Raw genomic sequence first — 69,164 nt, 5'->3', positions numbered from 1 at the left:
GCATCATCCAATTGCACCCCAATCCTTTTCTCGAGGATTTCTTGACAAGATAGACTTGTGTGTAGGATCATGGATGTCTTAAGAAGTTTAAGCAGAAATTTGGTTGGGATCACACCCTTTTGATCGGGCAGTAACCCCACTATCTCTTCAAGAAGACTTATCTGTTCTGCTTCAGATGCAACGGGCATGGTGGATCCTAGAGCTACACAGTTCCCATTCTTGAAGTTTGGTTGTCTACCATTCAAGGGAAGGTACTTCTTTGCGTAAAACATCACAGACCCGGCAATTCTATCTGCTGGCATACCTTTAGAAGTAACCGCCAGGATCAGCCTTTTATACATGTGCAGTTTAAGTTTGGATACATCCTCGTACCACCAATCCTCACTCCAAGAAAGTTTCTTAGAACCTTTGGAGCCCGAATCTATTCCATTCCAGAAAATAGCACCAGCTGGGTTACGACTTAATAAACTCGGATCAGCACAGGCTTTCACCGCCAAGGATTCTATGCATCTCGAGACAAGGTGAAGCTCCTCCGCATTGGGAAGAACCTCTTCGCAGCTTTGAAGGGCTTTGATTGTGTCTACCCAGAAACTGAGAACTTCGTTCAGGAAATTCTCTGTCTGTGCAACGAGGTTTCCTTCTCCAAAATCTTCACTCATTTGAAGATACTCAGCTGCACATCTAAGGGAGACCACATTCATTGCTGTGAGTTCAGTCTTGATATTATAACAGAACTTGGCCACAAACAGAAACGCTTTTGCTCCACCTGGAATATCGTGAAGTTGCAAAACACATTTCTTCTCGTCCTTCTCATGTCCAGAAGAATCTTGGATAAGCTTCTCTAGTAACATGCTCCTTGACAACAGCGGAAACTGCAAGTAGTTTAGGATAAATTCCTTAGTATATTGAAACACAAGGAAATAGTTATTCTGGCATCATTCAACACGCCCCCTCACGCGTAGTGAGAATGGGAACCCATGATCTTTGGCATGGCTCTGATACCAAATTGAAGCATGTGCTCCATCTCAACTAAAAGCCTAAGCTGATAGTTGGATTACACATTAATGGCTATATGCTCAACAATCATGACATTAAGAAATCAAAAACCCCTTAAAGTGAATCCCGCTAAGGCATGAATGACCTTTTCAATGCCACCTAAGAAAGACCAACTTTGGAAATATTGGGTAAAATAAAACTACTGCCAATGGGATTAATATTAGGAAACTAGCATGTTAAACCGAGAATATATGCATTGTATTTCAATGAATAAAGCTGTACAAGAGGACAGATTTATATACACTGCTTTGAATTGAATATATGAGCTAATTCCTCAACAACTCTCTTGACTCTCTCTAACGTAGCAAATTACAGAGGTGAATAATGGAGTTTGTTTAACAGCATTTTGACTAAGACAAGAAGGATTGGAAGACTTCATTTATTCGGTTCTCAGATTTTCTTTTCAAGCCAATACTAGTTCTAATTGAGTGAAAGCATAGCATTTAAGCAGCTACTGGTACACTTGATCATTAGAAGGAACAATACCCAAAAACATCTTGATCCCATCACAGACATTCACACAGAACGCAAAAAATTGATTAATTGTATGATTACATGAAGTATATACAATTTCAATGAGAAAACAAAGACCGCCTAGTGAATCTCACCTTGTGAAGATGGAAGGAAGTTTCTCCAACTTCCACAGTAACATCACTAGGAAGGCCGGTCGAGCAGAGCCTGCATTTATATATTACATTGTATTCATCAATCAGTATGCCAGCAACTTGATCCAGAAGAGGTGGATACTAGAAGTCGGGCAAGATCAGATCCACAGATGCATAACTGGACAATAATTAGGATTGGAGCAGGACTTCCACACTATTAATCACCGGTGTCAAAGACCAAAGAAAGGAATGCATTCTTCTTCTCCCAAATACTGACTACTGAACCATTGAACTAAGCCCGTGCAGGCAAAGAAAGGAATACCTAATAGTGCCAAATATATAGTTCAATCACCCTTAAATGATATTGATTGGAACACCTAAAAGTTTGTCTAGACATTATAGTACCTACCAATAGAAGCTGAGTGAACCTATTACTATCACAAAATTCCAGTCCTTCTCTAAAAGACTAAAACCATTATAGCCTCTTTAAAACTTCTCCTTTCATGCATCTCAGACCAGTTATTATGATGAATCAGAGCCCAAAATTTCCCAATACCATTCATCTCACCAGAATCACAAGAACTAAGCAGCAAATGGGGAGAGCATTATCAACAGTTGCAGAAAACATGACTACAATTAGCTCCTTCCATCTCAGTAGCCCCTTCTTATTCATAATAAACATGATCCCAAATTTCCAAACTTTTCAAACAAAGCAAGTAATCCAAGCAGTAAAAATAAAAACCCAAATTCAAAATGCATCACTCAATACTCAAAGCAACACCCAAAACAATAAAATCCAAGGAAAAAAAAAAATTAACTAACCAGGTTTCGCCATCCAGGTGAAACGAATCGGATTTGGATCCTAATTTCTTGCATGCCATTTTAGTATCACTCACACTGACCCCCACCATACTATAATACCACTGATGTCAATGCCTATAACCGCAAGGCACACGCACATATATAAATACACACAATATAGACGTATTTGTATGGGCTGAGTATAGAAAGAACAACACGTGAAACTGGATCGCAATGATTATACCAAATGCTAAAAAGCAAGAATTTCTTTTTTGTTGAATCTCTCTCTCTCTCTCTCTCTCTCTCTCTCTCTTTACATGGTTTTTCTTGGGGAGTGTCAGGAGTGCAGAGTGGAGGTCCCGAGTCTAAAGGGTGGAAAGCCCGGGAGAGAAAACTGGAGCTGCCGTTACGACAGAAGGGCGCGTTTGGTTTCGACTTTTTTGGGATTAAGTTTTTTTTTTTTTTTTGATTACCAGAAAAATCTGTCATCACTATCTGAACGTGTGTAATAATAATAATAAATTAAATAAAAGAGATAAATCGTACTAAGAAGACTATGAATGATGAACCCGATTGAAAATATATTGATAATAATAAAACTCGTAATCTTTAAGTACAAGAGTTGTGATTCATTCACTCGGTCAACTCTTTCTGGACAAGGGTTAAGGTTTTTGTCGGCATGTCCTAATTGAAGTTTCATACCAAATTTATTACATATTCTAATTATAGCTACACTATTGGTTGATTTGAGTTTTGGGTTGCTGGTATAACCCACACACAAGATTGACCCAATCAAAACTAGTTGTTAGAACACTTATATTATCAAAATAGATTGTTTTCAAAAAAAATATATTATCAAAATAGATGTTGAAGAACAATTATTGGTACCGTTATGGACTAAATGATGGCTTAAATCTTCATAATTTTCTATGAATGACTATTATCCTACATGAATGGTCATATGTCCATCATTCCACCATGAAGAAACAACTCATTCTCTTCTACTATAAAATAATTATTTCATGTCTATTTACTTTTCAATTTTCATATTGTATTCATGTTTTATTTTAGGCATTAATAATAAAACAAAATTATAAAAATTAAGAATAGATAGCGAGTTGTAATTATAAAAAATATATATGAAAATATGTTTCAAAATAGTTGACTAAGTAAGTGAGACATGACTCATGTACCTGAAGGACAGGAAACACTATTTTCACCATTATGTATTGATTGTGCGCTTTCCTTGTCACAAACAAAAACGAAAATATATCATACTTTTAAATAATTAATAGATTAATGACCACTTATAATTAGAGTGTGAAAATATATTTTAAACCTTATTGTTTATTATTTGTTTATTTAACTTGAGTAGAAAGGGGCATCCTAACTCCTATGGTTTGACAAAAATGGCACAAAATATTAATTTATTGGAATTACGTTTTTATTTTCCCCAAAAAGTTTTATTGGATACAGAGATTCAGCGCACGGCGGCCGGAGCAGCAGTTCCGGTGTCTCGAGTCCGGGGACCAGACGGTCTTGAAGTGGGAGATGGGGTTTTTTTCTGCTTGGATTAACGGCTCGTAACTCGTAAGGAACTTCCGTTAATCCAAAATCTTTTTTTTTTTTTTTTTTTTTTGGCTAAAGTGTCATCCCGCACCATGAACCATTCATGATTATTCATGCCGCACCATGAACTTTAATAAGTGATATTTAGAGCTATAAACCATAATTTTTTTTCGTCTAGAACTTTTTACAGGTTTCCTACAGGTTTTCGATAATAATATTGCTGACATAGAATTTTTATTAGTTTTTTTTGGTATTTTTCTACTTTCGCCTTCGTATTATAATTTGTTTCATATTTTTCTTTTTTTTTTTCCTAAATGTATAGGCCTGCTCTGCGTTTTTCCGATCAGGCCTGATCTGTATAGGCCTGCTCTGCGGAGTTTGGTATCGGAGAAACGAGAAGCGAAAAACGCAGAGCAGGCCTATACATTTAGGAAAAAAGAAAAATACGAAAAAATTATAATACGAAGGCGAAAGAAGAAAAGTACAAAAAAATACTAATAAAAAATTTTATGTCAGCAATATTATTACCGGTAACTTGTAGGAAACCTGTAAAAAGTTCTAGATGGAAATTTTTTTATAGTTTATGGCTTTAAATATCACTTATTAAAGATCATGGTGCGGCATGAATAATCAGGAATGGTTAATGGTGCGGGATGACACTTTAGCCTTTTTTTTTTTTTTAATATCACACACACATATATATAAATTTTGATTTTTGTCAATACTCTTTCGATCGAACTCTTTATATATGATATGGATAGATATATTAGAGATGGACCCGAAGCAAACCAACCCTGTGGAACGAAGCAAAATGGGTCCCGTTGGACTCGGGGCTTCGGGGTAGAGCCCTGCCGCTTGACGGCCCTTGGCCACATAGGCCGAGTCCCGTGCTTGACTTAGGCCTCGGTCGGGACCTTGGTCGCCGGTACCAGGCGGGGGCCAGCGAAGAGGCCGGGCGCTTACAACTAACTCCCCCTTTTTTTGGGGACAGTTAGAAAGCAATTAGTATAAATACTCATGTAATTCAATTCTCTTGTTAAGACATCATTTATTCTCTTGTAATAGCATTACAAAACATTAATACAATCTATATTTTTGTGGCATACATTTCTTGTATTTATCACTTTTCATTTATCGTATTCCTTCATTCCTTTAATTAATTGGGTCATTTCATACGGACCACCCGGATCAATTTAATCCATCAAATACTCTTAATGTGATTTACTATTCATTTATAATTTATTAGCTATTACACAGGAGTTGGATTTACTAATCCTTAGATAATGGATATCGAGTTTTCATTATCATTCAAAAAATTCATGCAATACTGAATAATAATAATATGAATTTACTATAAATAAATTTTAAAAGTAATAGCATTTTTATAAATAAAATAAAATATTATTATTTTTACTATTTATATAAAAAAAAAAAGTTAACCTTTTTTATTTATAATAATTATAGTATTAGTCTTGAAAAATCATGTGTGACGGTTTCGATCAGGAGAGTGTTGACAATAATCAACTTGATATTGTAAAATTTGTATAATAAGTTTTTCAATGCAATTGGTAACTCTTTTCTTGGATTTATTTCTGATTTTAGTGTAATATGTATATTGAGTTTTCGGACCATTGTAAATTTGTAATTGAACAAATTTCATCTTCTATTAGGAATCTACAATGGTTAAGAATTAAGATATACTTTATCTACATCATCACTCAATAATTATTTATTACGGTATATGTTATAAAAAGGGAGAAAAAAAAAAAGAATAAGTGCTATATAGTTGTTTTTCATAAAAAGGGATATTTAAAAAACAAAAAAAAAAAATTAATAATAATAAACTCTTCCTAAGTTTGGGTTTGTTTGAGAACATAATGATGGGCCTCTTTATCAGAATGATGCCCAATTTTATCAAAGCTCATTTACCCAATTTTAATCCATACAACCAGTTTTTTTTTTAGTAACTACAACTTAACTTATACGTAGTATATCTGTTCAATATGATTATACCAACATTCTTGATTGTGAATTTGTGATGAGACTCAAATATGCGACTTTCCATTTAGAATGGTAACAGATGTCATCAGACCACAAGATAACTACATACAACCAACTAAAAAAGTGATATCTCGACATTAATTAAACAAGAGAGTCTATTATTACATGACCAACAACAATGGCGATTTGAGAAGCATTCGGCTGCCCATTATTTCTTAGTATTGGCTTGACTTTATTTTCTCGTATGATCTCCATCTTTAGAGTTTCAGATAATTGTCATCGAGTGAGAATAAGCTCTTAACATTGAACAAGAAATCGAGTTTATATACTCATAATAAAATATAATAACCATAATAAAAAATACGTACAAGTAACAATGCTTGGATTATTTCTTCAAGAAAGGTGACCTAATATAATTAAAATTAACAATACTTTTTGTGAGAATTATCTAGGGTTAGGTTAATAACCAGACCTTTTATATGGGTGGAACGTACATCAACAGGTCCAACCTGTGATCTCAGCTACTGCAATATACATCAGCGATCTGAAACCATACAATATAATGCAATAATATAGATATATAAAGAAAGTCAATAATTGTGACTGGTTATAATCCGCCTAAACTAATGCCTTACTAACTGTCCAATGGCCTAACCCTAAGCCATTAATTCTAACAACAAAAGGATTGCAAAGCCCAAGGGTAGTTGGGCGGTTAGAGCATGATTCTAGCTTGCATTAGAAAGTAACAAGTTTTATAACTATGTCATATTTTTTGAGTATAACCTGAAAATGCAATTAGGTCGTTGAAAAAAAAAAAAAAACGTAATTAGGTCACTGAACACTCCAAAAACGTGCAATTAGGCCACTGAATACTGTAAATGTATATAATTTTACCGGATAGCAGGTTACCATCAATTTTAGCAAGTTACCTGCTTACGTGGCAGATGAGTTGATATTTTAAATAAATTTTAATAATAATTTTTTTTAATTGAAATAAAATTAAATAAAAAAAAATAAAACCAATGGGTGGCTGGGTTTTTTTTAATAATTATTATTAAAAATTATTTAAAAATTATTAAAAATACCAACTCAGCTGCTATGTAAGCAGCTAACCTGTTAAAATTGATGGTAATCTGCTATCAGGTGAAATTGCATACATTTGGAGTATTCAGTGTCTTAATTGTACTTTTTTTTTTTTGGTTCAGTGACCTAATTGCATTTTCATGTTACGTTCCGGGGCCAATTTGAACCTTATTCCAAAAAAAAAAAAAAAAAAAAAAAAAAAAACGGCAATGCAATTCGGAAAGGGGAAAAGAGCATTTTTATTTTACAAAATGTGGTTTATAAGCAGCCAGTACAAGTATATAATTAGTAGTTTAATGTTGATTAGTGATAAGTATTGGTGAAAGAAAATGGCTGCCAAAGTTTAGGAGACACAAACGTACAGTAGAAATACAAATAGTAAAGAGGATAACAGACATGCAGAATTTTAGTTTGGAACATATAAACATTAAAAATCACAACCAAATAAATTTATGAACATTTATTGTATTGTCGAGTACTCTGTACATCAACTATATTTATTAGCAGTAGAGTTAGACTTGACTTGAAGGCATGGCCTAAAATAACAATATCCAAAACGCATTAATTTGGGAACAGTACAAATTATTTTATTTTTAACAAATAATAATAATAATAATAAATAAATAAATAAATAAATGAATAAATTGGAGGCATAAAAATTTAAGGGTATATTTGAAAACGTGAAAAACTATTTCTGAAAATATTACTTGTTGAAAACTGTTTTATTTTTAAGATAATTTTTTAAAAAACAAATAATATACATTTATTTCTTATAAAATATTAATTACTTAAATTGATAAATGTAATAACTCTCACATAAAAACTTAGGAAAAAAAATATAAAAACTGAATTCTTTTAAATTTTTAGGTTTTGGACCAAGTCAAGTTAATACACACACAAAGTTTGGCATAGTTTAGTCTAACTCGATATAGTCCAAATAGTAACTTGGGCATATGGCTGGTTGACCCACTCATTTAACATTTTAATGCCACTCGAAGAGAAGGATAGAGAGAAAGAGAGTCCAACAAGAGAGAAGAATCTGAAAATGTATTTTGTATAAAAATTTTGAAAGATATTTTTCTCCAAAATATGTTTTTTTTTTTTGACAAGTGTGTGTATATTTCTTGGACAACCAAATACTGAGAAATACAAAAAAAATAACTTATACATTTATGAATTTGTGTATTTATTTTTGTTATATCAATCTATTTGGTTACTACTTGAACTAGATTAACTGGCCCGGTTAAACTTTAGGTTGGATCAAACTGTAAAAAAATGTCATCCAGCTCGACCAAGCATTCAAAAATTTAGAAAATTAAGTTACTATTATTCTTTTAACTTATTTACTTTGCAATTATTAAGTTTAAGTTAGGCCCTTAATGAGAACTAACAAATATTGGTGTAATTGTATTGTTGAAATGAATGGTCCATATTATTTTGATTTTAGTATTTTTTTAATTATTTTTTTTCTATTTTATCATATATTATATCATTTAATTTTTCTAAATACCCCGCATTCCATCAATGTAAACTTTGTTAATTAACAAAATATTCCATTAACTATTTATTATTGTCAACTTACTCATCGATTTTAATAAGGAAAGTCTTATGTTCGAACATCATCCCAAACAAAATTGACATAATTGTTAAACATATGCTATGAATAAGTGTATTAAAAATACAAAATAAAATTTAACATGAACTTTGGTCAATTAGTTAGAATCACGCCTTACTTTCAAAAAAAAAAAAGAGTTAGAATCACGCCTTAGATATTGATAAAACGGTACATCTAATTTACAGTATATATTCAACACAAATGAAAAATTATGTCTATTATATCATTGTCTTTTTTTTTTTGGGATGGGAGGGGAGGGGGGACTTGGTTATGTTTTTGAAGGTGCACTGCGTCATTGCACTAAAAGTGCAGTGAAGCACACCAGAGGGAGTAGATGAAATCAAGAATTCATTTTGGCAGAAATGACAACAAGAGGAAGCATGGATCAGGTCAATTAATATGATTTTGTGTTGCAAAAATTATGTTTGGGTACTATTCGGTGACTGTGCTTAATTTCCTCTAATACTGCTATTACACCGGTTAATTCAACATTTATGCCACGTATCATAGTTATACATTCTTGAAGTATTTACTTTATTGAAAAATTTAATAATCTTACATTGATATACATACACTAGCATACTGAATAATACTTTAATAAATTCTGAACGGACCGTAAGTTAAAAATACACATTGTGCATTAGATTATTCGCACAATGCGCATGTGTTAACTAATATATCTGGTATAAATATGGAGACAACAAACATTGTTTTCCAATATTTTTTTATTAGCTTATTATTTATGAATCAACTATATATCAACCTATCTTATCTTTTACATTATTCTTACCGGCCTGGCCTGCATGTTTAGTCAAAGGAGGAAGGAGAAATGAGTAAAATGACAATGTCGTCAACCTCTCTCTACCGCTCTCTCATGGAGAAACTATAACAAACGGTTTTTCAAACGGGAGGAGGGGAGAAGAGAGTGGAGAGTGGAGACAGGACAAACTGCAACAAACATCATCGTCCTCCTCCTCACCATTATCATAAAATCCCAAAATCTCGACACTGAAAAAATGGCATTGTTTTCACAATTCTGAGAAACCTCTGCCACTCCCGACGACGTTGATTCTCTGATTCCCTTTTCTGGGATCAGAGAATCCTCGCCCTGCCTTCTCTCTCACCCCCTCCCTTCCGCCCGCCATCTCCTCATCACCTTCCTTCTCTTTTTTTTTTTTTTTTTTTTTTTTTTTTTCCAGAAGAAAAAAGAAGGGATTTTTTTTGACGATATGAGCTTTTAATTAATTACTTTCACTTCATTTGATCGAAGGGAAGGGGAGGAGGTTCAATTGGTTTTCGTTTCCTTCTTCAAAAACAAGAAAAGATTGAAGCTTTTTGTTGATTTTAGTGCCAATATAATAATGGTTATGCCTCTTTCCGATGGAAACATGGAGGGGTGGCTTTATCTCATCCGCCTCAACCGGCTTGGCCTCCAGTATTGTCGCAAACGATACTTCATTCTTGAAGATAACTGCCTCAAGAGCTATAAGGCAGTCCCCATTACTGGAAGAGAGGTATTATATGTATATGTATATATATATTGTTGCTTAAGGTTAATGGGTTAGAGTTTTAAGCACTAATTAATATATATACAATATCAAACTGGGAAATTTAATTTATTCTTGTCAGGAGCCATTGAGAAGTGCAATAATAGACTCCTGCATCCATGTTCAAGACAATGGAAGGGAGAACTTCCACAGAAAAGTATGTGACTAATTAATTAAAGACATATATATAACTGTAATTAAGCTGTAAAAAACAAACAAAAAGTTTTAATTTGTTTCCTCCCCTTTGAATCCTAGATTCTAACATTTTTATTTTATGGCACCTTAATTACAGGTGTTCTTCACTTTCACCTTGTGTAACACCTCTAACCATGATGATCAACTCAAGGTATATATGCATGCATGCATGTGCTTCTTCTATATAATCCAAAAGTTAGTTCACAATGTTCAGTGGAGTGATAAAACCAGAGATTTTGTAGTTTGGAGCAAATAGTCCAGAAGAGGCTGCAAGATGGATCCGGTGCTTAAGAGATGCTGCAATTAATCCAGAGAAGAATTTAAGGGCACCTGCTATAAGAAAATGGCAACCTTTCAGGTAATTTCTTTGCTTCATATCCCTTCAACAAGAATGAGAAAGGAATCAGTTTTGGGTATCCTGCCTAGTTATCAGATTCAGTAACTTATAGGGCTGTGATTATCTTGGTGTGCTCAGATTGAGTGTTTCGTCGAGGATGGCCCGGACTGATGCATCTTCTACTCCCGTGGATGCAATGACATCTGATGTTATTGGTCCTTGTCCATGGAAGATCTTTGGGATTCAAAATGGTAATTAGTACATACACATGATGAATTCTTGTCCAAGAACAAAAAGGAAATTGGTTTTTTCCTGTTCTAGTTTATGTCACTGCTGTTGCTTGTTCAGGTTTAAGGATATTCAAAGAAGCAAAAGATAGGAATCCAAACGGGAAGGTTTGTCGATCGATCTGTTTAACATTCCATCCCCCCCTACTTTCTGATATCTGTGGATGTTATGTTATACTTGATGAAATGTGTTTCTGTTTTTTTCAGCACTGGGATGGCCATCCAGCAATAATGGCTGTTGGGGTAATTGATGGAACCTCAGAAGCCATTTTCAAAGCCCTCATGAGTCTTGGCCCTTCAAGATCAGAGTAAATCCTTTTAAACTTATAATGATGGGAACCTGAATTCCAGATTCTGAAACACAAATGTCTTATGTGGACCATTGGAATGGTTTTTTTTTGCAGATGGGACTTTTGCTTCTGTAGGGGCAGTGTGGTTGAGCACCTTGATGGACACACAGACATTATCCACATGCAACTAACCACCCACTGGCTTCCATGGTTAGTTAATTAGACTTTTGGGTAACACAAAAAACACTTGAATCTTGGTTCTTTCTTGCTTCAAGAACACATTTTTATTCTGCAGGGGGCTTAAACGAAGAGATCTGCTTCTTCGTCGTTACTGGAGAAGAGAGGATGATGGCACATACGGTATTGGCATTCGAGAAACATAAAGTTCAAATCTTTCCACTGGTTTTAGTAACACATTCCTAATCACTATTATATTCTCTGGTGTTTGATGCAGTAATCCTTTATCATTCTGTGATCCACAGTAAATGTCCACCACAAGAGGGATACGTTCGAGCTACTGTTAAAAGTAATGTAATCTTTACCCTCTTTCTCATAATCAATGTGAACAATGTGATTGATTTATGCAAACATTTCTGGTTTTGGTTTGGAATGATTTAGGTGGTGGACATGTTATAACTCCTGTAAACCAAGGCAAATCGAGTACTGTAAAACACATGCTTTCTGTTGATTGGAAGTCCTATCTAAGAAAAACAACCTCGAAATCCTTAACCATTGACATGCTTGGGGGAATTGCAGGTAATTCGATCATCGTCTGTTCATTATGATGAAATAACACCACACTACTGAAAATTATAGAATTTCCGACCACCTGAAAGTGATTTTAATCAAGTCGAAAGCCTTGTTCCGACCACTTTTGGTATCCGGAAAAATCTGTGTTGCTATTTCCGACCACTTTTTGCTTTCAACTTGATTTAAGATTACTTTCAGGTGGTCGGAAATTCTATAATTTCTAGTAGTGCCAGTTTCTGTATCAGTTTTCACTCATGGAATCTATTGTTGCAGCACTGAGGGAGATGTTTAAGGCTAAATCTGGAAGCTATTTCCCGGACCCTGCTATGAATGAGCTAACAATAGATATCCAGTTGCCTGTTAGCGAGAAAGAGGAGATCAAGAATGAAGTTGTTGCTACTGAGAGGATCGAAGAGGATACTACCGAGAAATACCCTTCAGCTTGTTCGAGTATTGTGGAGCTGGACGATGTGGCTGATGAGTTTTTCGATGTTCCTGAAGCCTCAGACGACGAACATTCAGACCATGGATGGCCTAGGAGCACAACCCCAGAGTACCATGAAACGCCTCGACCAAAACTATCTTCTGCTGCGTGTTTTGTCAGAAAATTGCAGGATCTTGCAGTTCAGAAGAACTTTCAAGAAATCGTCGGTGGAGAAGAAGGTGCCAAAGGCTGCTATGGTTGCACCCTTCCAAAAGATGCAAGTTATAACATGCCTGGCAGTTGGGCTGCTGCTGATACCTCGTCGTTTTTAATCCGAGGAGAGAAGTATCTCCAAGACCATTCAAAGGTGCCTCTTTTCTTCTTTTTGCCATTTTGAATTAAGGATTAAGGATGTCATGTTTTGCTGTCTTTAAGGATACCATGTTTATGGTTTTTTTTTTCCAGATTACATCAAAAGGCACATTGACACAAATAGTTGGTGCAGACTGGCTACAATCTGAGATTCGCGAAGATAATCTTGCTGCTCGCCCCGGGAGCATTGTGCAGGTATCTTTTCATGAACTATTTCCTGTCTATACATATATATATACATAGTATCTTACTCGAATTTTACGCGGTTTGTAGAAATATGCAGCACAGGACAGGCCAGAATTCTTCTTTGTGGTCAACATTCAGGTAACTATAGTCATTACAAGCAGAAAAAAACCAGAAATTGACCATATACTGATGCCACAAAGTTGCAAATATCAGGTTCCAGGAGCAACAAGATACTCCCTTGCTCTATATTACATGCTGAAAACTCCTCTAGCAGAAAACCCTTTGCTCGAGCGCTTCGTTAATGGAGATGATGCCTTCAGGAACTCAAAGTTTAAGCTCATTCCATACATCTCTAAGGTCAGTACTTATTGAGCATATATAGCCATTAATGTGCAATCCAACTATCAGTTTAAGCTTTTAGTTGAGATGGAGCACATGCTTCAATTTGGTATCAGAGGCATCTCAGCGTCACCCATAAGCGCGACTACGGTCCACGTGTTGCTTGAAACCCACCGCACACGTGAGGATCTAACTATCAGCTTGGGCTTTTAGTTGAGATGGAGCACATGCTTCAATTCTTCTCAGTATCTATCTGCAACCAATCGTTTTCCATTCTGAAACAAAATTTCCTGCCTGGCTGGATGTTTGTTTAGGGATCATGGATAGTGAAACAAAGTGTGGGCAAGAAGTCATGTTTGATTGGGCAATCACTTGAAATGAATTACTTCAAGGGCCAGAACTACTTGGAGGTAGGTAGCTGCATTTTATGGTGTCATATGATGTTTGGATCTTCCATTTGCAGAAAATTATGATGTTTTCTTGGTTTTTTCAGCTTGATGTTGATGTTGGATCATCCACAGTTGCAAGGGGGGTTATCAACCTTGTTCTAGGCTACTTGAACAATCTTGTTATAGAAATGGCATTCTTAGTACAGGTTCCAAATGAACGAGTTTCAGTGTGTTTCATTTCTCGACTTTTATGACAATGTCACTTATAATAATATCTTTATGATGATCTTTGTAGGCGGACACAGAGGAGGAGCTCCCCGAACACCTATTGGGAACGTGTCGGCTTAACCATTTAGACGCGTCGAAAGCGGTTCATACTAACAGTATTAGCTAAGAAGATGAGTCTCCCTCAGGGCATTGGTGCAGGGCTAACCCAGTATAACAGGACTCTACACACAAGAGCAAGAATGGGTAGAGCATTAGTTTTGAGGGAGTTGCATATTTTTTTGTTTGAAGTTGAATGAATTTTTGAATAATTATTATGATTTTTGGAATGTATAATTGTTTGGCCTAATATAATTAATTCTTTCGTTCTTCGTTGTATTATTGGTTTTCACAAATGCCATTTCCTCTTGTAGAGTTAACTATATAGTACATTGATATGATAATAATGGCTGCCGTTTATTTTCATTAAAGAAAATGGTTTTGAATCATAATCTTTGGTATAACCATTCAATCGTTATGCTCTGGATATGCTGGACACGGGTAACAGTGCCCAACGGCACTGTTATCTTTTTTTTTTTTTTTTTTTAAAAATTCAGATTCATTATAGGAGTATTTGTTCATAATTTTATTACTATATGTTTATAATTGTACTTTTATAATGTCAGAGCTCTATGTTCATAATTCAATAATTGTACATTCATACTTTCATAACTGTACATTCATAATTCAATAACTGTACATTCATAATTCAATAACTGTAACTTCATAATTTTCGAAGCTCTCTATGTTCACAATTTTAGAGCTTTATGTTCATAATTTTATCACTATATGTTCATATTGTAAGTTCATAATGTCAGAGCTCTGTGTTCATAATTCCATAACTGTATATTCATAATTGCATAACTGTACATTCATAATTCCGTAACTATACATTCATAATTCAATAACTGTAAAATCATAATTTTCGAAACTTCATGTTCACAATTTTAGAGCTCTATGTTCATAATTGTAAGTTAATAATGTCAGAATTCTGTATTTATAATTTTATAACTTACATTCATAATGTCATAACTGTACATTCATAATGGCACAAACGAATAACGCCGTTAACGGCGAGACAAAATTAATTATTTTTTAAAAAAAACTGGAATGACGTGTTTTTCTTAAAAACGACGTCATTTTGAACTCGTATCCACAATGCATTGTGGACACGGGTCCAATGCATAATTTGCCATAACCATTCGCCTAGAATCTATAACATGAATAATCAAATAAATTTTTTTTTTGGACTGCACACAAATATATATATTTCAAAAGTCTAAAGGGTTTGGACTACCCAACTCAAGGCCCCTTGTCAAGCCCAATTTTACCAATAAATTAAATTTAATTCCAATCTAATTGCAACTAAAATAAAAATCTTGAACACTAATAATTAAAAAAATCAAATAGATAAATTTTGAAAATTATAGCCCCGTGCCCCTGTTTGGTAACATAGTTAGAGTATAATTCAATTTTGGTTTATTTGATCAGTATTAGCTATTTGATTTGGTTAAAGAATCAATATGAGTATTTAATTAATTAGCTTTTTGTAACAATTTATTGTTTTAAAATGCTAAAATTCAAAAAGATACTCAAATCAATTTTTTGATTAACTTTTTAAAACAGTCATTTTGCATGTAATCAGCTATCAGTTAATAACTAATTTACTAAACATTTTTTTACAATAAGCTATAATCAAACTCACTAATCTTATCAGCTAAAAACTATTTACCAAACACTCTTTATGCCTTTTATTTGGTCTCACGTGATACTATCGCTCTCTCTCCGGCGCATATAACGGCAGTCACGATCGCCGATCGTGGTTTTATTTTTTGAATTATTTTTCATCCGTTTGCATGTCACCATCATCTACTCATTATTTTAAAATAAAAGTAATAGTTATTAATGTTAATTACGCAACAGCACATGGTGAAACGGTGTTGTTGCGGGGCAGCTCACCTCTTACAGGACACCATGTCGTACTACCATAACACATTTGGTACTATAATCTTTTCTTAATGTTCAATCACTTTGCTCTCTTTACATGTACACCTATATATTTATATTTCGTATTTGTCCAAATCGACATGACCAGTGTATCTAAACATTACGAGTTTAATTCTTATATCTTTTTTGTTGAAAGAGTTGTCTTAAATGGATCACAATTAAGACTTGATTGGATCAATTTTTACGCGATACGAATATAAGTGAAGTACCCCATAAAGAATAATGATAATAATCTTATATTGTAATCGAGTTGTTCGGACAATTGACTTGATAATCACAAAATTTTAAATTTAACTTTTTGTAGGGTATCTATTAATCTTATTGGTTTGAACCAGTCAAGTATAGACAAACTAAGTTGATTTACCTTGTGGTTTTTTAATGGGTAGGATTACAAGGGGACGTTTTGCTGTTGCGGATGCGGGGAATGTTGGAGTAATGATGACTAATGTACTATACCACTATAGAACTTGGCTTGCCGGGTTTTTAAAATGAGTTCTACTACATAAACTCTCTAATCATACTCTATAAATTTTACTTCCTGACGTGGCGAGTATTGATATGCTACCTTTTTTCATGTGGGTCTCAATACAAGTGTCTACATGTAATATTTTCCTTAAAAAAAAAAAAAAAAAAAAAAAAAAAAAAAAAAGAACTTGGCTTGCCGGTTAAGATTAATGGTGTCTACATGTAGAGCCGTCAAAAATGGGTTTTACCCGCCGGGTCGACCCGTCCCGTACCGTCGTAGGTAGGGGACGGGTTCTTCAAATTTTGATCCGTCAGGAGGCGGGCTTTTTAGTCCGTCCCGCCTGGGTCAAGGGTCCAGACGGGGCGGGTCAGGCGGGTCACGGGTTTAGCCCGCGACCTGCTAATACATATATATTTTGTATATATATTTAGTATTTAATATATGTTATTTTGGTTTGTGTAATTGTGTTAGTGTGTTATAACTTATAGGATTATAGATTTATAGGAATACAATACTAGGTAGTGTTACTGTACGTCTATACAGTGATTTTTTTTTTTTTTAAGGATATTGTACAATGATTTTTTTTTTTAAATTAACACAGTGAAAAAATTGATTGGCGGGCTAGCCCGCCCCGCCAGCGGGCTTTGGCATGGCGGGGCAGGCCGGCCACATTCCAAGCCCGCTGAGAAGCGGGCTTTTTAGCCCGTCCCGCTACGAGGACGGGCTTTGGTGTGTTTTGGCCCGTCCCGCCCCGCGAGACCGTTTCGACGGCTCTATCTACATGTAATATTTTCCTTAAAAAAAAAAAAAAAAAAAAAGAACTTGGCTTGCCGGTTAAGATTAATGGTGTCAGGGTTTGTCACCTGGTCCATCCGGTAACTCTGTCGGCGAGAATGTGTCGGCACCGACACGCCAGATTTCATTCCCGGTCATCTTCCATTGCACCATTTCTTTTTCTTCCATTTTATTTTATTGTTCAACATTTTTCAGAGGTTGAGAAAAATTTTGTGCACCGCTTTTGAAATTTAAATCAGCTTTCTGGCTTTTCCCCTGGCTATGCAGACGTGTATTGTCTTCTCCTAAATAAATTGAATTCTCAACTCGATAAAATATTTAGAAAGATATAAATCACGGTGGCTCAATGGCTCAGCAGAGAGTGCCAAATACCGGTGTCCTTTTTGTGCATAATCTCCACACTACTATTGCCGATGTTCGAACTTTAGTCTCTTCCTTCGAATAGTATCTACTGAACTAGTGAGTTAAAGTGTTAAACCGGTGCGGGTTGCAAACATGTATTGTCAATTGTACCGTACGTCGTGGCATATTTGAGCATTCCAAAACTTTTTTGTTAAATGTGTTATGTTGTTTGCTTTCTTGAACTTGATCTGCTGGGGCAATCAATTTTGATTGTATGACACAACAATATAGAGAGCGGAAGAGAGAGAATAGAACTGTACGTATTCTAGTACGTATTTGGTTAGATTAAAGAATCGAAAATGCAATAAGCATCCAAAAGACAAACTTACTATGATCTCTACATTGCTACATAGATATATATAGATAGATTAATGATTAAATGAGAATCTCTCCTACAGTGAGAACCTGCGAACCAACATAAATACACACAAACTATTTCAGGAGTAGATTATGTGCATTGTGCACTGAAATATGAGATTGTGTGCATATATTTTTAAGAGTAAATATTTGATGCACCGCTGTTGTATTAGCATCTATACAACGCCGTTGTATAGATGCCACAATCCAATGGCATCTTCTTGATCAGCCCTGTTGTATAGCATCTAATTTTTAATATGACGTTAGTTTCGAGATTTTTATAATAAATTTATTGAATTTTCCGTTTGAACTTTGAACTCGAGGGTGGAGATGGAACCGTCAAAGAAAAACGATGAAGGGGGGGTGCGGGAGGTAAATGATCACTAATGCCCGCACGTGATCAGTTACAAACAAGAATATGGAAATTTTGGCATACCTCACGCCGGCTTCATCTTGACCGTCCAACTTAATTTCAACCCACGGCTATGATACTGCTCCTCACTATCCACTCAATTCAACCATCAAATACCGCTACTTTAATTTGGTATGTATATATATAAATGGAAAGACAAATTAATGCAAATTAGGATATTATTAATATTTTTGTGACAAATATTTTCTACAAAGTATTCAATTATTCAATGTTACGTGTAATTAATATATATGTGATCTAATTTATTATATATTCATTTCTATCGAAGACAATATAATTTCTTTGTAACGAAATTGAAGTTCATATATTTTTTGCATTTGTAAGAATCTTGTGGTCTAATGGTACCAAGTTGAACTTCCACATGGGGCCTAACTAGAGGCACTAGTTATGAACGTCTGCATTGTAAGACAATCGAGTCAGTATCTCTACTGGAGTTCGAACTTTTGACTTCCTATTTAGGAGAGCCACAGTTATTTTTGGAATATATGTATATAAAATGATGTGTTATTTTTTAATCCTAGGATGGTATGAGTGTTGTGTATAGATTTGTTTCTCCTAAGGCAGAAGTACAAAGAAGTTTGGTAGATTCTTCAAAAAAAAAAAAAAAAAAAAAAAAAGAAGAAGTTTGGTAGAAGGTAAAAGATGAGTGACATTAATGGGATGGCGCATGTGCAATGGTCACACTCCATGAGCCGTCGGTGCAGATTTGTTATTTTCGGACTATCAAACACACAATATAATTGTCTGTCACTGTCGTTTCAGTAAATCAAGCAATAATTTCCTCTTTTTCCTTTTCTTAATTTTTTCCAAGTCTCATGTGTGCCCACACCCCTACCTACAATTGTTATACCATTAACCATGGTTTATATTGCATCAATCCTTATACCACGTACCAGAGTTCATAGTGCACGGTAGACTACGGTACATGTGTATATGTTTTATGTTGTGAGTTTTTGTGTCTTGTGTTATGAAATTATGTATGTTAAGAGTATGAATTATATACCTGAAATAAATTAATAATTGTATCTTATGTTATGAATGAACAAATTGCATTTTTGGTCCTGTGAGTATTAGGGTACTGACAATTTGAGTACATGACTTTCAAAACTCACAATTTAAACCTTTAACTATGCAATTTTTGGCAGATTTGGTCCTCCGGGCCAAATTGCCGGCCAATTTTGGCCGGAAAAACATAAATTGGTTCAAATTGTTTTATGACGAGGGTAAAATTGTCATTTCACTCCCTTTCTTCTTCGTTCTTCTTCTTCTTCATCGCCAGAATTGTAGTGTTCACGGGGGAGACGATGGGTTCTTGCAGCAATATCAGCATCTTCTCGCCGCTTCCTACAAGACCATCTTTATACCGCATTTCTTCTACCATTACCACCTTAGATGCACTAAGATTTCCGGCCCAGAAACGCCGACAGCCTTCCGGCACTGCGACAACCGGTCTCCGCTGTAACTGTCAGCTGACAACCACAGACCTCGCACCTCTAACCTCTGCAGTTTATGGGACGCTTTTGTTTGGTGGCGGCCTCTTTGCCTGTATGCCCTTTGCTTTTCTCCTTTCCAATTTGTGTATAATTGTCACATTTGAACCCCCAAAATACGTTCTTAGTTTGCAGATACAAGATCTGGAAGTAAGGGCTCACTTCTGGGCGGCTTAACCGGTGCTGGACTTATGGGTACATTTAAGTATTGCAAACTTTTATTAGTTCTTTTTTTGAACTGTTAAAAAAATCCATTCTTTAGTGATAGTTGTTGTGGTTAACTTCCTATCTAGAATAATAGAATTTAATGTTACAAGTACTCCTAGCCGGAGCAGCGTTGATTTGAGTTAGTCACCGGGATGAAGAAGAAGAAGAACGAAGAAGAAAGGGAGAATGAAGAAAAAGGGAGTGAAATGACAATTTTACCCTCGTCAAAAAACAATTTGAACCAATTTATGTTTTTTCGGCCAAAATTGACCGGCAATTTGGCCCGGAGGACCAAATCTGCCAAAAATTGCATAGTTAAAGGTTTAAATTGAGAGTTTTGAAAGTCACGTACTCAAATTGTCAGTACCCTAATACTCACAGGACCAAAAGTGCAATTTGTTCTGTTATGAATTTATGTGTCTTGTGTAGTGAAATTTTGTGCTTATAAACACAAATTATGTACCTAAATCAGATTTGAAAAATAAGTAAATATATAACATGTGTGTGTCTTGTGTTGTGATTTTTGTGTCTTATGTTATGAAATTCTATACAATATGAGTATGAAATATGTACCTTGTCATTTCAATTCAGTGAATGCTATGTGGACCTTGGTCCATGATATAAATTGCCCAAATTGTGAACTCAAATTTAAAAATTATGTATTTATTGTTAATACATTATGTACATGTAGTTAACAATTTTTGTACATATAAATAAATTAAGAGAACATAACATGATAACTACAGACACATAAATTGTTTAGTGCACGTACAAAATATGTTATTTTCAGACCAATAAGGACATAAGGTTAGTCAATGATTAAACCGTCAAAGCAGAATAACTTGTGTTTAAAAAAATTCATGAATAATTTGTTAGTGACGTGTATGTGCTTCCAAAGTTTGATCAATTAATGAATAAATAACAAAATAACAGAATGAGGTTTATTTAAAAATCTCCCAACAAAAAAAAAAAAAAAAAAAAAAAAAAAAAAAAAGATTTAAGGGAGGTTAAGTACAATTGAAGAAAAGAAAATGAATATCCCACATGCATGGATGGCCCACAACACGGTCTTAGATCATGTTGCCGCAAAACACAAACGTTATGTACGGTCTCTTTAAATTATCATTATTAGACAATTAAATATCAAATTAAGGAAGATCTTGTCTTTTTAATGATAATAAATATTGAATTTTTTATTATTTTTTTTTAAATCACAGACAGTCACCTGACCGCAGTCCTAAATTAGTCGTTGGCACTGCCATGCTGGCATCTTCTCACTGTGGGGCCCACAGTCGAAGTGTTACGTGGCAAAGTTCAATTTGTGCATTGTGCATTACATTCCTCCCTTCGACCGAAATTAACTTAATTAAAATTATTTACATAATGTAAATTATTCAATTTAACAACGCGTACAAATTTAGTCCAAAATTTGTAGCATAAGCCTACTAGGCATGTGCACAATCCTTGTACCATGGGTTAGGATTAACATTGCATTACGGACTCTAATTAATGTGTATGTACAATTTTGTGTTGTAACTTTTTTGTGTCTTACGTTATGAAATTTTGTACATTAAGAGTGAATTTTGTACCTAGAACAAATTAGTAATTGTGTTTTATGTTATTAATTTATGTGTCTTGCGTTGTAAAATTCTATGCCTATAAATATAAATTATATACATAAATCAGATTTGAAAATAAGTAATATATAACATGTATATGTGTCTTGTGTTATAAAATTATGTACATCGTCTTTTTATATCACCTGAGTCCATAATGCTATGCTATGTGTCTTGTGTTGTGATTTTTTTTTTTTTTTTTTTGTATTTCGTGTTATGAAATTATGTACCTTAATATTAATTATGTAACTCGATGTTTCGATTCAGGGTCGTCTATAATAATATGTGGACCCTGTTTTATGATATAAATATTAGGCAACATTAAATGCATCACACATACAATTTTTTCATGACATTAATTAGGAGATAATTAAGACATTACCTCAAAATAGTTTTTTTTTTTTAAACACCTCAAAAATAATGGTTATGTTTGATTGTACTCTTAGGGTGTGTTACTCTTAGGGTGTGTTTGGTTAATGGGGTTAGGTATAAAGAATGGGAATGAAAGTCATATACATATTGTTTAATTAGTTGATAACTTTTTAAAACACAAGTATAATATTTGATTGCCCCTATAACTCATTATCTATTTTAAATTTGGCAGCATTCCATTAATTCAGTTTTATCTCTCCACATTTCATCGCCTCCTCACTTCATCGACTTCCTCACTGCATTGCCTACTCACTTCATCGTCACTCTTAAGATCAATTGTCTTGATTTTTTTTTTTTTTGTATTTTTAAAACCTTTAATTTGATTATATAGTCTTCATGCATAACCAAACATCAATATTGATAATCATTCCAATTCCACTCAACTACCAACAATACAAAATACTTTCACCAAAATTTTGTATTCTGATTCTCATTCACATGTTCCAACCAAACACACTAGCTCTTAGTAATTCTTCACATTGTACACATAGTCACATAGTAATATCTTCCATATGTACTATTGCTTTGATATTTTAACTACATAACAATATTTGATTGGACTCTTAGCTTTTTTTTTTTTTTTTTTTTTTTGGATGAAGCGTGAAACTTGCAATCACTATCAGATGATGTGCAATAAATAAATTATGAGGTAATTCGCAATAGAAAGATCTTGTTCAACAAATTTTACCGAGAGTGTGTTGGCAAGAGTATAACTCGACACATTCTCATACAAGAATTATACTTTGGCCCTGTTTGGTAAAAAATTGGCCTATAGGCCAATTTGGCTTATTTGACCACTATTAATTGTTTGATTTAGTTAACATATCAATATAAATGTTTGGTTAATTAGCTTTTTGCAACTTCAAAAGACTAAAATTCAAAAGGTTACTCCAAGCAACTTTTTCAATTAGCTTTTTTGAGAAAATAAATTACACCAAACAGCTATCAGCTAACAGCTAATTTACCAAACACTTTTCTACAATCAGCTAATTTTATCAACTATTTATACACTCTAATTAACAGAATCAGCTCACAGCTAACAACTATCAGCTATCAGCTAACAGTCATTTTACCAAACAGGGCCTTTATCTACTTGGCCACCCCTTTCAGGATACTATAAAATTACATGGGGTTTGGTTGCAATGAGAGAATTATGGGGAAAATAATTGCAATTCTACATGGGAGGAATAGTGTGAGAAAAGTGAAAATTTAAATTCAGTGTTTTTTGGCTCTATTACAATATAGCATCTGTTCATATACTTTCTCAACCTACTGAAACATAAAGAACGGCTCTATTACAATGTCCTACTGAAACATAAAGAACGGCTCTAATACAATGTAGCATCTGTTCATATACTTTCTCAACCTACTGAAACATAAAGAATCAATAACACCTCTACTAAGGCTCAAACTTACAACCTTCCAAATGAAAGTCCAATTCGGGTACCATTAGATCACATAGTCTTGGTATTTAAATTGTGTTTAGTTTTTATGGAATTGAAAGAGAATAAATAGTACGGAGTATATATTAAAATAAAATTAATATCCGATTTTAATTACCGACGGCATAACGTGCTGAAGGCCTGAAGGGACCCACCGAACGCGAGGATTATAAGAGGCTTGCACGTTTGTGGTTTGAGAAGTGCGAAATTACTGGAACACCCTTGACATTATTTTTACTGCTAAATTCAAGATTAATCATGCTCAGCTGTCTTTTCCGCTAACAAACTGATAAGATATATTTTCCGACAAATTTTTTTTTTTTTTTTTAAATAAATATGTCCTTTATTTTTTTAAAAAATAATTATTAACTTGATTGATATAATATTTAAACTAGAAACCACATTCAAATTCGTAACGTCAAATTAAGTTGGAATTATTGGTGGGTAAAGTAAATTTTAAAATAAATATTAATACAACTTTAATACTTCACTTGCCACTATTTGAGAACGTGCTAAACCGCATAGGAAATTTCGTTTAAAGGCTTAATCAAGAAATTGTTGATAAGAATTGAATTCATGACCTTTAGGTATAATAATTATGATCTACTCACTCAATCGTCAAAGGACAACAAAAATTCCTACATAAAGAATTCAACTTTGAACCTTATGATTATCTAATCAACTGCTCGATCAATTTGGCTAAGATTGTCCTGATTATTAATATATTTTTTACTAGCTTATTGAAGGATACGATTTTTTTTTTGTTCGACTGGGTCAATAAAAGAAAAGTGCTATTATAACATTCACATGGTAATATATTCCTATAAATCACAATTCAGTATTGTTATAAATATCGACTAAGACTTATTAGTAAAGAATATTATACATTAGAATAATGTTAAAATTCCTCTATTTTTCACTATATACTTTTTTTTTTTTTCAATTAAACTTAAGAATGCTTTCTACCTATAAAAATGGTTTGAATATTCAATCTTTTTAATTTAGTAGGTCATTTAACTTGGTAATATCAATGAGGATGTTAGATAGTGAAACATTGTGAGAACATAACCATTTTCCTATGCAATAATACCGACAATTGTACCATAAAATTAAACTCAATTCTATTTCACTAGTGATAGAGTAATGATTAGGTTTGTTCATGGCATATTAATAATGATTGGGAGCCCTTAGGGTTGGGGTTCAGCCTTTTGAAGAATAATGATTACAATTGAATTGAGTGGTTAAATTGAAATGTCTAACGCACATTTGTGTTTGTGCATTTTTTTTGTTTTTTTTTTTGTTTTTTTTTACTTAATAGCTAGTGAAAGGCTCTCAATGTAGCTAGTAATAGCAAATTAAAGAGTCAAAATATGATACGGGAGAATTGTGAAATTAGAGAGTGATTCGTCGGTAATGAACTATTATAACATAATAAAGAAGGTGAAGTATGAGATAAATTATATGAACTCCCACTTCATATTGTTTGTGTCAAATAAAGAGCTTTTAAGAAGGGTGCCCTTTTAGTATGGAAGAGATTGTGGAAAGAGAATGCATGCCCGCTACTTGGTCGTGCAGTGGGAGTACCTTACCTCCGGCCCCGAGGTCCACCCCCTCCTTACGATCTAACAAAAAAAAAAGAGCTTTTAAGAAGGGATAGAGAGACAAATAGATGTGTTGATTGGATGGCGGATAGATGTTGTCAATTTGAAGTTAGGCCTTACATATTTGATGTCGTCATGAGCCCATCCACTTTTGACTACTTGGTGTGGTATAGTCCTGCCTCTTGTAATCTTAGAGTTACGTTTCATGTTTGTTTATATCTATATGATTAATTAATTAATTTATTCTATTCGATAAAGTGGACATGATTATTTGAGAAAGTTGAGCTTGACACAACTCGAAATAAAAATCAGATCCACATTATATAAATAACTCATATTATATTATTATGTAATTAAGAGACAACCCACTTAGTTGTTAGAGATGCAATTAAATTTACTAAGTATAGAAAAGGCTACATATCACTTTCCACTAGGCCGGTAAGTAAGCAAAACAATGATTTGATGTAATAGTCACAATCAACAAATTTGGGCATGCCTAGCCAGTATATATCGGCAAATTATGCTGTCCATCCGTATGCACCCTGCATGGTGCATACGGATACAAAAACGATGTCGTTTTGCATAAAATGCGTGTTCTATTTATATAAAAAAGAAATTAATTTTAATTTCCAGCAACAACATTATGTTATTCATTTTTAGTTCATTCATTTTGGATTTTTTAGTTATGCAATTCTGGATGTGTAGTTATGAAGTTATGGATGTGTAGTTATGCAATTCTGGAATTATAGTTATGCAATTCTGGAATTATAGTTATGCAATTCTAGAAGTGTAGTTATGCAATTCTGGAATTGTAGTTATGCAATTTTGGATGTATAGTTATAAAATTATGGATGTGTAGTGAAATTATGGATGTATAGTTATACAATTTTGATTTTTTTTAAAGTTAGACGCCAAAACGACGTCGTTTTTGCATCCGTAGATGCACAGCATAACGCTCCGTATATATCTCACTTGTACATTTTTTTTTTGTCTTTAATTAATTTCTTTTTCCCATTAATTATTTTATTAATTATATTATATGATCAATTAATTAGTTGCTAGCTAGCTAAGCTAGTAGAGGTGCCCAATGAGTTGCGCCATGCCTTAGATCCAGATCAGCATTGTCATGTGCTCTTGCCATAAGTTTCAAACCATGATCTCATTCCTTTTGTTTTATACATTTTTGTGTCTCTAATTTCTTAAATATCTCCTGCTTCCAATTATAGTACTCACTCACTCTCCCACGTCTAGGGGCCTATATAAACAAATATCACACAATAAATTAATTATATGTATTGGTTGATGATATATATAAAAGAAAGTTTGTGTGTTGGTATATATTTGAAACGGAAATAAAAAAGATAAGTATTAGGTGATGATATGTGATTTGTTTGTAAGAAAAGTGACGGTGAATGATTATCTTCTTGTATGGAATTTTGCTATAATAGAGTTATTATAATGATAAGATCCAAGACCTATTGAAGTATAAAGAGTCAATGCTGCCCACTGAGATTCAAACCTATAACTTCCCATATGAGAGAGCAACTTGGTGCTATTAGACTATAAGATCCTAATCGGGTTAAGTAATTGGAGTTAGGTCGAAGGCATCTGTCGAGTTGACTCTTATAGACTATTATTATAATCATCTATGGATTATGGATCCCAAGAAATATAACATGTGCCTATAGATTAGACTAAAGTGCCTTGATTGGATTGTAATAATCTATTCAGGTTAATTCAGGTCATTATAATGTATTTTTATTACATTACTTTATAATTATATAAAAAGATTTTACATTATATTGCCAAGTTATATGTGGTATGCTTTTTGTTTAGTCATTGTACTTTTCTTTTTATATTTATATCAAAATATTTATAATTTTATTGAATACAAGACATGATATATAAGTAACAATAAAAATTATCACCGCACCGGACCATAATTATATGTTATTAGGCATATTATTTTTTAAGTGACGAGCGAAACCTGCAGTTAATATTTGAGAGTGTGTGCTAAATAAATTTTGCTCCTGTGTAATAATTTATAAATCACACATAAAAAGTTAAAGTGTATTAAAAAATTATGTGAAATGTACTTGATTGCATTAGTTTTTTTTTTTTTTTTTTTTTTTGGGTGAAAATTTGGAGATATAGGTGCAGCGTCGTGGGACAAAATGCACTTGTATTGGACATCACATATGGGATTTGTCTTTATCATTAGGTTCCTGATTAATTTAATTCTTCCTTTTCTTTGAAGTGAAGAGATTGCAAAGCTAACTATTCATTTAAAAAATAATTTTTTGGGAGTGAGATAAATATTACCATGTCTATATATACAAATTTCAACGTAGATATTTATATAAAACGCTGATGGTACATAATAATTTTAAATTTAAGTTTTAATGTAAATTTAATTTGTGTTGTATTTATATGTGACGAAAGATTGGAGAATGGCCAATTCACCACTAGAGAACACCAACTTAGCTAGCAGAAAGGCCTGAGAATAGCACCACTTGACCTACCATCCATGATTTAAAAAAGAATGATCGACAAAATATGATTAACCCTTTGTTGAGAAATTAAAGTTACTATCAACAATAAAAGTCTTGTTTAATATGATGTGTCGTGATTGAGTGGGTGAAGTATAATTTTTATATTTAAATATCACGAATTTAATTCTTGTTAACATCCAGTCGAGCTTGTCGCATAAAATTTTTTAGTATAATAACTTCTCCTTGTGAGAGAATGTACACAATTTTGATCAAATAATGATTACAAATTTCTTTTATATAAATTTTATTGAGGTCACTTTTCAAAAAAAGACCCCTCTTCTCTTCTTTTTTTTTTTTTTTTTTTTTTTAAAAAAAAAAAAGAAAAGAGAAGAGAAGTCTTTTTTGAAGAAAGTGATGATCCATTGAGTGTAATGCAAGTTAGATAATAGGTAAAGAATGCATGAATCCATCCACATCCTCAATCTACATACTTATATATGTTTATATGAAAAGTATAAATTATTCCGTACAAATATATACTTGCGTACATATACATTATATTATACATACAGTAAAGTATGCATCTTTTGTTCACTTTTATATACTATGTATATGTATATTTATCACAATATATTTTATTCACGAACTAAGTTTGAATCAAGATAACATTTCTAAGAATATATCTACTTTGTTGTTTTTTTTAGTATATTTTATTCACGAGAATATTATTCTCGAGATTGAGTTATTCACAGAGAGTCTTAATTAGTATAATGTTATTCATGAATTCTTCTGAATAATTCTCTTTCTTTAAATATCATAATAGAATTTCTAAGATTTATTCCTTAGCTTCAACAAAACAATAAATTAGAATCTTATTATATTTTTAACTATTGAGCATATAAATAATATATAAAAAAATATGAATGTCCAGCGTATGTATTAATTTAGATGTTTAGTAGAGACAAAATATATCATTCAATTTGGTACTCCGTATTATAGTAAAGTTGTTGTTAGTGTGTAATTGTGTATATATGTGATATTGAGTAGATAGTTAAAAAGATGATAATTAAAAGTATTAAAATAAAAGTTTGTGTAAAGGAGTGTGTTAATTAAAGAGAGGGCAAATTTTGTGTTGATAATTAATTAGTCCTTAAATTAAGCTTTTCAGCTGTAAAGTTCAATTTCTTTAGCTTTTTTACTTTTCAAATGTGCCTTTTTTATTCCATATTAGTGGCATATACTTCTTAATGATCCTTATTGAAAGTAAAATTGAATTATTATTATTATTATTATTATTATTATTATTATTATTATTATTACTGAAAATTATGAAATTTCCGACCACCTGAAAGTGATTTTAAATTAAGTTGATACCAAAAAGTGGTCGAAAATAACAACAAAGGTTTTTCCGGATACCAAAAGTGGTCGAAACAAGTCTTTCGACTTGATTTAAGATCATTTTCAGGTGGTTCGAAATTACATAATTTCCAGTAGTGTATTATTATTATTATTATTATTATTATTATTATTATTATATTCATATAATACAGAGTAGCTTTTTCTTGGATGGTAACTGTAATGCATGTGCCGAAGTGTTCGAACATTTATCATGACCCAATTATTACTCCGTACAAATTTTAACTTACCATATCAAACAAAATATTACCATGTATACTATATATATATACAAAATGTTTTTTATATATAGAAATTAATTAATTAATTAAATGATGAAAACACCAATAAAGAACATAACTTCTTGGCTATATAAGGCTGGCCGATTAAGTTCATGAATCTTGAGATATTGATGTTTTAAGATAGAAAATGCTTAGATATTTTTAGAAATTATTACTACCATAATGTGTTTGATTTTATTTGCGTATAAAAAAAAGTTACGATATTTTTTTAAGTCAACCAAAATGTATCACATAAATTTGAGAAACATCATCCTTGACATTATAGTTGACTAGTTAAAAAAATCTATGATCATACAAATAAATGTAGCAAAATAATGGTGATATTGCCCTTTTTTAGACTCATCCATGTGATCCTAAGTTATCTAGTAAGTTTTTAAAATTACCATACATAAACAAAGAAAAATAAATAATTGCGGGCAATCCAATCGAGTTGGTTGAACAGTTAACTTGATCAATAACCATGTACTATTCCAAATTTAACTCATTATAGTTGTTGAAATACAACACAGTGTGGATATACGTTGAAATAAATGGCAATGGTGTATAACTAGCTTAAATTACTTAGAAGTTTTTCATCATTTTCCCATTTCATCGTCAACTTATTTACCATCACGTAAACCTGCATGTATAAGTTTGAGATAAACCTGCATCATTTTAAAGAAACCTGTTCATCCCCACACGTACACACGGGTAATAGAAGGGCATAAAACAAGAAAAAATAGAAATATACTACATAAATCTAGACTTGATAGCAACCATAATATCTACAAAAATAACGGGTTAAAGACCCTTTAAACAATTTCAATCACTTGATCGGATACCAAATCTCGAGAGGTCATAACGATTCACCATTTAGTATCAATAAGCATTCACCTCATTATGAATGTACCTAATGGAATAGGTCTAATTCCCCTATTTTAATGTTTGTATCGCCCCTAGCTAGTAGCTAAAAGTTAGGATTTTGTGTGTATTAATTTTTGGTTCCTTCACCTTTTTATTGGTAGCAACTAATAAGTTGTTAGCTAAATTTTGGATAGTCTCCAAGATGCAATAGTAGGTGGATTAGTATGACCAAAATTGGAAAAATATCGAGTTTAAAAATGACTTGCTAATATGTATTAAAAAATATACATAGTTTTGATTCTAACAAAGAAACATACTTTGATTACCATTTTCAAGGGTGTGAAACACTATGCTAAAAGTTTTTGATTTTCCTTACGAAGCAATAAGAGTATTAAAATATAAATTTTTGAGATACATATCAAATTAGTTTGGATAATTTACATATGGTGTAACTTAAGATTTTAGTCCCAATCCACTTGAAAATAATTCGTTTTTTTTTTTCCTTAAAAGAAGTAAAGAACCCCTTTATTAGTCACTTTAATAATTAAAGTAATATATAGAGTCCAAGTACCTTATAATTTGATGGCATAACTATTTATTTTTAATAAGGAAGGTCGGAAATTAATATTTACAACTTCAAAATACAAATAATACTGTTTAAACATATACATATTGGTTGTCATTTTAATTAGAGACTCAATATATACATTTTAACATGCCATATCGACATGAATTTAAAAAAAAAAAAAAAAAAAAAGAAGATATGTTATATCGAAAAATCAAAAAATACAAATTATACAAGTGAGTGGCACATGACTATCGTATTTGAAAGTAACACGTAGAGCCGTCAAAACGGGCTTAGCCCACCCTGCAAAAAATGGCAAAGGAGGCTCTAAGTTTTATGGCACACCAAATTGTTGGGTTTTATTATTTTGTCCCGTCAAATAACGGCCGTTGTTGGCCTTGCGCCCGCTGACCTAGTTTGACGACAACTCTAGTCTTGAGTTTGATTCTAGTTCGTTGGAAAGAATCTCCTAGTATTATTTACCATTCATGCATAATTTATCACAGATAATAGCTGTGAGTCTTTGTCATCCCCAAAATATCCATTTGGTCATAATAGTTTAGATGAATTTTTTATTTAAAAAAAAAAAAAAAAAACAAACAAAGATTAGATGGATTTTTGACGAAATGAGCAAAACAGACGTATGACAGGACGAACCGCGATTACTGCTTTGATTAACGGAGTGCGGCATACCAAACGGACCATTAGGTTTTGAATTAACGATAATAATGCACAAAACCGTGTCTGGATCCCACGCGGGGCCGCACTAACGCGCCGGATGATTGGATCAGACAACGTCAAATCAACCATCTCTGTCAGGTGATTGGGCAGTGCAACGAACGCGCCTCAGAGACGTCCGGTCTACCACAACGGATAGAATTTACGCCGCAAAGAGGGGGTGAATAAAAGTAAGAAAAAGAGAAAAGTCTGTCAGAAAACAGCTGCCGTTACCATCTTAAGTAACTGACTCTTATATGATTTTTTCAAACCGACAGATTCTAACGCGGGGAAAACTCCGTACAACCTGTAACTTATTGTATTTCGTATTATCCGATTTTATCCGATTGATTATTAAATTCATTGTGGGTAAAATGTCAATTCTTAATTTGACTGTTCTAGTTTACATTAAGAAGGTTTTGTGCAATATGCCCGATTGATAGATATTGATAAGAATTAAACTTGTGATTTTCTGATACTAGGATCATGCTTCACCCACTCAATTATATTTTTTTGAAGTAATATAATGTCTTTTTTAAATAATGAGAGAAACTTACAACTACTATTCTAATATATGTGAACTATGGTAAATCATATTCTTCTTTAATAATTTGCAAACTACATAATAGAAATCAACCATACAAGAAATACCATATGTGACGGGTTCGTGTGAGAAGATATTGACAATAATTAAATTCATAGTATTCGAATAAGAAAATTATGCTCTACCTATTCAGTCACTACTTTTGAGACAATGTGGGTGTTTGGTGAATGACTGTTAGCTGATTTGGTTAGTGAGTTTAACTAGTTGATAGCATTAGCTGATTGTAAAAAAGTGTTTGGTGAATTAGCTGTTAGCTGATTACATACAAATGACTTTCTCAAAAAGCTACTTTGAGTAGCTTTTTGAATTTTAACATTTCGGAGTAATAAATTGTTACAAAAATCTATTTAATCAAACACTTATATTGATTATTTAACTAAGTCAAATATTTAATAATGGTCAAATAAGTTAAAATTAACTGATAAACTAAGTATTTTATCAAATAAGACCAATATGCTGCCATTTTTGTCATGCTATGTAGTAATTCCCAATAGGAAAACTAAAACTCTTTCTTGTATATGTGTGTTTGAAGTAAATATTAACTATCTTGACAAAGTTAAATGTTCAACAAATTTAAATACACTATTCACAACTTTTTTATAAAATCATAATTATTTTTTGAAAGAATTGTAATATTTCAGAATTTATAAACTTGTACACTTTTCTTTGTGTATGTACTCTATAATCATGTAATTGATTCTTAGGGCTTATGCTCAAAATAAAGATGTGTTCAACTTTAGTCAAATTTGAATTTGTTCAAACTCAACTTGAATAAGTTTGACTCGAAAAATCAAAATTGCCATTTTAGGTAAGTTTGATAAATATATTAAAGTAATTTAATGATTTTTTAAAAAGAATTCAACGGATTTATAATTTCATATTTACGTCACATATAAAAATAAAAATTGCTCCGTTTGTAATTACTATTTGAGTTGTTCAAGGTTGTATTTAATTTAAAAATAATCAAATAAAGTTCAATTGTTCACGAAATCACGTATATAGTCTGAATAAGTCTCGAATAACATGACGTGTTTACGCTCTCGGTTACGTGTTAATAATAAATTCAGATACAAAATATTGCGAATTAATATTTTGATTAATATATAGATTTCCTTAGGGGGAAAGAAATGGGGTAGAAGTCTAGAAGATGAAAAAGCCAAGAGATTCGCGCTTTTGCTTTGGCGATGCATGAGCGTACATGTGCGCCTGCGTGTATAGAGAGATTTAATTATACGCGTAAAGATCGATATAAATACAATACAATATATAATATATACGGTGTAAATAAATGTGAAAGACGGAGGAGCAGAAAAGGAAAAAAGGGAAGAAAATCTACAGGCAGCGGTGAGGGTGGCGAGGTGCGGTGGGCCCAGCGGCGGGGCCGCCTGTAATTAGACTAGAGAGAGAGAGAGAGAGAAAGAGAGAAGAGAGAGAGAGAGAGATGTTAAAGAAAGACTTAAATGACAGCTAGCAGTGAGTGAGGCGAGATCCCAACCTACCATACCCCACACTCATCTTCCCCTTTTTAGCTCTTTCTCTCCCTCTTATTCCCTTCTTCATCTCCAACACCGCTTGTTTTCTTTCGTCTCCTCAAACCAGTCAAAATCCCCCCTTCTTTCTTCCCAAAGGTATACTGTTTAACGTTGTTGTTGTTTGTTCTTGGGTTCTGGGTTTCGGATATATGTAATTGTGTGTTGAAGTTGAACAGAGGCGTTTCATTTCTTGAAATTTCTGGGTTTTTTTCATGGGGAATTAATGAATTATGGGGGTTTCTTAGCCTTTTTTTGTTTGAAAATTGAGCTTTTTTGGCTCTCTGGATGGTAAAGCTTCAGTCTTGCTTTCATGCAGTTTGTTTATGGTGCAATTTTAAGACTGATTTTGGACAAGAAGACGCATTTTTGACCTATTTTGACCCTCCCTGTTTCGACAGAGGTTTTCATCATCTTCATAAACTTTCAAACGGACCAAATTTTTGCGTTTTTGGGGTTTTGAATTGTTTTGGGGAACAAAAATGGCTTCTAATCTCCTCGGAAAACTTTTACAGTTTCACGTGTTGTCTCTCTGGTTTTCGTGTGTCGGTGCCCACCGCACATTCTTCAAACCTGAAATTTCCCGGTTAGCTTCACGAGAATGGTGTCGGTGGCGTGCCGTCGCCGCCGTTTTATTCTCACCGCCTCGGTTTTCCCTTATTTTAAGGATTAAGGAAAAAAAAATCGCGAGAATCCCGGTGCCGGAATCGTGATTTTGCTTTTCTTCTTCTTCCTGTCCGAAATTCCCACCCTTTCCTATGCTAAAATGCGCCACGCAGCCCCCTCTGCGCTGGCGAGCATCGTTTGACGATTATACGTTACCGCGGTTGGCGGTGGCCCCCAGCATTGCTGCGTGCGCACGCTAGCAAATCCAATTCTTAAAGAATTTCCCATTTTTAAAAGTTTTGTTTACTGTGTCTTAATTCTTAAACAGTAGATTAATTCTGGGTTTAAAATTGATGGTTTTTGTGCATCTTTTTGCAGGTTAAAGTTTTGTAGGTTCAAGTATGGATTCAAATTTCGTCGATGAAATAGACTGCGGCAGCTTCTTCGATCACATTGACGACCTTATCGACTTCCCCCCGGAGAATGAGTGCGGCGGTGTCGGCTCCGGCGACTGCGCCAATTTCCCCAGCATTTGGGACGAGCCGTTGCCGGATTCCGACCCCATTTTCTCCGCCGCCCACAGCCATTCCGCTTCTGACCTCTCCGCCGAGCTCTCAGTTCCGGTAACCCAAAAATCCTTTTTTTTTTTTTTTAAAGAATTATTTTTATTTAAATAATTAAATAACCTTACCGCCGTGTTATTGAAATTGGAAATTAGTGACCTGTTTATAGTAATTGTGGCGGGACCCAGTCTGATATGTTTCGTCATATGATTGGTCCTGAATTATTATGGTCCCATGTTGTCTTGTCCTGCCAAGATTAAGTTTTTTTTTTTTTTTTTTTTTTTAATTAATAGTATTATTGATTATTGATTCTGTTACAATATAGTACTATTTTCTCAACTTAATAATATAATTGAAATAAGAAAATTTTGATTGTGTTTAATTGTTTTCTTGGCTTGGTTTGAAACTTGACGGGTTTACGAGTTTTAAACGTGTTTGAATTCAAATTGGCTTATTTGCTGTACAATTTGCTAGAGGGATTAGGGGACCACATGAGAATTTAGCCAAGTTTTTGTCTTGACATTGAATCAAGAATCTGTTCGTTTGAATCTTTGACAGTGCAGTGAATTTAAGTTGGTTTGTTTGAATCTTCAACCTGATTCTTCATTTGTTGTTTTTGCAGTACGAGGATATTGTGCAGCTGGAATGGCTTTCAGCGTTTGTGGAAGAGTCATTCTCGGATGGAGGGCTAACTCTTGGCAAAGAGAACTATCCACTCAACCCGAAGCCGGAATCGGACAAGAAATTCCAGGCTGCTTCGAGCCCGATTTCGGTTCTCGAGAGCAGTAGCAGCAGCAGCAGTAGCAGTAATTCGTCGTGCTCGGGGGGAAAGGCGATGCCCCTGAGCCCGAGCCAGCGCGGGGCGCAGCGTGCTCGCAGCAAGCGCCCCCGCCCGGTGGCGTTCAATCCCAGGCCGGTGATGCAGCTTATCGAGACCCCACAGGTGGAGAGCTTTGCGGATTCGCCTGCGAAGAAGGTTCCGAGGCCACCAGCAGGAGCGGGCGAGCAGAAGAAGAAAAAGAAGATCAAGTTCTCCATGCCCGCCTTGCCTAATCCAGGCGCCCCGAATCAGGATCAGGGCGGGGCAGTCAGGAAATGTATGCATTGTGAGATCACGAAGACGCCTCAGTGGAGGGCGGGTCCCATGGGGCCTAAAACGCTCTGCAACGCGTGTGGGGTTCGTTACAAGTCGGGCAGGCTGTTCCCGGAGTACAGGCCGGCAGCCAGCCCTACGTTTGTTCCGTCTCTTCACTCCAACTCCCACAAGAAGGTCGTCGAGATGAGAACCAAGGCGGTCCCCAGCCTCGAGCAATCCCCGGTTTCTTCTGTAGCTCCACCCGAGATCAAGTGAAGAGGGAGGGAGGAGGGGAAAGGCGAAAGCAGAGAAGCAGTTTTCGTAGTCTAAGAGGAGTTTTTTCCCTTCCCTTCTCTGCAACTCTCCCCCCTGTAACTTCAGGCTTCAGCAGCAGTTAATATTTTATTTTTGGTTTAAGGTTATGTCCCATATTTCATTGGTTCTTTGTACAGAACTGTTTGGTGGGTAGAAACATATTTTAGCAGATTTGAAAGTGGAGGTTTAGGTGATGAATGTAGTGTTGGTTTTAGGTCTATTGGAATTATTATGATTAGGTTTGGGTCAGAGTCTCATTTCATTTGTTTTTAGACCAATTCTCAGCTATGGTTTGCTTTTCTTGGTAGGATTTGTTCTTTGCTGTACCCCCCATGCTTCACCGGAATTCTTTTTGCAGTTCATCTGTTATTAGGAAATTCTTCATTTAGTTTTGGCCTCAATCTCTCATCCATTTTCTCATTAATGGACTACAATCTTGATCCACTACTGAGATAGTGAGATTGTTCAACTTAATAAAAATATAAAGAGAGCGCTTAATATTTGGAGTTTACTGTTCATGAGTTTTTTTTTTTTGAATGGTATGAGGATGTAACTACACAGAAGAGATAAATCGCGCTAAAAAGATCATGTATAACAAATTTGATCGAGAGGGTATTGACTGGCGTCATCAACTTTTGGATGCAGACTCTACCGTGTGTGTTATCCAATATAAAAAATGATTATATGTAGACTCCTTAGGAGTAAAATTCATACCAATTGTCTAATTTTATTAATTGAAAAGAGAGTAATAAAAGCTGAATTAGAATACTGTCATGTAAGCATTAAATTAAATCTTTTACCCGCATAGGCAGCTCAACTGGTCATAGAGGTGAAATTTTGAAAAAATGACTAAGAATCGAGTCTCACCAGCGACAGTGTGGGAATTACCTCTCAAAGTGAGGGGGGTTCAACTTTTGGAAGAATGAAATTAGTTTTTTTTTTTTTTTTTTTTTTTTTTTTTTTTTTTAATTTAAGAACAATAATTACGATTTATTTTATTACTATAACTAAAAGTAAAATTTGGGAGGGTTGCTCCTGCCACCAATTATTCTGTATAGTGATATTATTGTAAATTATGAGTGTTTAGTAAATAATTGTTAGTTAATTGAGTTAGTGAATTTAATTAATTAATAACATTAGTTGACGTAAAAAATTATTTGATAAATTAGGTATTGGCGGATTATATGCAAAATAACTTTTTTCAAAAATTCATTTTGAATTTTAACATTTTAAAACAATAAGCTGTTACAAAAAAATTAATTAATAAAGCACTTGTATATTTAACAAAGTGAAATAGTTAATAATAATCAAATAAATTAAAATTGACCATAACTATATTACTAAACCGGCCAGAATTTTTCTAAAAATTTAGGATTCATTTCATGGTTAGCAGTATGAAGTGGCGTAACGTTAGATAGCCGGTTTATGAGTTTATCCGAAGAAAAAAAAAAGAAAAATTGATGCTCGCCAGTCGCCACCAACACATAACACTTGGCGATTTATTGTGTTGTTAAAGAAGGAAGAAGAAGCAGAGGAGCTAACTCTATCATCCGAAACTACAATTCGCCGTTTGGGTATCTCTAGAATGGCCGGTAAATTCATTTAAATCTTCTGCAATTCCTTTTTCTTTTTGACGCTTACAATTTAGCGCACTGCTACTCATCTACTCAGTACGTATTTGTTGAATTTACTTAAGCTTCGTGTTAAGGAAAGAGTTTAATCCTCTAACTTTTGTCTCTAAGGTAGTTTTTACTAAGTGATGCTATGGCATTTGTATAACCATGTTTGAATTAATTTTGCTGAATAGGATAAAATGAAACAAAGACTAAATCTTTAGTAGTATTAGGTATACTTCAAGGTTTTCCATCCGTTTTCATGGCTGATTTAATTGGTTATTTGATTTGATTGCTCTGTGGTGCTAATAGTGTGAACCAGATTGTTAAAGAAATAAGTTAGCAAATTTGAGGCTTTGCAGCCTGCTTGAAACTTATAGGATTTACTGTACTTTTTTGTCCTTTTTTCTCCTAAATTGATTTCTTTTCTGTTATCATTAGGTGTCTGATAGTCACAATTTGTGAATGGGGATTTTATTCGGTTAATTGCAAATTATTGTTCCACCAACTTGGGCTTTAGTTTTCATGGTGTTTAGGAATGAGCTGGATGAATGATATCTACAGATAATTCTAATATCAGACAATTATTTGGAATTTCTAGTCGTCATATAAGTTAGTTGTCGAATCTTTGACACATTTTGGTAAAGAAAACTGCAAAGAATTGCTAAGAGACACGCTGTTGCTGATGAGAATCTATAGGGAGACTTTAATGGGGATAGAGTGCAATTTATACCAAGAGAATCAACTATGATGGAGTAAGAATTCTATTAACATCTAATCGAGAAATATTCCTTTCAAAATTCTGCAACATAGTATTCAAGCCCTTTCAACCCATAACCTGATAAGATTGAATCTTTAACTTTATGCAGCAATACCAGGGAAGGTTGTCCAGCATTCTCTGGTAGTAAAACGCTGCCAGCAGAATAGAAAGTTCAGCACTCAATACCAACAGGGCTATTGTAACCTTAATAGGCGCAACTTTCTTCCACCCTTAGTGGGGAAGTTGGCATGGAATGGAAACTCTACCATGCTATTGTGCCCATTGTCAAACTCTAACCGAGGAAGTGTGACTTGCAATGGTCTGTTCTAGACTCTCAGTACTCAGGTTGATATCGTATGCAACCTTAGGCTTCTGGACTGTTGAAAATTGAAATGCTTTGCGTACTTAGTTTTTATTTATATGCCTCTCGATCCCTATTTTCCTCTTTAAAGTCTGGATGCCCCTTATTTCTCCCAGGATGGAAATGATAATTATTGTTAAAATATAATTTCTGCATTGTAAGATATTTTCATTGATCACTAGTTATACTCATGAATGGACCTTTTGATGCAGCTGCAGTATCTGGAACAGCTGTACCATCTATTGAGAAAAGTGACTTTCTTAAGCTGCAGAATGGCAGGTACCTGACCCGAATATATTCTTTCATTTAAAAAAAAAAAAAAAGGTAATAACTTTAGTTATAAATATACTGACATGCATGCGTGGCTGCATGCACACACGGGCACAAAGTATTTAAAAAAAAAAAAAAACAATAAAAGGCGTGTACGAAGATTACAAAAAGTATACAACAGGTGAATCAAGAAAGTTGAGACCATTGATAGGAGAAATGGTGGTTATAAAACATGTAATATGAATATAATTTTTGCAATTTCTTTATTCTTATGGAGCAAGGATATTCTTTTCCTAGTATTAGCCTTATATCTATGTCTGGATTGTTGCAGTGATATCCGTGGTGTTGCTGTTGCTGGTGTTGAGGGAGAACCTGTTAGTCTCACAGAGCCCGTTGCAGAAGCAATAGGAGCAGCTTTTGCTGCTTGGTTGCTGGAGAAAAAGAAACTTGATGCCTCTAGATCTTTGAAGATTTCCATTGGGCATGATTCACGAATTTCTGCACAGAAGTTGCAGGTTTTGACCTCTACCTGAATAAAATATATTTTACGGAGAAATTTTAAATAATGCATGCACTTATCACTTATTAGAGTAGGGACATTGTATATTTTTATCTTCAAATGTTTAAATATCCATGCTTTATAGAATGATCCTATTCTTACAAGAGATTAGAGATAATTTCTTATCTCCAAACAACTGTTCTGCAACAAAATTGAGCTTTATTAAAGTGGAAGGACCATAAATCCATAATGAGCTTTTACTTTTTGATACTTATTAGTTGCTTATTGTTCTGATTAAACTTATAATTGGATTCTCTCTTTTTCAGGATGCCGTTTCTCGTGGACTTGCTCGAGCCGGGATGGATGTCATCCAATATGGGTCAGTGATGAGATTTTTTTTTTTCCATGTAGCAAATAATATTGGATTAGTTGAGAACTATGTTCAAGCTATACATGTTTTATGGACTTTTCTAACAGTATATATTTTTCTTTTTGTAACTTCTATAGATTAGCTTCAACCCCGGCTATGTTCAATAGCACCCTTACTGAAAATAACGAAGCTTTGTGTCCAGTTGATGGATCCATTATGATAACTGGTAAGTATAAAATCTATTCTGTTGCTAGATAACTTTTGTAATTATCGTTAATTGGTTTTCTAGCAATGGGGTATTTTACTTACATATTGTGTAACTGGTCTATAAACAGCAAGTCATCTTCCCTACAATAGAAATGGGTTTAAATTCTTTACAAATGCTGGGGGTCTTGGAAAAGCGGACATCAAGGACATCTTGGAGCGTGCTGCAAGTGTATACAAAACATTCACCGATGAAGATTTAAAGATTACTGTACCAAGAGCTTCGGTATCTGTAAAAAGAGTGGATTACATGTCTGTTTATGCATCGAATCTTGTAGCAACAGTTCGAAGAGCTGCCGGTAATATAGGTAATTATTTTGTCATATATTTGGTTGAAGCAAATAACAAATGCGGACATTTTTAGAGACAAAAATATTGGTTATCACTATAGAATTGTCATGCCATCAATATTTATTTTTTGTAATGATTGCAGTTGCATTTCTTTGTTAATATCGTTGATAACCTCTTTCTTAATTTCTCAGATAAGCCCCTGGAGGGATTCCATATAGTTGTTGATGCTGGAAATGGAGCCGGAGGGTTTTTCACTGTAAGTTAAATGCCAGGCTGCGATCACATAATATTGTTTCCCTTGCATCCCTTTGAAAATCTTCTATTCTAGAACTAAAGAGTTCAATTTAGCAAATAGTGGCATATTATACTTGTACGAGTGTAAGTTTCATTCACAACTGTACCTTTCAGCCTGATATGTTTCTTTTCCATTCTCTCTAATTTGTTCCTGAAATGGACATTTTGTTGAAAGTATTGAAAAAAGAGGCTTGCTGAAATAGAAAGGGCTAACAATATTTTAGTGTGGAAGTTTTTCATGAATAAATTTCTATTGTTCAAACAATCATGGAGTAGATGTTTACGACTCTGTTGGATAATTGTTTTACTGGGTTATCAGGGTAAAGTTCTTGAGCCATTGGGTGCCATTACTTCTGGAAGTCAGTTCTTAGAGCCAGATGGTAAGATATACTCGAGATTTTCATCCAGATGTCTCGTAGGTTATATTTGATAAAAGTTTATCTTTCCAATCAGGTATGTTCCCCAATCACATTCCTAACCCAGAGGATAAGACAGCAATGAAAGCTATCACTCAGACTGTCCTAGATAATAAGGCCGATCTGGGTATCATCTTTGATACCGATGTTGACAGGTGATTGCATAATGATCTTTGATCTTTGAATTTATTGGACATGGATAGCTTTATTTTTTCTGACATTAGTATTGGTCAGATCTGCTGCTGTGGATTCACGTGGTCAAGAGTTTAATAGAAATCGTTTAATTGCTCTAATGTCTGCTATTATCTTGGAGGAGGTGAGTTCCTCTTCTAGACCATACTCTCTCATAAATCGTAATCATTACTTCAACCTGGATCTCACCGGAATTTGCTCCCATGAATTTTTACCAGCATCCCGGGACCACTATTGTCACTGATAGTGTGACTTCAGATGGGCTGACGACATTTATTGAAAAGAAACTAGGTGAGAACGTGAGATGGAAAATTATATTATGGCAATTGTATTCCAAAACTTCACTGAGGCATGAACATACTTATCTCAAGTAAAAGCCTAAGCCTATGCTCAACAATCTTGATGATCTTTCACAGGAGGAAAACACCATAGATTCAAAAGAGGCTACAAGAATGTCATTGATGAAGCTATTCGGCTGGTATGAACTTGTTTACAAAAACTTTCATATATACACCAAATGAATGACTAAATTTACACACAAGTGAAAAAGTTAACAAGATGTTGAAATGATTATAGCATTTATATACCTCGTTTGTCCAATACTCCTGGGATGAAGTAGGTGTTTTCTTACGTTTTGTCTCATTCAGATGGTGTAAATAATTTCCTGGTGAGAGGTTTTGAAAATTACTATAATGTTAACAGAACTCTATTGGTGAGGAGTCACATTTGGCTATTGAAACTAGTGGCCATGGAGCTCTTAAGGAGAATCACTGGCTTGATGACGGTGCTTACCTCATGGTATTCTCTTCATTTGAACTAGTGTTTACCTACATGGCTGCTCTCTCTCTCTCTCTCTCTCTGGTGGGAATGGCTAAAGATGTAAATATGTAATTCTTGCTAGTGCTAACAGTTTCTACCAAATAACATACTTTAAGGTTAAGCTACTGAATAAGCTTGCATCAGCTAGAGCATCTGGAGAAGGTGGTGGAAGCAAAGTCTTGACGGATTTGGTGGAAGGTCTTGAGGAACCCGCTTTTTCTGTTGAACTGAGATTAAAAATTAATCAGAACCATCCAGATCTTGAAGGAAGGTATACTACTAAACTAGACATCCTATCGGTGAAAACTCTCCCCTAGTTTAATGCTGAAATTTCATTCTTTCAGACCTTTCAGAGAGTATGGAGAGACAGTTCTTAAAAAATTGGAGAATGCTGTCGACTTGGATGCAAAGCTTCGGAAACCCCCTGTTAACTATGAAGGGGTAAGATCCTTATTTCTTATAAACAAGACTGCGTTTTTGAAACTAGAACATTTGTTCATAAACAGTATTATAGCGATGAGTGCACTGAATTTTGCTGTCCGTAGGTTAGAGTCTCCGGTTATGGTGGGTGGTTCCTCTTGAGACTTTCACTTCATGATCCTGTTCTGCCTCTTAATATTGAGGTATACCGTATACTTGTTCTTTACTTCAGAGGGATGGCGTAAAAATGTAATTTTTATTTTTAACAGAAAGTGTCAAACTAATACGAATGCTTAATCACCCAGGCAGCTAGTCATGATGATGCCGTGAAGCTTGGGCTTGCTGTTTTTAATGCCGTGAAGGAATTTACTGCACTCGATATTTCTGCGCTATCTAAATTCATCCAAGTTTGAGTAAGCGAGTTCCTGCAGATTTGTTCATGGCTGGTATGCTTCTGCATCTTCGATATTTCTAGGATAATCGCAGAAATGTTCTTTTGGTAATGGCAGTCTGGGCAACATGGTCAATCATTTGTCACACAAAATAACAACACCAATAATGGAACAAAGGATGTGACAACATATATTACAGTTGTTTCTTGAAATATAATGCTACAATTTTGGTTGGTTCTGAAACATTCTTAATTTAAATACTAGAATACAGCTCATTTATACATCAGACAATGTGGATGTTTGGATTGTATCTGCTTATGAAATCCAAATTCATCTGTTTCATACCTTCATAACAAATTATATTGAGCCAGGGTTCATATTGCTGTATGAGTTGTGAATTGTGTGAATCAACACCTGCAATCTTAATAGCATGATTCATTTCCAGTTGCACATTGCTACCTGTCTCTTGCAACAAATTTTCACTACTTTCTTGTGATTTGGAATAACTACAAAGTTTCAAGTTCGACTCCCACCCAGTCAACTATGGATAACCTAAGCTGGTTTACTTCTTTGTCATTTGCCGGCTAGGGTTATAATGTGAGATTTATTTAATGCACACTCTCGAATAGTAACTACGGTTTCCCTCATCACTAAAAAAAAAAATAGTAAACCCTCCCATCTCTCGATACAAGTTGACTTTGTAATCATAAAATTTAAAGTTTGATTCACAATGGGAACAGTCTATTGGCATTCTTGATTTGAGCCGATTAACTATGACAACTTAAGCTGATTTACTCTTTATGGTCCATTATCGACTAAGGTCACAAGATGAAATCAATGTACATCCCTAGATCGTGGCTGTGAGTTTTCCTCGTCACCTAAAAAAAACTCAAACTCTTGAATAGCTCCCCTATAAACTATGATAGATAATATATAGTAATACTACAATTATTTCAATTTGGAGTGGAATGACTACACTAGTTATAGTCTTGTACATCCAAGAAGCCTGTCCCCTGTACTTTATACATTTATAGTTTTATACAAATTTCTTTCCTTAATGTTTACATGTGTGACTCATCTTCCTAATTCTATCTACCTTTTACTGTTTAGAAGCTTCATCATGAAACTGAACTGAACATCTGGAGAGATTCTGGGTTGAGGCCAGTTAGCTCCTTCTGCCACTTTTATGATTTTGAACCCTTGCCCTGTGTACAGTTTTGTTGCTCCCGGGTTGCTGATGTCACAATGTAGTGCGATGGCACGACACCCCCAGCTTCTCGCCTTAGCCTCGGCTTTAGCGATGAGCTTCTTCGCTATCCCCTTCCTTCGAAAGCTCTCCCGGACAGCAACATTCGATATATATGCAATCCCAGTTCTATAAATGACCATTCAACCACGGGTAAAAACACTTGAAGTAACTAGTAGATGAAAACACAAATATAGGAAAAGAACGACGCTTGGAAGACAATAGTTAACTGACAGATGTGTTTTGTTTCAACTAAAAGTTTAGGCGAAGACAAAAGTTAACTAACAGATGTGTTTTGTCTCAACTAAAAGTTTAGGCGAAGACAATAGTTAACTGACAGATGTGTTTTGTCTCGACTAAAAGTTTAGGCAAAGACAAAAGTTAACTGACAAATGTGTTTTGTTTAAACTAAAAGTTTAGGCGAAGACAATAGTTAACTGATAGGTGTTTTGTCTCAACTAAAAGTTTAGGCGAAGACAAAAGTTAATTGACAGATGTGTTTTGTCGCAACTAAAAGTTTAGGCGGGCTAGTGAGGCTACAAGAGTATGTCTAAACTCACCTTCTTTGCCGCAATGGTCCTTTTCGAGGGAGAAAATCGGCGACAGTGTCCACGGTGAGTATCCCAGCCACATAACCCTTATTGATGAGACTCAATCTTCCATCGATTCCCCCAATCTTGAATTCTTCGCTTCCTAATAGAAAGGAACCCTCCTCCGAGCTTCCGGTGACAGCAACTAGACAAGTCCTATCGCAGCCATTAGGTATGGAGAATCCAAACAGCATTCCTATCAGTCTGTCGATTCTTAACACGAAATCGAGAGGGAAGGAGTATTCTGGGAAGAAGGAGCTGCAATGAGTCTCGGCTACTTCCCAGCAGTCCTCCAATCTGGCCTCTCTAACGACAATCTCAGGCGATACAGTCGGGAATAGTTCAGCTATTTGACTAGCCCTACAAAGACCTGTAACACAAACCAAATAATCTCGATTTAAACCAGTATAAAAACAAGAACCCCACAAAAACCAACCAAAATAAAGCCTGGAACCGTCTTTCTTGACACCAATGCTGATACCCCTCAAGTGGCTTTCATTTAGATCCATAGTTCAAACGAGGTGTCAAAAGAACAAAACATTTTGTTTTTCAACATCAAAAGCTAGATGTTCTTGTAGAAAGCTATGTTCCAAAAAACAAGTAATATTTTAGAAATTCATCAAACAATCCAGGGCTTTTCCACAGCACATTGCTAGAACACAAAAGATCTTAATTGACAGGTAGGAACAAAGGTTTCTCTACAACATGACAGAATTCTGCATCCTACCATCGAAACATTAATCAATACTATCTTTAACATTGCCATAAATTTTCCTCTAGCACATACACTGATACACACAGGATGATATCCCACAAAAGTCAGTTCTTGAAAAAAAAAACTAAAGAACCATCTAATTCCATCAGTCTGAATGTCTGATAACTCTTGTTAATGCAGAAACCCATAATTCAAATTGATAAAAGCTCACATCTTGCATCTGGGTATCTCTAACACACACACACATACATATAATATAATATAATATAATATAATACTATCCATATCTATATATATGTGTGTGTATAATAGACAGAAAGGAGGCGAAATTGGACCTGATCTGCAGAGAGGAGTGAGAGAAGCAGGAGAAGGGTCATGAAGAGAAGCCTTGAAAGTGGGAGAAGAATGGAATTGGATCTTGTTGAAGCCCAGATTGAGGGCGATGACATTTACAGTAACTGAAGAAGATGATGATGAAGATGACGCAGAAGAAGAAGCAGCAGCGACAACCCCTCCAGCTCCACCAAATGGTAAAGCCCGCATTTTTGCACCAAACCGACCCTTCACACACACACTGTGTATCTCTCTCTCTCTCTCTCTCTGCCTCTCTTTTTCTCTCTCCTGTAGAGAGAATGGGGAAACGAGAAGAAGGGGAGATAGAGAAGATACTTTTCTTATTCTGCGGTTTGGTTTGTTTATGAGTGGTGGATAAAGACAAGGCAAGAATGTATGAAAAAACAACAATTGACAATACAAGTGGGCTGATTCATATGATCCATCGAATCCATCCTCCCCCCCCCCTCCAGCAAAAACCCACTATCTTCAATCTTCTACTGTCATTTTTTTACCCATTCATATGCGGCGGCCAATGGTGGTGCTTTAATTCTTTAATTTTGCAATAAAAATGAAAATTTTTATAATGTGGAATGCTTTGTAAAGGTGTACATTGCACTTTATAACTTGTACTTTATATGTATTTTTGGCAAAATATGATATATAATTTTTATAAAATACGTGATATTATACATTTTTGTTGAGAAAAACGAGATTAAAAAATCAAGAAAATAAATGAAAGAATAACACAAGATTTACGTGATTATATGTGTAGGTTCACAATAAGATTTTGTTGTGATGACCCTTGTATTGCTATACTATGCATTTACGCTCTAACAATTGTCATCTTCCAACAATATATAATAAAATACTCAAATTAAAATGCCAAAATTATCAATATAACTATAGGTTGGGGTTTAGTTCATGAAATATTTTTAAAATTGCGTGATATTTCTTTAAAATTACTTAAAATTTTACAAAAATTCTTAAAGAAAATAGCAAAAAACATTAGAAAAATTTAAAGAAGTGTCACTTTCTCATGAACTAAACAAAATATAATATTTGGTGTTCACATTATCAGGGTGAACGGAACAAACCTCTGAAGACTCTTTTAATGATATCATACAATATTTGTATTTAAAAAATATATATATTTTGCGGCTTGAGCTCTAATTACCCTTGCAAAAATCCAAGACTTATTCCCGCTGAAATGAGTTGTACTCCTTGATTGAGCTGTTGTACTTCAAATATTTTACTATTTTGCCCTTAATTTTTTTTTACTGTATTCAAGAGGGTAATTTCATCAGTTGCTTAGTTATGTACCAAATGCAGCCCAAAACTCTGTTGTCCAAACGTCACTTTATCTAAAGCATGTTCTACATGTCAGCTATCAACCATAAGAAAACCTATTAGATGACCTTCTTGCACACCTGTTTTCCCAGAGAAGATTTGCCCTCTCCCTCTCTCTTTAAACATCACTTTCTTGTTTTGAGACGTGAAAAGCGCGAACCAGAGGAACTGAGAATCGGCCATTCTTAACGCATGGTCTGCTACAATGCGACGGGCAAACTCTTGAAGAAAGCTAAGGTGTAGGGCGATGTGGACTTTCCAAACAGAGAACACCATGGAGGGAGCTTCTTGAGAATTTCTGCGGTTTTTGGAGTTTGTCTGTCTACATCGGTTCTCAGTTTCAGTAAGACGGGTTCCACTTCAGATCCTTCATTGATTCTTGCACGGGAGTTGTTTTTGTGCCAGAAAAGAGTCAAGCTGAACTTGGTTGGCGCTTTCTTCCCTCCGGCGAATTGAATGGTGTGCCAACCATCTGTACTGCTCTTATCGCCAAGTGAAATGAGCTCCTCAAAATCATCTGCATCGAGTTGAGGTAAACAGAAACGTAGATGTTATAATCTAAGATTGGACCAATGTCACTCAACTGGGCTATAATGTATAGGGGTCAAACCACACTAAAAGACTGAATCCAATCAATCAGTCAGTCTAACAGATGACCTTATAAACCCATATGTTCTCTCTTATATTTTCAACATGGGACTCTTAACAGTCGAAAAAGATCAAATTTGGGAGACAAAACCTTATAGTTTTGGATAGGGCAGACAGAACTTATACCTTTCAGCTGGAAGTCTTCAACTTCATCGGTATTAATTCCCAGGCTCCACCGAGTGGAAACTTTCGTATCAACCAAGACGTGAGTAACTCTGCTATCCCCCTTTATATCGCTCTCGACATGAAGAGCGGGAATATCTGATTCCTTCCACCCAATTTCAGCGCTCTTGTTCGTCCAACAGCCGTACTTGACGGAGAAAGTCACAAAATCAAACGGCTTATCCCTTCCGCAAATAAATCCTTCTCCAATCTGTTCAGCTTCTTTAATCAAGTTTCCAGGAGTCGTCGAAAATAGAGAGATGTGTGACACGGGATCTTGCCGTCCCGTTGCATCCACGACATGCACAACCTGAAAACCAATAGTGTATCAGACAAATAGTTTAATAATGATACGCAAGAACTTGGTATCACGTAGTTTTCGATAAATCTTTTTGGTGATCTACTCACATTTACAGCTCTTGCTGTGTCTTCAGTAAACGGTGGAATAACGCCTAGTAGCACCATGCCAAGCGAGACGCCAAACAAAATACAGGTTGTAATTACAAGCGGAACCTTCGCACCTGAAAACCAAGTGGACTATAATAAATAAACTCTTCTAAGTTCGTTCAAGCTTCGCTCATCAAGTTCGGGCAGTATATATCACATACAGTGTTGCAAAAATCGCCCCTAGGTGCCGATTAATTGGCACCTAGGCGGTCGGCCTCCTAGGCGCTCTAGGTACCCTAGGCGGTCCCCAGGCGCCCTAGGTGGTCCCCAGGCGCCTAGCGATTTTTTCAACATTGATCACATATGCACCCGTAGTCGGGAGATTGCAAAGAACACATACCGGAAATGTGAATATATGACAGTAGATAAACCATCGTCAAACACACTATAGCTGCGATAAATAACGCAAGAATTACATTTCCCAGCCACTCGGGCGTGCCACCAGGATTCCTGCAGCATAAGAAAGAAAACGAGAGTACAATACTCGCAAATCATTCTTTCTTATCGGTCAGAGAAAGGATTTCAAATTAAACTTAAAAAATTTTCTAGCATAAAATACTTTCAGTATAAAAGACGGCTGTCTTAAGTCTTAACTATTACCTTACAAACCGAACTGATGTTCCAATTACTGTACTAACCAGCCGAATAATCAAGCCCGAAGAAGTTAAAAACGGCAAAGACAATCCAATCAGCAGGGTTAGGGTTTTGAGCGGTTTTGGTAGCCGAGCCGGTGATAATGTTGCATCAAGTAGACCATCTGGATATTCCATAATATAGATTAGTTCATGAAAATATTCGTCAACTTAATAATTTTCAACTAACAAAAATGTGATCTTAATCTGTAAATGGAAACTCACAAGCAAATGCGGGCGTAACCAACCAAACAAGGGCCAAATAAGAAGATCCAATCTTGAAATAATGTCCCACCGACAAGAGAACAAGCCACTGCAAGAGACCGGCTTTAAAGATCCATCTTTCGGCATCTAACTTGGCCACAGCGTGTCGGATAGCGGGAGACAAATTCCCCTTCGTTTGTGAAAATGTGCGTGATAAGTATTTCTCGAGAACGAGATAACCGACATGTTGACCACCGAAAGCCCCGAGAAGGGCAGGTGCAGCGAACAAGCCAACTACCAGCCACGGGCTCGAAACGAAGGGAACCGGTGACGGTGATACGAGTGGAAGGACAAAAGCAACAAGAACGGAGAAACCTATAGAGCCTATCCACATGAGCACAATACTCAAACACGAAAACGCCAGTGAAACCACAGATGAATACCCTCCCAGATATAGTGACGCAATCCATATTATAAGTGATTGCAGAATCACCGAATTATAGAGCATATCGGCAAAATGTTGTCGGTATACAATCATGTATGTTCCCTGTTTTCGGATAAGAATACATTAGAAATCAGTACGCAAAACCAATTTCAATGTCATCAAAAATACAAATACCAAGATATGATGTGATTTGAAGTACCAAAACGTCAAAGTATATAGCTTTATCCTGGGAAGATTTTCCTTCGGATTCAGTCGCCTTGCCTCCCGGAAGATTAGTCGACGCTGCAGCCCTAAGCAGAAATTCCAGCATATTTTCGCCAAGATGTTGGAGAGAACCGGGTTTCAGAAGTGCGAACTTGTCATTCTGGATGAACAAAATAACCAAACACAAGAAGCTCATTAGAATTGATAACCAAATTGAACGTAGGGAAACCTAAGAAGCCTTTTTGATTTAGTATTGGTCAAAAGGCAATAGCTTTTACACTAAAGCTTCTATCTTGGGAGTGAAATGTAGAATATCCAAATTCTATATCTTACCTTTGTATGGTATATAGCTGTATTTTCTGTATATGCAAAGTCGAGGCCTGAAAGACCACCTAGTTCTCTGTATACTTGAAAATCAGTTGCAGATTTTATTACCCCAGAAGTAAATAAATCCTGCAGAATGAAGTTGTCAAGAATGTAAATTTGAGCCATATAACTCCGAAAATGAAAAAAAAAAATATGATGCTTTTATGGCATAAATATGTTCAAACAATATGCACAACAGACCTGTGCGACAATTTGGGCAGATGGGTATTTTGCCACTAGTGCGTAGTTCTCAATTGCCCATGGATCAGGACCGGCCTGTTAATCGAGTAGCAAGTGAAAAAGGAAACAAATATGAGGGAGAGAAACTAAAGGAATATCAAGGGTACAAGTATACTAGACCAAATGAGAAAATTAATTTGTAGATGACAAAATTATACCTGAAAAATTCCTGATTTCCCACCAATACCCATGGCTTCCAAGTCGATAGCCAGTCGGACAATATCACTCCAAGGGTGCTGCACAAATAACGTAGAGAGGTCACTTGATAATTACTGCAACTTCTAGGAGAAAGTAGATATGTTCAAACTTATTTATAAATAATAATGCCAGTTATTAATCAGCTTGGTTGGCGTGAGTGGCCGTGCACTCTTGTCCCTTAAGAGAGGTCGGAGTTCGAACCCCCTCTCGTATGGAAAAACCAATCTGGCTAGCACTTTGCCCCTTATTGGGCCAGGCCGGTACAAACGTGGATTAGTTTGAGTATGGTACAGGCTTAAACGTGCCTCCTACATTTAGGGTCTGCTCAGAAAACCTCGTGGTCTGACCAAAAATAATGCCAGTTATTTTCTTACTGTCCAAAATACAAAAGGTGATAATCTATTTTCTGGTAGACATTGCACCAATACATACAAAAGCTTAACCAATAGAACGGCCAAATCAGGGTAACTTGAAGGATACAAGTACTATTGTGTTTGAAGAGGTAGTTAGGTAGCAAAGAGTAGGGAACATGAAACAGCTAATAAACAAAACCAGAAATAAAAAAACAATCAAACAAAAGCGGCAAAATGGATGAGTTTTCAGCGGAGAAAACCTGAGTTACAAAGCTATGAGCACCATTCAAGCCTTCCTCCTCCCCAGTATTAAACAAAAATATGACAGAATTCTTGAAACCATGGGCCCAGTGAGAGATTCCCCGAGCAAGCTCCAACATAACAGCTACACATGAACTACAGTCTCCAGCTCCTTCCCTAAATTAAAAAAAACATCAAACCAAAAAAGTTAGAACTAATCTTTATTATTTTGCGTGTTTCAATGCAGATAGAAGAAAGAAACTCATATTTGGAAAAAACAGATATAGAAAACAATGAAAACCCATACGTTGAGAAAACTGTATCAATGTGGGAAGAAACAAGAATAGCATTGCCCTCTGCTTTATTTCCATATTTCGGTGATATTCTCAATACAATATGATTCAGATCTGAATAAACAAGGGTTTTCCCCTTAAAAAGCCCACCGACAAGATGATTAGCACCAGAATTTGAATGAAAAAGGTCAATTTCCACATCAACTTCCCAGTGAGCCTCCTTCTTAATAGTTTCTGATGCTTGCAAGACATACTGCAATACATGCACCAAATTTATGACATATTGTAAGTAAAGGCGAAAATTCTCACAAGAATTATCAAAAAACAATTTCTAAATTAAAAAAAATAAAGAGAAAGAATTTGTGCTATAAGCATATAGTTATAGAAATCTAAAGCTGACCAAATCACTTCATCTTCCATTGTATATGATAATTACTTAGTCATATACCTTTAATCAAATACAAACCTAAGAGAACTTGCATTCTTCTTTATCCTTGGAATTCCATATAAATTCACCAAAGAATAACTTTTCAAAAAAAAAATTAAACAACAGATATGTCATTATCAAGGTTATCATCATTCTATAGTAAATAAAACCCAAATTTGAAACACATTAGAAGCAAACTAGCAATTAAACAGCAAAATTAACCAAGCAAAGTAAAATAGATTAACGAGTATACCTGCAGGGCACTGTCTAGAGAATTAGACCCAACGGGGTGCGGTCCAAGTTCAGTCAATGCCTTAACATGCTTCACGGCCTCAAGCTCAGAGAAGCCTCTTTTACCGGCATGCTCAGCACTGAGAGGCTGAGGCAGACTCTCATACTGATAATGATACACCGCCCAAGTTGCATATACAACCATCACAAAGAACACTAATATCAAAAACCCTGACCTCTTAGCCACCAAATGCACACTAGATTTCGCCCGGGGACCCCTCTCACTACTCGAATTACCTCCACTACCAGTATTTGACTTAGCAGCAGCTTTAGGCCTCTGTCTCATTTTCTTTTACCTTTCTTATAAATCTTCAATTAACCTGATCAAGCAAAATTAACAAATATAACTAAATTTCCATGCTTTTTAAAGAAAAATAGACACCCTTAATTAAAGAATTGTGATTTATCTAACACTTAGCAAGCCTATTGGTTTCTCTAGTTTGTGGGAAACAAAACTGTGAGAACGAACAATTAACGAAACGATCAGATGCGAGGAGCAAAACCCAATGAACCCGTAAAAAGATAAGATTTTTTTGGGGTGGGACGTCACTGAAAAGGTCAACGACTGGATATCATGAAGCATGGACTCATGAGAAGATGTTCAATATACAAAGATATACATACAATCCCACAGAAACAAGAATGTATATGAATGTAGTAGCGAAGAAGCAGGAAAAAAGAAGGCTTACCTTATTTTGGAGTGGGAGAGAGAGAAGAAAGATGGGAACTGGTCTTTGAGTGAGTTTGAGATCAAGAAAACAGAGCAACGATGGCAGTATGGGAGTATTGGCTGCTCCGTCTTCAATATAGTTGGATTTTTATTTATAGATAATACTATTTATACTATATATATAAAAACAAAATTCTGAACTTTATCTTCCCGTCTAATTCCTAATCAATCTCGATTTCTAATAAAATATATTATTTTTTAATTTCCTAGATCCCTGGTCATTCTTCCAAAGTTTCACCTCTATGACCAGTTGAACTACCCATACAAGCACCTAAAATTTCTATTCTAATATTATAAAATAATGTAATACAATTCCTAATAGAATATATTGTTTTATATTTTTCTATTTGTACTATAATTCTACATTAAAATTTCTATTCGTAATACAATACGACAATATATGCACAACAAAATAAATTCCTATTCTAATCAACACTGATAAACCCAGTTAAAATCAAATTCACAAATACTCATAAATCACCTATAAATATAGCCCAAAACCCAGCATTCCATCACCAAGAACAGATAATAATTTTACATAATTTTCTCCTATTAATTATTAACCAATCATCTCTAATAAATGTAAGGTTATTTGTTCACATTACATGATGCCTGGTGTCATGGTGTGGGGTAACCTGCTCACATAATGTAGTTCAATGTTATTGTCACATAAACAATTCTTTGAAGTCTTAATACTTTTAAACATCTCATCGATACCACTAAATTACAATGTCTTTACGAGTTTTTCTGATCCGGTCCATTATTTGTGATACAAAATTTATTACAACTCACAAGGTGTTGCTCTTACATTTACTCACTTGCCACAGAAACTGAACTGCCCATTCTCAAAGAAGGCTTTGAATCAACAGAAATAGCATCCAAGTAAGCCAAGGTAAAGGGTGAAGATGACTTCCCATACTGAGAACACCAAGAAAGCAACTTCTCCAGTACTGCAACCATTTCTGGAGTCTTTGTGTTTACATCTGCTCTCAATTTCAACAACAAATTTTCACCTTCAGATCCCTCCATGATTCTTTTCCCAGAACTGTTTTTGTGCCATTGAAGAGTTAAGTTGAACTCGGTCGGGGAATTCTTCCCTCCTGCAAATCTCAGGACATGCCAACCATCCACACCATTCTTCTCTCCCCCAACTGAAACCAGCACTCCAGATTCATCTGCATTATGTTAAGACTTAGTCTGTTAGTAGTTTATATTGGCCTAGTCTTGTGGTTTAAGTGTAACTAGTTTCCTGCTGGTTCATACTGGTCAAACAGTATTCGTGAACTCCCGTCTAAACTAATAGTGAGACTGCACGTTTAACAATCTTGTGTCATTCGACCACGAGATTTTCATAGTCAAGAACTAAAGAAACTCGTTACCTTTCAGCTCGAAGTCTTTAATTTCATTGGTGTTAATGCCCAGGCTCCAGCGAGTCGAATATGCAGTGTCGATATGGATCAAAGTAGCTCGGGTATCGCCCTCCATATCTCTGCCAACACGAAGCGCAGGAATCCGGGATTCCTTCCAGCCAAGTTTAGCAGTAGGCTCTGTCCAGCAACTGTACTTGACAGAGAATGTCACGAAATCGAAAGCCTTGTCTCTACCACACACAAATCCTCCAAGCTTTTCAGCCTCTACATCCAAGTTTCCAGGAGTCGTCGAGAATAGAGAGATGTGCGAAACCACCGAAGAGTTTCCTGTATGATCCACAACTTGCACAATCTACATACCCACAGAACAAGAATTTTAGTCCTAGGAACAACAATCTGGAACTTGGTACAAGAAAATTTAGTATATATACTCACATTTACAGCTCTTGCAGTGTCGTCCACAAAGGCCGGAACCATTTGCATTGCCACCATGCCAAGCGAGACGACAAACAACACACAGGTAGTGATTACAAATGGAGATTTTGCACCTGGAAATTAAACATAGTATAAGGAAACTCTTCCACATGAAGTTATACCTGCAAATTAAACAAGATTATGAAACTTCTGGCACCTGAATTGTGAATATATGGTAGAACATAAGCCATTGTCAAGCACACTATAGCTGCAATAAGTACTGCAACAATTGCAGTGGGTATCCAGTCTGCCTGCTCTCCAGGATTACTGCAACATGAGACAAATGAAGTGTGAATATCAATGAAGCCTTCAAATTAAACGTTGGGCGGAGCCCTGAAGGGTCAAATCCAGCACCAGGTGGCTAGGGGATTGTTGGGCGGAGGCCCGAAGGGCCAAGTCCAGCACCACCACCACCACCAGGTGGTTAGGGGATTGTTAGACTGAGGCCTAAAGGGCAGTCCAACATCCTGTCTCTCGAAAATAGACTATAACTTTTGGCTTGATCCTAACATTAACATAGAAAACTTTCGGTATAGTTGTCTTAGCTATTACCTTACAAACCGAACTAAATATCCGATAAGTGTATTCACCAGCATAACAAACACACCAGAAGAAATTGCCAATGGCACTGTCAGTCCTATCAGTGATGTTAATGGGTCTAGTGGTTTGGTTGATTGTGCTGGTGCTTCAAGTAAGACATCTGCACATTCCAGAGAAGAGGTCGATTCGTAAAAGATGTGTTCTGTCTCAACTAAAAGTACGTTTAAACTCGAGGATGGTCACTTACAGGCAAGTGCAGGTGAGACAAGCCAAACCAAGGCCAAATAAGAAGAGCCAATCTTGAGATAAGTTCCCACAGCCAAGACAAGCAGCCACTGCAACAGACCAGCTTTAAACATCCATCTTTCAGCCTCTAACTCACACTCACTCACATCCTCGTCGTCTTGGACAAAAAGAATAAAACTTCTTTTTCTCTCCGAGAATGTGTATGACAAGAACTTGTGGAGAAAGAGATAAACCACGTGTTGACCAACGAAAGCCCCTAGAAGAGCAGGGGCTGCAAACAAGCCGATTGCCAGCCATGGACTTGCAACGAAGGGAACTGGAGTTGATGACACACTTGGAAGGACATAGGCCACGAGGACGGAGAGACTCACAGAGCCTATCCACATGAGTACAATACTTAAAGCTGAAAATACCAGTGAAATTAGAGCTGAAAGCCCTCCCATATACAGCGATGCAATCGATATCAAAAGGGATAGTATTATCACTGCCTTGTGGAACATGTCAGCAAAACTCCGTGGGTATACAACCATGTATCTTCCCTGTAATTTTTGGATAAGTATACATTTAGGAAAAACCCCAAAATCAAACAATATAAGATGTGGTGATTTGAACTTTGAATTACCAATATGTCAAAGTATACAACTGTATCCTCATCCTCAGATTTTCCAGTGGATAGAGTCTTGTTGGGTGTTGGAAGATCAGATGATGATGCAGCCTGGAGCAGAAATGGAAGCAGATTTTCACCAAGGTGTTGAAGAGAACCCGGTTTCAAAAGAGCAACCTTGTCATTCTTGATCAACAAAACACTTAATTAATCCTCAGAAAACAATGTATGTATAGCAACTAACACAGTAGTAAGAATGCATACTGATCTGACATCCTCTGATGTCTTACCTTAGTGTGGTAGACGGCTGTATGGTCTGTAAATGCAAAGTCAAGGCCTGAAAGACCAGCAACCTCTTTATACACTTGAAAATCAGTTGAAGATTTTATGACCCCAGAAGAAAACAAGTCCTGCAGTACCAAGTTGTCCAAAATGTAAACCCAAAAATTGATTTGACAATGAGACAATAACCTTAGTCAAGTTGGTTAGGCTGTGGACTTGGTAACCACAAGTTACAAGTTTGACGGTAAGTAGAAGCGGCCTATTGACCTAGTGGTCCTTTAACGACTAGTCACAAGGTAGAGTTTACTTAGTGCACAATCTCAGGTAGCGGCTGCAGTGCCCCTCGTCACTCGAAAAAATTTATTTGAAAATGTGAGAAAAATTCAATATGCACATGAACATAAACCAGCAGACCTGTGAAACAACTTGGCCGGATGGGTATTTTGCCACTTTTGCAAAGTTCTGAATAGCCCATGGATCAGGACCAGCCTGTTAACCAAAGAACAAGTGAACAAGAAAATAATAATGGGAACATTATGAAACAACATGAAGATGAAGCTAAGGTTGCATATATACCTGAAATATTCCTGACTTCCCACCAATACCCATGGCTTCCAAGTCAATAGCCACTCTGACAGTATTAATCCAAGGGTGCTGCAAGAACAATAACCAAATTAAAAGGAATGAAGCAGATTGAAGATGAGAGGTGAAGAAAATGAAATGAAATTAAACCTGAGTTACAAAGCTATGAGCACCATTCAAGCCTTCTTCCTCCCCAGTATTAAAAAGAAAGATGACAGAATTATTCTTGAACCCAGTGGCCTGCTTAGAAAGCCCACGAGCAACCTCCAACATAACAGCAACATTAGAACTATCATCCCCAGCTCCCTCCCTAAACATCATATCAAATCCAACCAATTAATTAATTAAAACTCCAAACTACTTTGCATGCATGCATATATAGATGCAGAAAGCATCGAATGAAAACACATGCATACATACGCTGCGAAAACCGTATCCACGTGGGCAGAAACAAGAATAGCATCTTCCTCGTCTTCCCCCTCTCTTAACTTATCAGCCGTAGATTTCGGTGACAGTCTCATCACAACATGCTTCAGATCCGAATAAACTGGGGTTTTCCCGAAATATAAACCGCCGACAAGAGTATTAACGCCGGAGTTCGCATGAAAGACTTCAACATCCACATTAACATCCCCGAACGCCTCCTCCTTAATACCCTCTGCAACTTGCAACACATACTGCATGCATGCATGCCACAAACATATATATATCGAAATTTAACAGCAAAATGAATTGAACCAAGCTATAATGATATTAATATATATACCTGCAGGGCAGTGTCAAGAGCAGTGGAACCGAGGGGGTGGGGGCCGAGTTGACTCAACGCCTTAACATGGTTCATGGCCGCCACCTCAGAGAAGCCCGTTTCGCCGGCTTCCTCGGCACTGAGGGGCTCCGGCAGAACCTTAAACTGAGAATAAAACACCAGCCAAGTTCCACACACGACAAACGTAAACAACACCACTATCTCGTACCCTGACCTCTCCGCCATGTTTCCCTCGATCGTATAACTCTTCAAGTGAGGACAGTCCCACAGTACAATGTTATTCAGTGCTTGAGTGAGGTGGAGATGAAGAAAACAAGAGAGTGTGTACAGACTACTGAGAAGCTAGTGGTGGGAAGAGGAGGCAATATCAGGGTGCTATTTATAATCAAACAACTTCCATGGAACGGCGTCGTATGGTTGAGTTATTGGTGCCTCGAGACACTCGAGAACTTACTTGAGTCACAACTCCAATCATACCATACGTCCTACGTCTTACACGTATGTACATTTTTCTTTTCTTTTACCCAAAAATTGAATCTCCAATCCGAGATAGAGTATTTGAGATAATATAAATTATGATAACTCAGTGACTAAATGTGCTTACTTTGGACAATGGACATAATTCATTAATTCATACATTTGGCTATCAAGTTTTGAACCTTAATTTCTTGTTCTAAATATTGTGGGGGTATTTGGTTTTTTACTGATAAGCTAAATTTTAGTTGATTTAACTAAGTTTAGCTGTTTGACCTATCAAAGTGTTTGGTAAATGTCTGATTGATCTTGACGGATTGAGCTAATAAGTCAAAATTTGAAAAGCTGGTGGATGTAGCGTTTTTTATCAGCTAGTTTGAAATTAATAGTATATTGATTATTTTATCTTTTAGAATTAATAAGTTATACTTTTAAATGGGTGGTGGGTTTGTCATTTATAATAATAATAATAATAAACAACGGGTGGTGGGTTTGTCATTTACTATCCGGGAGTTGGCTAGAATATTAATCTAAACCTCAGTGATCTATGATAATATGTCACTAATTGATTTTTGAACTTCATTACAACAAATATTGTCAGAATAGGCGAAATATTGACCTAAATTCTAGTAACCCGTGATATTAAGTCACTAATTTTTGAATTTTATTGCACCAATATACAATATTGATGAATTTAATTATTACTTTAAAAAGTTTAAGTACCTAATTGACTTGTTAGATAATGTTCAATAACATATTTGACCATTTTTCATTTTATTTTTAAAAATATGAATATTTCTTACCCCAAAAAATATGAATATTTCTTCAATGAAGGCTCGGAAACAGAAGTAACATATATCTTCAAATTAGATTGTTATTCTTCTAAATTTGTAATCAAAATGTGGGATAATCAACTAGAAGGCCAAAAAAATTTATCTTCATCTTTATCCACAAACTTCCCAAGTCAAAAATTTCTGTCATTCTAATTGATTATCCACATTTTGATTACAGATTTAGGAGAGAAAAAAACCTAATTTGAAAAAATATGCTTTCAAACTAAAAGAAATCACATATTGCATGGAGTGCAAAACCTAAATTTTCAATTTTACCCTTCATTTTAACACCAACTTAACGCGAAAGCTAACAAATGACCATTTTAACTTAAAATTCAAAAGTGAAAGAACCATTTTGAAAAAAATTAAAAGACCATAGTGGAAGGAACATTTTGAAAATTAACTCCTTTTATTTTCTATGCACTAACGAAAAACGAAATAACGATAAAAAAAAAAAAAAAAAAAAAAAAAAAAAAAAAAAGAAAACTTGTCACCAATACGGCTAAATTACAAGATTGTTTTCATTATTTGTAGTAGAAATTTATTACAACCCATAGGGTGATAGATACTTCTACTCATCACTTGCCACAGAAACTGAAGTGCCCATTGTTAGAGAAGAGTCTGCAACATACATAGTATCGAAGTAAGCAAAGGTATAGGGTGAAGTTGACTTCCCATACTGAGAAATCCAAGAAGGCATCTTCTCCAGTATTTTATCCAGTTCTGGAGTTGTTGCATTTACATCTGCTCTCAGTTTCAGCAGCACTTCACCACCTTCAGATCCCTTCACTATCCTTTTCCCAGAGCTATTTTTGTGCCAGTGGAGAGTCAAGTCGAACTTGGTTGGTGAATTCTTCCCTCCTGCGAATTGCATAAGGTGCCAACCATTCACGCTGTTCTTGTCGCCGCGCGAAACCAACTCCCCACTTTCATCTGCATTGCATCCACAAAACATGTTAGGATCAATAGATTAGGGTGTGCTTGAAACAGGAAAAATGATTTTTGGAAATCATTTTTAGGATTTTTATGTTTAGCTAAAGAGGAAAAATAGAAGTCAAATGAAAATAGAGGTATGGTCAATAAAAAATAAATGAAATTTTTTCAAAAATGACTTTTTTTTTTTTGGAAGTCATTTTCTGTTTGCAGCAATTAACCAGCAAATCGCCCCACCGCCACCGCCACCCCCATCCCCACCATCAATGTATATTTTAAATATTTTAAATTAAAAATAATTATGCTCATTTTTCAAAAAATGAACCAAACACATCAGGATAATTTTATGAAAAATGACTCATTCTTCAGAAATCATTTTCCTGCTTTCCAAACACACCTTTAGTTTTACTGGCCTGCGCCCAACAATTTCTTATGCCCAAGGCCCAACCTTATTTCATGTCATTACATTTTTGAGAGGCAAGGTGCTGGACTTAATCCTTCACTGACCACACCCAACAATTCCCAACCACCAATTGATGAAACAAGATGTCAGGATCATATGCTTACCACTACGCCAAAAGTTACAGCTAATAATATCAAAAACACTCTATTTCTTTATATTTGAGTAACAATCGCCACCACATTTTAATGACAAGATGTTAGACTCGCTGCAATCGAATTAGTTAAAAAGAAGTAGGAGGAGGAGGAGTCTACCATGGAGCTGGAAGTCTTGGATTTCATTTGTGTTAATGCTGAGGCACCAGCGAGTGGAATGTTCTGTATTGATATTGACTAAAGTAGATATGTCGTCACCATTTCCGTGCGAATCACTGGCAACACGAAGCGCAGGAATCTGGGCATTATTGCTCCACCCATGTTCAGCACTCCAGCAGCTATAATAGGCAGTGAATGTTACAAAATCAAACGCCTTCTCTCTGCCGCAAACCAATCCTCCTCCAAGCTTTTCAGCCTCCACCTCCAACCCTCCCGGAGTCGTCGAAAACAGAGATATGTGTGTCACCATACCCTCCCCTGTAGTATTCACCACTTGCACAATCTACAAACAACACGTGAACCATAATCCTTCTTACAGATGACTAGTTGGCTCTGATACCAAATTGAAGCATGTGTTCTATCTCAACTAAAAACTATACTAACATTTACAGCTCTTGCAGTGTCGTCGATGAAGGTTGGAACCATGTTCTCCACCACCATGCCAAGCGAGACGAGGAACACGATACAGGTAGTGGCTATAAATTTGTATTTAGCACCTGAAAGTTAAAAACACTACTTTGTAAATCAATACTTAGCAATTATGGAGCTATGGTCAAGACAATGCAAAGAAAACAAACATGCCTGAATTGTGAATGTATGGAAGAACATAAACCATTGTCAAGCATACTAGAGCTGCAATAAGTGCAGCAACAATTGCAGTAGCTATCCAGTCTGCCTGGGCTCCAGGATTACTGCAACATCACAAAGATTTAAGTTTGAACATTCAAGAATTCTCAGTATATATAAATGGCTGTTTTAATTTAGTCTCTTAGATGTTACCTTACAAACCGAACTAAATTCCCAATGAGTGTATTCACCAGCGTAACAAACACACCCGAAGAAACTACTAATGGAGCAGCCAATCCTATGGCCGCAGTTAGTGGGTTGAGTGGCTTGGGTGACTCCGCCAGTACTTCAAACAGGAAATCTGGACATTCGTTTAAGCTGACAGTGAGACTACTATACATTTATATGTTACTCCGTATATATTATATGCTCGACAAGCTTAAATTTGGTCCGGTAGGGAGGGAAACTTACAAGCAACTGCAGGGGAGACCATCCAAAACAAGGCGAAATAAGACGAGCCAACGTTGAGATGATTCCCGACAGCCAGGACAAGCAGCCACTGCAACATACCAGCTTTAAACATCCATTTTTCAGACTCTAACACAGCCACATCTTCCTCGTCTCCTCGAAAAGAAAGAGGCAAAAACCCCTTGGTTTCTGAGAATGTGTATGACAAGAACTTGTGAAGAACGAGATACACCACGTGTTGACCGACGAAGGCCCCTAGAAGAGCAGGCGCTGCAAACAGGCCAATCACGAGCCATGGACTCGCAATGAAGGGAACCGGGGATGCTGATATACTTGGAAGGACATAAGCAACCAGGACGGAGAGCCCGAGAGAGCATATCCACATGAGTAGAATGCTCAAAACTGAAAGTGCCAGTGAAACTAGAGATGAAAGCCCTCCCATCTTTAGCACTGAAGACCACACGAAAAGGGCTAATGCTATCACTGATGTGTTGATCATATCAGCTAAACTTTGTGGGTATACAACCATGAATTTTCCCTGTTGTTTTTGGATAAGTATACATCAAAAACGAACAATCAAACAAGAGTTAATTTCATCTGGGATCCTCCGAATAGTGATTTTGACACGTTTAGTCTTAAAGTTTCAAATTAACCTGAATGTTTAGAACTAAAGCTGGCAAAATCACTATACTCGGAGAACCCCCTCAGATGACATTAACTCATCAAACAACATAAGATGTAGTGATTTGAAGTACCAGAATGTCGAAGTATACAACTGTATCCACTATTTCCTCAGAATTTCCTTGGGATAGATTGTTCTTCCCTGTTGGAAAATCAGTTGATGTTGCAACGTGAAGCAGGAATGGAAGCATATTGTCACCCAGATGCTGAAGCGAACCGGGTTTCAAAAGCTCATGCTTGTCATTCTGGATTAACAAAATATACTTATTAATCATCAAAAAACAACTTAGGAATCAATCAAATAATCCAAAGTCTAATGTCTTACCTTGGTGTGGTAGACAGCTGTTTGGTCTGTAAATGCAAAGTCCAGACCGGACAGACCAGCAACCTCTTTATACACTTGAAAATCAGTTGAAGATTTTATTACCCCGGAAGCAAACAAATCCTGTCCAAAACTTAAGTTCAAGTAGGATACTCTTATGCACATATATATGAGATATAATCAACACAGATAAAACAGACCTGTGACACAATCTGGGCAGATGGACGTTTTGCCACTTTAGCAAAATTCTTAACCGCCCATGGATCAGGACCAGCCTGTTAATTAAAAAAAAATGGGAAAATGGAAGAAACAAAAGATCAAGCCAAGGTATTTAGGCCAGCATATGCATACACAAAAAGTCAAAAACTAAGCAGATCGAGCTAGCTGCACAGTTTAGGCCAGCATATGCATAGCTCAGTTAGTTCCTGAATGGCAGATTGTGGGCAAATAAAACACAGGATTAAACCGTGGTAGCCACAATGTATGAGTTCCACTCTCTAATCATGTGGGCACTAAGCACTGATCATTTCACTTAATGGGTCGTTGAGTCACCCTGTTTATCCTCGGTCCACAATCTTGTCAGGAGCAAAACATTATTGACATTTGTAGATCACAATGAGCCAATGTATATATATACCTGAAATATTCCGGACTTCCCACCAATACCCATGGCTTCCAAGTCAACAGCCACTCTGACAGTATTAATCCAAGGGTGCTGCAAAAACAATAACCAAATTAAAAGGAAGCAGATTGAAGATCAGATGAGAGGTGAAGAAAATGAAATGAAATTAAACCTGAGTTACAAAGCTATGAGCACCATTCAAGCCTTCTTCCTCCCCAGTATTAAAAAAAAAGATGACAGAATTCTTGAAGTCATTGGCCTGCTTAGAAAGCCCACGAGCAAGCTCCAACATAACAGCAACATTAGAACTATCATCCCCAGCTCCTTCCCTAATATAAACATCAAATATAACTGCTTTAATTTGCATGTTACCTAATTATACAGACGAATTGAAGCATATATATATTGAAAACAGCACACTTACGCTGCGAAAACCGTATCGACATGGGCAGAAACAAGAATAGCATTGTCCTCCTCGCCTGATCTTAGTTTACTTGCTGCAGATTTTGATGATATTCTGATTAGAACATGCTTCATATCCGAGTAAACCAGGGTTTTCCCATAATATGATCCGCCGGAGAGAGTATTAACACCGGTGTTTGCATGAAAACATTCCACTTCCACGTTTACATCCTCGTATGCCTCTTCCTTAATAGTTGTTGCTGCGTTCAACACATACTGCATGCCACAAATACACCCATCAAAATAATTTCCCTAATTTTTTTGTTTAAAGTAAACCATTAATATTTATGTATATTTAAAAAAAAATACTTGCAATTATATATATATATATATATATATATATATATATATATATATATATATATATATATATATAATATGGAAGGGATCAGGTGCAGGTGAAGCTTTCGGTGCGGTTGTGCGGGTGGATGCACGTTAAACATTAATCTGAAGCACTTGAAGTACAAAACACATACACATTAAGTACATGTACAAACAAAACACCTTAAGAACACAACCACATGCACGTTAAGCACAAGCCTCAGGCATGTTAAGCATAAGCCTTAGGCACCTTTTAAGTTTCAACAACTATTCACATTAGGTACAAACTCCGCAGGTTAGGCACAAAACTCACGCACCTTAAGTACAAGACTCACGCACCTTAAGCACAAACACTGCTGGAAATTATGAAATTTTCGACCACCTGAAAGTGATCTTAAATCAATTCAAAAGCAAAAAGTGGTCGGAAATAGCAACAAAAATTTTTCCGAATACCAAAAGTGGTCGGAATAAGGCTTTCGACTTGATTTAAGATCATTTTTCAGATGGTCGGAAATTCTATAATTTCCAGTAGTGAAAACTCATGCACTTAAAGTTTCAACAACAACTCACATTAAGTGGTCGGAATAAGGCTTTCGACTTGATTTAAGATCATTTTTCAGATGGTCGGAAATTCTATAATTTCCAGTAGTGAAAACTCATGCACTTAAAGTTTCAACAACAACTCACATTAAGTACACACTCACGCACATTAAGCACAAGACTCACGCACCTTAAGTACAGAACTCAGGCACATTAAGCACAAAACTCAGTACACACTCACGCACACGCACCTTAAGCACAAGACTCACGCACCTTAAGTACAAAACTCACCCACATTAATCACCCGCACAATCGCACGGGAGACACTTACCCGCACCTTAAGTACAAAACTCACCCACATTAGTCACTCGCACAATCGCACGGGAGACACTTACTCGCACTGGAACTTAATATTTTATATATATATATATATATATATATATATATATATATATATATATAATTTTATATTTGTACTTTTTTCAAGGGTTTTGTTTCCCAGGCAAAACACAAGTCCGGCAAGCTAGGTAATGCAAGTTGCATTCGAAGGCAGGCATGCAGGAGGGTTTATGTAACAACTAACACGAGGGAATCATATTTTTCGGCCCTCAAAGCTTTAATTTACAAGAGTCCAAGCTCTTCACTTAATTGTATAAATTGATGAATCTTTTTTAATTAAAAATGGAACTCATGTCCCGTGAAATCAACCGCTTTAACTTCATGCTATCTCGGTTTTTTATGCACCATTCACATTCATTTTTGTGCGTATGTACCATATATCATATATATGATGCATTATAGTTTGTCCGGTCTAGTTTACAAAATAGGGTGTGTATATATATATGAGACGGATCATGTGAGAACTACATGTCTAAAAGAGAACCAGACCCATTGCAATCATCTATCTGACCAAATCTAACATATTATAAAGACTGTTTCGTAAATAATTGAACTTTGAAGTGCAAGTAAATTATGTTAAAATGCAAGTAACAGTTTCATATAGTGCACTTAAGTAAAAGTAATATGTATTAAGTGCAACAAATAATATACACTGAGCAACAATATTAAGTACAGCTAACGTTATCATTAGTTGCACCAAGCATTATCATTAAATGTAGAAGTATACTAATGTGAAATACATTATCATTAATTAAGTGCACCAATGTGAAAAGGTAAATCATGTTAATTATTGCACTTTTAAGTTATTACTTGCACACTTGCACTTTAACTCATGTTACTTGCATCAAAATTAGAGTTATTTACAAAAATATCACCATATATTTTTTTTCTTTTTGAATTAGATGTAGTTAGTTAGATATGAACAGGTAGCCGCTCCTATTAGTTCCTAATTCTCTCCTGAGCATCGGTTCTCACCTGAGCGCACTCATATATATATTCGAATGAGTTATGTTGACAGAATAAGTAGAACATGATTATTGTAAATTTATCCCATATATAAAAGATGAAAGTATTTTGAGAGATTAAGTAGCATATATATATGTATATATAATTATATATATATACCTGGAGGGCAGAGTCGAGAACGGCGGAGGGGAGAGGATGGGGGCCGAGTGAACTCAATGCCTTATTATGGGCCAAGGCGGCCTCCTCAGAGAAGCCTGTGTCGCCGGCATCCTCCGGGCTCAGGGCCTCCGGCAGAACCTTAAACTGATAATGATGCACCCCCCAAGTCCCACATATCACTAACGCAAACAACACCAATATCTCATACCCAGATCTCTCCGCCATTTTTTTTTTTAATAATCCTTCAACTCACCATATATATAACGTTACTCAGTGTATATATGAGTGAGTGTTCGAGCAAGAAAAAGACTGTATATATAGATCGGAGAAGTGATGACTCATAATCGTACGAAAATAATACGTATCAACGAATTTCCTGAAACGGCGTCGTGTAAGGGAGTTTTGAGTACTTGTCGAGTAGTTGAGTCACGACTCCGATATATTTATGACGAATACGTCCTACGTCTTACACGTCTATACATTATTTGAAATGTCGACATCGTCGTCATTTTCGTCACGTTCAAATATCTTTATACAATTATTATCAATTTATATATAATAATGATAATGTTATAAAATAAAGTTGTTTGGGTAGCTGTGTGAACTTATTCATGGAATTAAAGTTATAAAATAAATTCAAGAGCAAATTTAATAGAATCTAATTAATTTTATTAATGTATTTCATTTGATTGATCAAAGATTATGATACTTGCTCTAAAAAGTGATCGAATTGTTAGAGTATTATATAGGTCAGATTTTTTACACAAAATCTTTCTAATATAATTTATTTAAAATTGAATTTTACCTTATTGCACACTCTAAATTATATTGTTACCTGCATGCAATTTGTTTTTTTCTCAACCCAATAATTAAATGTGAAAAAAAAATACCATTTTAGTGAATGCAAATTTAACATGAGTTTTTAAAAGCATTTCTTGAAATAAGAAATCCTTTTTTTTAGGAAAAATGGTACGATAGTTTTAGTCCATTAGTTATACATAAATTGTAGACTCAGTTTATATATGAATTATTACTCTATATAAAAATTTTCCTTTAATTATATTGGGAGTGACAGCTCTAGCCCATTTTTTAAATAAATTTTGTTAACATTAATAATTTATTTTGAATTTTCAAATTACTAAAAGACATTTGATCATTTTGTAAAAAGTTTCAAAATTCCCTCCATTAGTCTTCATATATGCATTACTCTTATACAAAACCATCATGATACACCGTTTTCATGAGTTGAAGTATGCGTGTGTTTGTTGTAGAGTATTATTAGAGAGCATATAATCATTATTCATTAATAATTAATTAAATTAGATGGATGAATGAATCTAAACAAATGATCGATCATGTATTAATTAATGTTCCGTTGACTGGTGAGTAGTGACCACGTACTACTTCCTCAATTCACCCAACAATGTTTTTCCCCGTCTGCTGGCTAGTATTTTTTTTTTTTTTTTTTTTTTTGAAAAATCAAACTTTTCCATTAAATCAACGAGAAATTCTATTACTCAGAAAACGTGGAATACAATCAAAGAACTCAAGTCTATCCTCCCCTATGTAACTAAGTGCTTTTTTGGCCAATAAATGGGCCATCCCATTATCCTGACGCTGAACGAAACGGAAAGTGACCATAGGCAATTCATGAAGCAGCTCGCGGATCTCTTCAATGATAGAACCAAAAGGTGAGATATTTCCGTCCGTCACTACTGCTCGTGTCACCACCTGTGCATCCGTCTCCAAGACCACTCTCCCCCATCCACTTTCCTTTATCCAACTCAAAGCTTCCTTAGCTCCCATGGTCCATTGCTACATCAATTCTTACCTTTACATCTCCAGGGGTCATACAATCATCTTGGATAGTGTGATGATCCTACACAGTTGGGAGCATCCCACCCATGTCATTCCCATTGTTCTGCCGCCAGCACTCCGCATACATAATTGCGTGATGCACCAAGGTTGCCGGTTCCGAGACCATATCCTTCCAGAGCTTTTTATTTCGAGCCTCCCATATTGCCCATGTGACCATCACAACGCGCTCCAGTAGCTCCTTCGAAGGAAGGCGCGCCACATCTCATCCAGCCACTCATCAATAGAACCCACATGTCGTAGCAACCACTAATCATTCAAAACAAGCCAGCATTTATGAACAAAATCACAATTAGCAAACACATGAACAATACTCTCATTTGCTCTACCACACAGCCCACAAACGGGATCACAGGGAACACGTTTTACCAATAAAGCATCCGTGGTGGGCAACCGTAAAGTACACAAATTAATGGCTGAAATTTGTCTGCGGGCTAGTATAGTCACTTGATTTGAAATGTACTT

The 69,164-nt window shown here is 35.5% G+C and overlaps 9 protein-coding genes and 1 long non-coding RNA gene across 16 annotated transcripts in view; 5 read left to right on the top strand and 5 right to left on the bottom strand.

The window, feature by feature from the left end:
• LOC109192263 (BTB/POZ domain-containing protein At5g03250-like) overlaps positions 1-2,752 on the bottom strand; it is a 4,397-nt gene extending 1,645 nt beyond the window's left edge. The window contains exons 1-3 of one of the 2 annotated variants that reach the window (XM_019342835.1): positions 2,484-2,563; positions 1,665-1,734; positions 1-872 (exon numbers count right to left, since the gene is read on the bottom strand). The exon at positions 1-872 is cut by the window's left edge and continues 340 nt beyond it. In XM_019342835.1, coding sequence (XP_019198380.1) covers positions 1-872; positions 1,665-1,734; positions 2,484-2,542 — 1,001 coding nt within the window. In that variant the 5' untranslated portion in view covers positions 2,543-2,563. Of the gene's footprint in view, positions 873-1,664; positions 1,735-2,483 lie in introns of both variants that reach the window. The other variant, XM_019342836.1, reaches the window with a different exon arrangement.
• A 6,931-nt stretch (positions 2,753-9,683) lies between these two features.
• LOC109192261 (protein ENHANCED DISEASE RESISTANCE 2-like) lies at positions 9,684-14,449 on the top strand. Its single transcript, XM_019342834.1, has 18 exons — positions 9,684-10,244; positions 10,360-10,434; positions 10,570-10,623; positions 10,715-10,830; positions 10,948-11,060; positions 11,158-11,204; positions 11,304-11,404; positions 11,501-11,596; positions 11,682-11,746; positions 11,841-11,912; positions 12,005-12,142; positions 12,410-12,927; positions 13,026-13,127; positions 13,206-13,256; positions 13,332-13,475; positions 13,772-13,867; positions 13,951-14,052; positions 14,142-14,449. Exons 1-18 carry the CDS (start codon positions 10,092-10,094, stop codon positions 14,238-14,240), a joined length of 2,142 nt encoding a protein of 713 aa, XP_019198379.1. The 5' UTR covers positions 9,684-10,091; the 3' UTR covers positions 14,241-14,449.
• A 5,406-nt stretch (positions 14,450-19,855) lies between these two features.
• LOC109192357 lies at positions 19,856-20,344 on the top strand. Its single transcript, XM_019342957.1, has 2 exons — positions 19,856-20,115; positions 20,196-20,344. The coding sequence occupies exons 1-2, from the start codon at positions 19,875-19,877 to the stop codon at positions 20,303-20,305; spliced, it is 351 nt and encodes a 116-aa protein (XP_019198502.1). The 5' UTR covers positions 19,856-19,874; the 3' UTR covers positions 20,306-20,344.
• Positions 20,345-33,765: 13,421 nt separating this feature from the next.
• LOC109192324 (GATA transcription factor 8-like) lies at positions 33,766-36,772 on the top strand. 2 transcript variants are annotated; one of them, XM_019342903.1, is made up of 3 exons: positions 33,766-33,904; positions 34,811-35,034; positions 35,597-36,772. In XM_019342903.1, exons 2-3 carry the CDS (start codon positions 34,813-34,815, stop codon positions 36,323-36,325), a joined length of 951 nt encoding a protein of 316 aa, XP_019198448.1. In that variant the 5' UTR covers positions 33,766-33,904; positions 34,811-34,812; the 3' UTR covers positions 36,326-36,772. The 2 variants fall into 2 exon arrangements, with proteins under 2 accessions (XP_019198448.1, XP_019198449.1); XM_019342904.1 differs by having other exon boundaries at positions 34,790-35,034.
• Positions 36,773-37,738: 966 nt separating this feature from the next.
• LOC109192321 (phosphoglucomutase) lies at positions 37,739-43,654 on the top strand. 4 transcript variants are annotated; one of them, XM_019342896.1, is made up of 19 exons: positions 37,741-37,956; positions 38,677-38,732; positions 38,847-39,056; positions 39,311-39,377; positions 39,700-39,883; positions 40,194-40,246; positions 40,375-40,463; positions 40,573-40,809; positions 40,984-41,048; positions 41,406-41,466; positions 41,540-41,657; positions 41,737-41,818; positions 41,913-41,985; positions 42,111-42,172; positions 42,397-42,492; positions 42,630-42,784; positions 42,858-42,954; positions 43,059-43,136; positions 43,239-43,654. In XM_019342896.1, exons 3-19 carry the CDS (start codon positions 39,005-39,007, stop codon positions 43,344-43,346), a joined length of 1,677 nt encoding a protein of 558 aa, XP_019198441.1. In that variant the 5' UTR covers positions 37,741-37,956; positions 38,677-38,732; positions 38,847-39,004; the 3' UTR covers positions 43,347-43,654. The 4 variants fall into 4 exon arrangements, with proteins under 4 accessions (XP_019198439.1, XP_019198441.1, XP_019198440.1 ...); XM_019342895.1 differs by having other exon boundaries at positions 38,625-38,732; XM_019342894.1 differs by lacking the exon at positions 38,677-38,732 and having other exon boundaries at positions 37,739-37,956.
• Positions 43,655-44,238: 584 nt separating this feature from the next.
• On the bottom strand, positions 44,239-46,649 carry LOC109192326. Its single transcript, XM_019342907.1, has 3 exons — positions 46,212-46,649; positions 45,132-45,531; positions 44,239-44,700 (listed from the first exon to the last, which is right to left on the bottom strand). The coding sequence occupies exons 1-3, from the start codon at positions 46,417-46,419 to the stop codon at positions 44,418-44,420; spliced, it is 891 nt and encodes a 296-aa protein (XP_019198452.1). The 5' UTR covers positions 46,420-46,649; the 3' UTR covers positions 44,239-44,417.
• A 759-nt stretch (positions 46,650-47,408) lies between these two features.
• On the bottom strand, positions 47,409-53,515 carry LOC109192318 (endoplasmic reticulum metallopeptidase 1-like). 2 transcript variants are annotated; one of them, XR_002056077.1, is made up of 15 exons: positions 53,399-53,515; positions 52,672-53,029; positions 52,006-52,244; positions 51,719-51,875; positions 51,066-51,143; positions 50,869-50,943; positions 50,635-50,754; positions 50,297-50,461; positions 49,674-50,199; positions 49,417-49,573; positions 49,157-49,266; positions 48,778-48,890; positions 48,334-48,679; positions 47,640-48,076; positions 47,409-47,596 (listed from the first exon to the last, which is right to left on the bottom strand). XR_002056077.1 is itself a non-coding variant. In XM_019342890.1 (14 exons), exons 2-14 carry the CDS (start codon positions 52,993-52,995, stop codon positions 47,760-47,762), a joined length of 2,727 nt encoding a protein of 908 aa, XP_019198435.1. In that variant the 5' UTR covers positions 52,996-53,029; positions 53,399-53,515; the 3' UTR covers positions 47,409-47,759. The 2 variants fall into 2 exon arrangements, 1 of the variants encoding a protein (XP_019198435.1); XM_019342890.1 differs by having other exon boundaries at positions 47,409-48,076.
• A 640-nt stretch (positions 53,516-54,155) lies between these two features.
• On the bottom strand, positions 54,156-58,528 carry LOC109192319 (endoplasmic reticulum metallopeptidase 1-like). Its single transcript, XM_019342892.1, has 13 exons — positions 58,304-58,528; positions 57,958-58,214; positions 57,688-57,847; positions 57,532-57,609; positions 57,370-57,444; positions 56,964-57,083; positions 56,692-56,859; positions 56,071-56,608; positions 55,836-55,983; positions 55,441-55,550; positions 55,245-55,357; positions 54,819-55,161; positions 54,156-54,614 (listed from the first exon to the last, which is right to left on the bottom strand). Exons 1-13 carry the CDS (start codon positions 58,526-58,528, stop codon positions 54,250-54,252), a joined length of 2,700 nt encoding a protein of 899 aa, XP_019198437.1. The 3' UTR covers positions 54,156-54,249.
• Positions 55,460-55,825, top strand: LOC109192328. The gene is made up of 3 exons (XR_002056078.1): positions 55,460-55,573; positions 55,623-55,640; positions 55,704-55,825. It is a non-coding gene; the product is annotated as an uncharacterized LOC109192328 (long non-coding RNA).
• Positions 58,529-60,107: 1,579 nt separating the features above from the next.
• LOC109192320 (endoplasmic reticulum metallopeptidase 1-like) lies at positions 60,108-67,095 on the bottom strand. The gene is made up of 13 exons (XM_019342893.1): positions 66,825-67,095; positions 64,402-64,655; positions 64,150-64,306; positions 63,993-64,070; positions 63,556-63,630; positions 63,359-63,478; positions 63,108-63,278; positions 62,356-62,890; positions 62,098-62,245; positions 61,900-62,009; positions 61,702-61,814; positions 61,258-61,600; positions 60,108-60,543 (listed from the first exon to the last, which is right to left on the bottom strand). The coding sequence occupies exons 1-13, from the start codon at positions 67,047-67,049 to the stop codon at positions 60,182-60,184; spliced, it is 2,691 nt and encodes an 896-aa protein (XP_019198438.1). The 5' UTR covers positions 67,050-67,095; the 3' UTR covers positions 60,108-60,181.
• Between the last annotated feature and the right edge of the window lie 2,069 nt (positions 67,096-69,164).

Source organism: Ipomoea nil, unplaced genomic scaffold (assembly GCF_001879475.1).
Source record: "Ipomoea nil cultivar Tokyo-kokei standard unplaced genomic scaffold, Asagao_1.1 scaffold1770, whole genome shotgun sequence".
Taxonomy (NCBI): Eukaryota; Viridiplantae; Streptophyta; class Magnoliopsida; order Solanales; family Convolvulaceae; genus Ipomoea; species Ipomoea nil.
Note: the sequence above shows the minus strand (reverse complement) of the source record. Positions and strands in the feature narration are given on the sequence as shown.

Bases quoted from the DNA above. Each gene is read 5' to 3' on its own strand.
- LOC109192261 (XM_019342834.1), top strand. From the start codon at position 10,092: ATGGTTATGCCTCTTTCCGATGGAAACATGGAGGGGTGGCTTTATCTC. The intron at 10,831-10,947 runs GTAATTTCTTTG...TGGTGTGCTCAG, and splicing joins AGAAAATGGCAACCTTTCAG to ATTGAGTGTTTCGTCGAGGA. The intron at 11,205-11,303 runs GTTTGTCGATCG...TGTTTTTTTCAG, and splicing joins ATAGGAATCCAAACGGGAAG to CACTGGGATGGCCATCCAGC.
- LOC109192357 (XM_019342957.1), top strand. From the start codon at position 19,875: ATGGGTTCTTGCAGCAATATCAGCATCTTCTCGCCGCTTCCTACAAGA. The intron at 20,116-20,195 runs GTATGCCCTTTG...CTTAGTTTGCAG, and splicing joins TGGTGGCGGCCTCTTTGCCT to ATACAAGATCTGGAAGTAAG.
- LOC109192324 (XM_019342903.1), top strand. From the start codon at position 34,813: ATGGATTCAAATTTCGTCGATGAAATAGACTGCGGCAGCTTCTTCGAT. The intron at 35,035-35,596 runs GTAACCCAAAAA...TTGTTTTTGCAG, and splicing joins CCGCCGAGCTCTCAGTTCCG to TACGAGGATATTGTGCAGCT.
- LOC109192321 (XM_019342894.1), top strand. The intron at 40,247-40,374 runs GTCAGTGATGAG...TAACTTCTATAG, and splicing joins ATGGATGTCATCCAATATGG to ATTAGCTTCAACCCCGGCTA. The intron at 42,173-42,396 runs GTATGAACTTGT...TAATGTTAACAG, and splicing joins TTGATGAAGCTATTCGGCTG to AACTCTATTGGTGAGGAGTC.
- LOC109192326 (XM_019342907.1), bottom strand. From the start codon at position 46,419: ATGCGGGCTTTACCATTTGGTGGAGCTGGAGGGGTTGTCGCTGCTGCT. The intron at 45,532-46,211 runs GTCCAATTTCGC...TTTGTGTTACAG, and splicing joins CACTCCTCTCTGCAGATCAG to GTCTTTGTAGGGCTAGTCAA. The intron at 44,701-45,131 runs GTGAGTTTAGAC...GGTCATTTATAG, and splicing joins GGACCATTGCGGCAAAGAAG to AACTGGGATTGCATATATAT.
- LOC109192318 (XM_019342890.1), bottom strand. From the start codon at position 52,995: ATGAGACAGAGGCCTAAAGCTGCTGCTAAGTCAAATACTGGTAGTGGA. The intron at 50,944-51,065 runs GTATAATTTTGT...CTCGATTAACAG, and splicing joins GGAAATCAGGAATTTTTCAG to GCCGGTCCTGATCCATGGGC. The intron at 48,891-49,156 runs GTATGTGTTCTT...CTTGGTTTTCAG, and splicing joins GTCATATATTCACATTTCCG to GTGCGAAGGTTCCGCTTGTA.
- LOC109192319 (XM_019342892.1), bottom strand. From the start codon at position 58,528: ATGGCGGAGAGGTCAGGGTACGAGATAGTGGTGTTGTTTACGTTTGTC. The intron at 57,084-57,369 runs GTCTGCTGGTTT...TTGGTACTGCAG, and splicing joins CCGGCCAAGTTGTTTCACAG to GACTTGTTTTCTTCTGGGGT. The intron at 56,860-56,963 runs GTAAGACATCAG...TTGTTGATCAAG, and splicing joins CAGCCGTCTACCACACTAAG to AATGACAAGGTTGCTCTTTT.
- LOC109192320 (XM_019342893.1), bottom strand. From the start codon at position 67,049: ATGGCGGAGAGATCTGGGTATGAGATATTGGTGTTGTTTGCGTTAGTG. The intron at 62,891-63,107 runs GTACTTCAAATC...CAAAAACAACAG, and splicing joins TTGTATACTTCGACATTCTG to GGAAAATTCATGGTTGTATA. The intron at 62,010-62,097 runs GTAACATCTAAG...GTGATGTTGCAG, and splicing joins AATTTAGTTCGGTTTGTAAG to TAATCCTGGAGCCCAGGCAG.